The sequence below is a fragment of the Cottoperca gobio genome, chromosome 3 (genome assembly GCF_900634415.1).
Source record: "Cottoperca gobio chromosome 3, fCotGob3.1, whole genome shotgun sequence".
In the NCBI taxonomy this organism is placed as follows: Eukaryota; Metazoa; Chordata; class Actinopteri; order Perciformes; family Bovichtidae; genus Cottoperca; species Cottoperca gobio.
The window spans coordinates 22,425,443-22,497,531 of record NC_041357.1 but is presented as its reverse complement, the minus strand read 5'-3'; the positions used below and the strand labels follow the sequence as shown (position 1 = coordinate 22,497,531).

The 72,089-nt window shown below is 39.6% G+C and overlaps 2 protein-coding genes across 3 annotated transcripts in view; both read left to right on the top strand.

The window, feature by feature from the left end:
* Window positions 1-17,610, top strand: part of syt9a (synaptotagmin IXa) — a 20,546-nt gene extending 2,936 nt beyond the window's left edge. The window contains exons 2-7 of one of the 2 annotated variants that reach the window (XM_029428731.1): window positions 4,623-5,121; window positions 5,528-6,083; window positions 13,406-13,526; window positions 13,626-13,797; window positions 14,044-14,173; window positions 15,928-17,610. In XM_029428731.1, coding sequence (XP_029284591.1) covers window positions 4,623-5,121; window positions 5,528-6,083; window positions 13,406-13,526; window positions 13,626-13,797; window positions 14,044-14,173; window positions 15,928-15,993 — 1,544 coding nt within the window. In that variant the 3' untranslated portion in view covers window positions 15,994-17,610. Of the gene's footprint in view, window positions 1-4,622; window positions 5,122-5,527; window positions 6,084-13,405; window positions 13,527-13,625; window positions 13,798-14,043; window positions 14,183-15,927 lie in introns of those variants that run through there. The other variant, XM_029428732.1, reaches the window with a different exon arrangement.
* Window positions 17,611-27,595: 9,985 nt separating this feature from the next.
* Window positions 27,596-46,845, top strand: ppfibp2a (PPFIA binding protein 2a). The gene is given in 24 exon segments (XM_029428532.1): window positions 27,596-27,698; window positions 28,624-28,871; window positions 32,121-32,207; window positions 33,199-33,312; window positions 35,183-35,314; window positions 37,151-37,234; window positions 37,236-37,442; window positions 37,748-37,840; window positions 39,210-39,321; window positions 40,092-40,153; window positions 40,832-40,910; window positions 41,076-41,200; window positions 41,287-41,354; window positions 41,441-41,501; window positions 41,719-41,857; window positions 42,692-42,833; window positions 43,290-43,418; window positions 43,616-43,766; window positions 44,003-44,114; window positions 44,409-44,497; window positions 44,605-44,727; window positions 44,980-45,105; window positions 45,216-45,404; window positions 45,504-46,845. Coding segments are annotated over 24 exon segments (2,958 nt in total). The 5' UTR covers window positions 27,596-27,634; the 3' UTR covers window positions 45,726-46,845.
* The last annotated feature ends 25,244 nt before the right edge of the window (window positions 46,846-72,089 follow it).

The following is a 72,089-nucleotide window of genomic DNA, read 5'->3' as shown; positions in this document are numbered from 1 at the left end:
ACAGTGTTTACTTACTGAAAGGTATATTTAAGGCAAATAACATTGCAGGAGGTAGAAGTTCATATATTGCTTCTTCAGCACTTGCTTGCCTCCTACACTATTGCACCTTTGAAGGTCCTGTGCTCTAAAATTGGTCCAGCCTCTTTGTTCTGATGCAATCTCTGAATCCTTCCAGATGTCTGTTGAGACTTCTCAACCAGGCAGCACTCTGCAGGCAGCCTGCCAAACTGACTGTGGGCTCAGTGTCCTCAGATGGCAAGTCCCTCAATTTCTCCACATTTGTCTCCCAAATCACACATACTCTGGTATTCACAGAATCTCAGAGCACAGAAAGAACAGTTTGTCCGAGTTCCTGTGGGAGGTCTCATGACAGCACCCCCACACACACACATATATACACACACACACACACACACACACACACACACACACACACACACACACACACACACACACACACACAGATCCACCCTGAATTAGGCAGGGTGTTTGGATTTGGAAGATAGGTAATTCAAAAGTATTACTGTAAAGTCTTTTGAGATTTGCTGTGACTGAAACCTAACAGTCTTTAAAGTGTGGTGTGACATTTTCTCATATACTTTCAACTAATATGCATGTTTTACAGCATTCCTTAGTAAATGTTTCAATTTTAGGTGTCAGCTCTACATCAGATGTGTAGCAGAGCTTGCCAGACATGATTCAGTTGCAATATGTTCTGTGATTTTAGATACTCTTTTTAGAACACATGTTTTTTTCTTGATGAGAAATCCTGTCTTTGTCATATAAATCAGATGAGGCATCAGCAACCATTCGAACCAGAAACACCACAGAAATTGTCTACAGCATAAGAGGAAGAAGATGGGATAAAAAAAAAGAAAGTGTAAATACTAAACGGCGTAATTCAAATCGTGACAGCCAGGATTTTCTATTGATATAGTGTCCAATAATTAGAAAAGGAACAAAGACAAGAGGATTAAATGCGATGGCTGTAATAAAAGCAATCTCAAGGCGCTACAATGTAGGACAACAACAACAACAACAACAACAACAACACAATTAAAGAAAGGTTTTTAGGCCATTTTTGAAGGAGCGGAGGTTGCGTGTGAAGGAGTTTCTTGAGGTAGGGAGGAGCATTTCCATGTATGCACTGATGGAGTAGGGAGATTTTGTATTCGATCCTGAATGCGACAGGAAGCCAGTGGAGGGAGTGGAGAATGGGTGTGACGTGATTATATTTTCGCACCCTCATCAGGATCCTAGCGGCGTTGTTCTGGATATATTAGAGCTTGTAAAGGCTCCCGCTTGGAATCCCGATGAGGAGAGCGTAACAGTAATCCAACCTTGAGGAGACAAAGGCGTGGACGAGTTGTTCAGCATCTGTCAGGGAGAGTGTGGGGCGGAGTTTTGCCATGTTCCTGAGGTGGTAGAAGGAGGTCTTGCACAGATATTTGATGTGGGTGTTAAAGGTCAGATGATGACTGTAGAAAATTATTCACTTTTAATATTATCTTATGTATATGTATCTATACTATTTTAATAATAATTGAAATGGAATAATCTTACCAACTAAGATATTACAAACGTTCATCAACATCGACATCAACATAACCAAATTGCTATATTACTGTAGGCAACTGTTGCATAGTCAGCATAGCACGGTGCTTAGCCAATAATAGACATGGTGAGGATGATACAGCAGACTCAAAAATGAAGATATGATTCAACACATGCAAATTCAAGTAAACATTGCAGCAGCTATAAAGGGATAGAAGATTCATCATCACAGAATTAGACACAGAATGGTAAGCAGAGACTTGTAGTGGACCAAACGAAGTGTCTGGAAATATACTGAATCCATAACCAACATATATACTACAACACTAACATGATGAAAGAGGTGGTTCAGCGGATGAATAGTGCATTAACCATTGATTGATGTGAAATATGATGTAACTTCCTCTACAAGGTTTGTCCTGAAAGCTTCAAACTATCTTCTCCCTAACAGTTATCAGTTGTTGCCGCGCAGTAGTTCACTCCTGCACATGCGCATTAACTTTATAATAAAACATAATTCAATTATCTAAGAATAGGCAAATATTTTATTTAGATTTGTTAGCATTAGTTAATATGTAACATAAGTAAGAACATTTTTACTAAATGTAACTATTACTTCTAAATGTGACAACAGTGATGCATTACTTAGCAATGTACACTTCTAACTTTGGTCATAAATGATCTAGTGAACATTTAAACTTGTGAACATGGACCTTAAGCTGTAGAGAAAGAATGTTTCGAGGTTGTCTTACTACAGTACTCACAAGCCTCGTTATGTTATTAAAGCTTGTTAAACTTCAGAACAATATTTGTTTTGCTAGGTATTATTTCACCACACTCTCATTATTTGTTAATTGCAAAGAAGCTGTCAGCTGTTTACCCTCCAGTGGACGCAGGTGAAAGATACAGTTTAAGATTGGATTGAATTAAGATGAAGACTCAAAGATAACAGAATTCAGTTGCAACGTTATCTTGTTGTTGTTGAGTGACTACAATAATCAGCACTTGACAATTTTTGACCTAATAAAAATCTCAAGCATGCGTACAGAGATTAAGAGGGCACAGTTTATAGAACGTGTACACTTTCGATAATTACATGTAAGTGAGTTAGGCTTAAAACAAGCTAATCTCAAAAATGCACTCTCTTTATTATAATGTGACCTATATGCTGACCTAAACTCTACTGATAAAGTCTATTAGCTGATATCAGTACTTCATGAGAAGACCTTTGTGGGCTGCTTTCTTTATCTTTAGAGGAAACTACAAGAGAACAAACAAAACATTCACTGCAACAAACATTATACAATATCTTAGAAATCATGTTTCACCACAAAACACATTGCTTATGACATTCCTTTGTATGTCACACTCCCACAACTCACAACATATTCTTATCATTGTTTTATCAGCTGGATACTTCATCTTTACCTTATTTTATAAGGATCGCATACACATGATTTTAAAGTCATTCATAGGAGGTATACTACGGAGTTACACCTCTCTAGGGTCTTGGGGTATTATCACTTAAATACTTTCCTACATATTTGGTTTAAATAACATCATGGTAAAAGGATAAAACATTATTATTATTACTACTTCAACACAGAACAGTGGGGTCTGTGGCACCCCAAACAATGAGGAAGTAGAGCAAGGGTTTAATGTTAACCATTCGGTACTCCCTCTATTTGCCATGATGATATACGTTCCTTTGATAAGTAAAACAAAAAGTTAACACAATTCATATTAATGCAATTAATTAATTGGACCTCAGCACTGTTGTGTTTCAGTTTCTATCATTTATCGTATCACAAAAAAGAATTCCTTCGGGAGAATCCACCCACTTCTTGAGAACAGAGATGATTCAGAAATCCCTCGATGACTTCTGTTGGTTCACACCACACCTGCTTTTCCATGGTGACTCGCAGACCCTGTGCAGGTGTAAACAAATGCAGCGCAGGAATATTCAGTGTCATGCTTTGAAACCATAAACTCTTACATGACAGACTAAGGCCTGGTTTGATACTCATGTAAAGCTTTTATACTCCCACGGCCACTGCTCCTGCATCTTTCTTGCCCACAAACATTAACATAAATGTCTGTGTATGATAGCTACCTTGGTATTTCTGTCTGGTTGAACTACAGAAGACTTGGAGGGTCTCGTTGGTAACACAGATAAATGACAACAACCTTCATTTTACCAAAATGTTATCTTTACACAGACATCTTAATGTTGCTGGTATGTGTTTTGTGTGATGACTGATTTACCAGAAGGGATAGAGAAAGTCTGTAGAACTCAAGAAATCAACTCTCGTCCAAGTTTGTAAAGTAAACAGGAAATGAATGTTGGTGTTTGACACGGTATTACTTTCTCTTCTGAATCTGACAACTTTATAGATTACTTCAACATGAATTTCTCTGTTTTGTGTCAATTATGTCTTAATGTCCTTTCTACTACAACTACGAGAAATGCAATAAGTCAGTGTTGATGCTGACAAGCTGACCTTCTTTAAATCATGTATATACATTATGTGAATAAAACAACCGTTCAATCGCTTCACAGTATAACAGTTTTTCAATGAGAACGTATGAACAGGCATTTACTGTTGCTTTTCTTTCAAAACACTATTCCCCCGCTGTTATCAGGGAAGGACTGGAAATTACAGCATGTGTTCAAATCCACTTGGGCGCAGATACGAGACTCCAGTGGATAATTAAATGAATGCAGTTAATCCTAATTAATCTTGTCGAGGATTCTTTGTCACAATAAAGAAAAGAAGAGAAGAAAAATCCAAAGAAACTTCACTAGTTTAATAAGAGAAAGAGAAATAAGGTTTTTTGTTGTTACACCACAGGTGAACATGAAACCATCCAACATATCACACCCTTGATTGTTATTGCTATAACACTATGATGAAATATTTCTTAAAAGGTTTCCACATTACTTAATATAAAAAAGTTGCTATGATGGTGATGATGAAGAGGTAAAGGTATAGCTTTGCAACAAAGCAGGAAGCAAATCGAATTCTCGGTCAGATCCTTATTCCCTGTCTCTCTTGTCATCTTCTCAGATATATCGGTGAGTCTGTTGTCGCTGGTCGTGACTGCCTGTGGCTTGGCCCTGTTTGGGGTCTCTCTATTTGTCTCCTGGAAGCTGTGCTGGATACCATGGAGGGAGCGTGCGCTCTCCCCCACCACCAAGGAGGCCCATGGGCACCACAACCCCACCATGAGCCCTCTGCCCTCGCTGCTCACACCCAGGCAGCCAGTTTACACAGCCGTGGACCCCCCGGCGCACGACCGCCGTGAGTCACACTGCCCCATCGCCAGAGAGCCGACTCCCGTGGCGTCTGTGGTGTCCGTGGAGGTTCCGGTGACTCCCGTATCACCACCACCTGTGGTCATGGCCACACCAGAGGCAGCTATGAAGATCAGTCACACATCTCCAGACATCCCACTGGACGCTCAGAATAAAACCCGGGAAAATGGGGTTCACACCAACCCTCGTATGCAGAGACAGACCAGTTCAGTGGAACCCCCACCCTCTGGTCCCTTTGCGTCTGAAATTGGGTCAGTATAGCTCTTACATTCATTGGTGTTTGAACTGATCAGTGATCATGGCTCTCAAGACCATTACCAACAACTACGATATGTTTAAGGTTAGGGAAATATTATTAAGGTTGGTTAATGTTAGCAAACTAAAACATTCAGTTTAGGTCAATAATATAGCAAATGTCAATTTCAGTTTTCGTGACAGGACATGAACTCTGGTCTCCAGCATGAGAGCTGGTCACACTACACACATCTTTACTCTCTGGTACATATAGGGCAAAGTAAACTTCCTGCATTGGCATGCAACGTTGGCACCTACTGTGAGGTGCAGAAACGTCCAGTACGGACTTAAATGTCTACATGCCTTTTCTGATTCAATCTGTTGATGTTATATGTCAATGTTTGTTGTGTTCTCTGCCCACAGACAAGGGACCATTCGCAGGCATATGAACCTGTCTAACCCAGACTTCAACGTGGCCCAGTTCCAGAGGCAGGACTCCCTCACTGGAATGGGGCTGGGCCTCGGTCGCCTCAAACCTGAGCTCTACAAACAGCGCTCCCTTGAGGGAGATGAAGGCAGTCGCAGAGGTGATGGCTGTGGGCGCCTCAACTTTATCCTCAAATTTGACTGCGACCAGGAACAGTTAATAGTTAAGATCCACAAAGCAGAGGACCTCCCAGCAAAGGACTTCTCTGGTACCTCTGACCCTTATGTTAAGATCTACCTGCTCCCTGATCGTCAGACCAAGCACCAGACCAAGGTGCACCGCAAGACACTGAACCCTGTGTTTGATGAGGTCTTCCTGTTTCCGGTGGAATACTCTGAGCTTCCAACACGTAAGCTGCACTTCAGTGTCTATGACTTCGATCGGTTTTCACGCCATGACATTATTGGCCAAGTGGTTGTGGACAACTTCCTGGATCTGGCAGATTTCCCCAGGGAGACCAAACTCTGTCGGGACATCCAGTACGTCTCCTCGGTGAGTCGGCACTTGTGTTCAAAACGATGTCATGTTCACTTAGATATGCCATCTTATATTTATCTTACTATTATTAGCACAAAAGGCCAAAGATGTTTTAAGAAGTCTGATAGATTTGCTGCAATTTTATTGAGAGCTACATATTTGGCTCACATTTGTGTCAGCACAGTCCGTTTCATACTGACAGTATGAAGTGTCAAATAAAGTCGACTGCTTGTTTAAATACACTGAGCTGTCAGCTCTGAATAAAGGAGAGAATAATTAGTTGTTAAGTAAGATCAATAGGCCTCACTTTGAAGAAAAGGATTTTTATTTCTCTCCCTGCTGGTGAGATAGTCTTGTAGCAGTGAGTAAAGTCTCTGTTCAATACCGCGCATAGTTCCCTCCTGCAGCATTTTACAGACTAACCACCGCCCCATTTTTTTTAAACATGTGTAAATTAAATCTAGGGCTATACTGATTAATTGTGATTTAAAGCCCCATAAAGATTTGTCAATTTGACCTTAGTGACTGTGTGTGATTGTTGTTCTTGCACATCTATCTTTATGAGGACCCAGTGGATTTTTAGACCTAGGTAGTGAAGACATTTCTGCAACGTGAGGACATTTTGGGACTAGGTACTGCATTATGTCAGTTAGGCTCCTAACAAGTATAGAAGAACGTGTGTGTGTGTGTGTGTGTGTGTGTGTATGACTGATATAGTGACCAGGATTTTCCTGTTCCTAATTGTTTCTGGATTGCTTGGGTTGTGTGTGTGTAAAAACGTTAGTATGAGGTCACCAGTGCCACCATCACTATGCTTTTGTCATTGTCCACAAAGTCAGATCTTTCTGTCTTTATGTTTTTGATTTTTTTCCTGTTTTTAATGCTTTGTGAAGCTGAAACACATCTGACAAATCTATTGTGTCATAGACAATATATATATATATATACACATAGTCGATATTTATGCTTCCAGTGATTGCATTATTGACATACATCTCAGTGTGTGATCTTATCCAGCTGTAATGTGCAATTGATCCCGTTCTTCATGGCATGCTTAAGTGGCATTAATAAGACTCCATTGATTGCTGAAGACAATTCATTTCATCTTAGGGAGGTCAATGAAGCAAGATCAATGAGGCGCAGGTGTTGTGTTGTGGTGGGTTAGATATCCGCAGCTCAGACCCTCAGTTATATCGCTTTAGATAACATTTTCCTCGCCAAAGTAATTGCTCAGATCTTGGTTGAAACATGGCAACACTGCTATAAATAGATTCAGCAAGGGAAGAAACACAGTCAGCCAGTCTGTAAACTGTAATGAATATTTGCAATAGACAGTTTAGATCATAATTCCCCTTTGTTTTCTCTTCTAAATAAGTTTGACTAATATGTGGGGTTTGTTTTAAACCGGTCGGACTTCTCGGGTTTCTTGTCGGGCCCTTTTAAATCTATTTTAGCAATTTAAAATGATTAAGAAATAGGTACAATGGCTTTTGTAGGTACAATGTTTTCATAACAGATAGAACCGATGTCCCTAGCCCAGAAAAGAAAACCCAAGTTGTAATAGAACGTATTATAGTATACAATGATTTTTAGCCAATTTATCAAAACACTAAATTAAGTCTACAGTATATAAAGTAACATGGACTATATTACTGAGCAGCTGTGTGTATTTGTCTCTTGTGTGTCTAATAAGCAAAGCATCCTCTACTTCCCCTGATATCAATGTTTGTCTGTCGCCGCATATGCAAAAGAGCGGTCTGCACTGCAGCCATTTCAGTTTAATAAGCTTTGTACGTCAGTAACGTGAATTTGTGTGCCGGTCCACGTGTCAATCCCGGCAAAATATAATCAGCGTAATAATGTGATGTGTGTAATTTAACTGGGAAAAGAAACCTGTTAAAACTTGTTAATGTGTTTTCTGCTTTGGTGTCTCACACAGTGTAAGAGAGCTGCATCATTGAATTTTCATATTCATTTTTATTCATTAAGAATAACCGCTCCACTCTGAATCTATATTTATATTTAAATACATACTGAGGGCGCCATGGTAGCTCACCTGGTAGAGCAGGTGCCCGTGTACTATGGCTGAGCCCGTACCACAGCGACCCACAATTAGATCTGACCTGCGGCCTTTTGCTGCATGTCATCCCCTCTCTCTCTCCCCCTTTCCTATCCGCAGCTGTCCTATCAAATAAAGGTGAAAGAGCCACAAAATAATCTTTAAAAAGAAAGAATACATCAGAAATGCATCTGTTGAACGTGTTTTAACAGTGGTGAATTTGTGTTGCAGCTGTATAACACCTCAAATTGCCTATCTGAGCATATCTTGCAAAACTTATTCCCATATTGCCATAATAATAAAAAAATCAATGATATGCTAAAAATGTTTTACCAAAAAGAGCAGATCATATACTACAAAACATCAGCATAATCTGAATGTGAACGTCTCACATTCAGATTATGCTGAAAATGTACGAATGCATATTTTTTTATACGTAGATATTCTGTGGGGTTGAGTTAAGCACTACTTGACTATTCAAATTCTAATGTGATCATGGAGTTAAACACTGGAGTTGAGTCATACAGTTTCAAAATCACAGTTACATGCAATAAAACCTGATTACCTATACTAAACCTCGCAATAATCTGAAATCAAATTTAGCTCGGGGGTCATGAAAATAACTAGCCCGAGGAAAGTTTTGTTCCCTCATTTAATTTGGTCTTGCCAACCAGCCTGTATAAGTGCTATACAGTAGAGTATAATAAACGTTACATTATAATGCAAGTGAATGCTCTGGATAATATCAACATTGGCGTGCCTCTGCCCAAATGTAAGGGGAGAACTCCTTACAGTCCTGAAATAAACAATATCTAAGGAAGCTCAGAGAAAGCAGGCAGCTGCAAGGCAGCCACAGATAATGGCAGAGGCCTGACAAGAAGCAATACAGGAGTGGTCTGTCAGGCAGGTGGTTATGAAGAACCATACAGCCAGGTAGAAATAGTTTGGGTTGCTCGGCAATGCCAGAAGGTTTGTGAATATTTGTTTTTGAACATCATTCATTTACAGTTTATGAATTTTTGCACCTTGAATTACACTATCAATTACTTCTATAATCATATACATTTATTGTTACTATTGTGGTTTCTCTGGTTGCAAAAGTAAGCGAGGAAAAAGGTTACAGAAGAAGAGTGAGGTGACTCATCTGGTGTAAAAGCTTAGGCACAGAGGCATATGAAATAATGCCATTCTGATCATCTTGATTTCTACAAAATGATTACTAATGTTGTAAAATGTTACTTTTTTGTTTGGTTAAGGTCTCTCCATACAATCTACTATCCATGGTAAAGGAATAGTAATCAGTTACTGTTACCTTTTTATTGAAATGTGGCCTGATGTTTCTATAGTTATTTTTAAATGTATGTAACTTTAGTCTTAAACTCGTACACACACACACACACACACACACACACACACACACACACACACACACACACACACACACACACACACACACACATTGTATCCTCCTGCTTCTCTCAGCTGCTATATCTGTGCGACCGGTGAATGCTAAAAGTAAAGGCAGGTTACATGGATCCATCCAACAGTCTTTGCTTGACCAAACTAACAGCAGTGAATTGTACATGTGGGCCATGTCAGCCCTTCACACAGTACGAGCCATATATATAGATATATATATACGACTGTCATAAATACACATGGCATCACAGTCAGCAGCTGTGTCCCACTTTCATGATACATACAAACTCTAACTGGGTTTTGAGTTCATAAAAGTGACACAAATAAGTAGTAGTGTATATAAATAGTAGATGTGGTTATGGAAAGTATATTCACTTGATATTGTGTGGTGTTGATGGACACTATGGCCTTATATTACAGTGCACATAGGAAGGTGAAGAGGTACTCACAATTAGAGACAATTTTTACTTTAGGAACAGTAAGTTAAATTAGGTGCAGCTGTTGTAATTTGATTGATGTTTATTGACACTTGTCTTGTGTCATTTCCTCGACTCAATTCAACTCAACTTTATTTACACGGTTATTTAAACAGAACACGGACAAGCAAAAGTAAAAAACTATTAAAAAAATCGTGATCATGACAAAATAGCTGTACAAATGGAGAAAGTACATTAGTTTCTTGTAAAGAAACTGCCAAAACATCAAACTTTTCTTCTGTATTGTGTTAGTTTGTAGTGTTACTGTTAAACATGTGATGGGAGCATCAGCAGCTTGATGAGCAGCAGGGTGACACGTTTAGAGTGATCTCCCCGTGCTTGTAATTCTAGGGTCACAATGTGCAACCGTTCTGTTTCTCTCAGACTTTAGCCTCTAATGAGCTCTATGAGTTCACAGGGGCAAAGCCCACCAGCTTTACACAAGCTTGACAGATTCACAGCCACATAAAGGGTCATGCAGAAGTGGGTGACTGCTTGGCCATTCCAGCACCCGCAGCAATGTGTCTGGAAAGGTAGAGAGCCATGCTCAAATGCAATCTATTTGACCTCTCATGAAGCAAAAACAAGCAACAACACTCCCCCCCCCTTATAAAGAGGGCGATGACCTCACTCTTTTATGTTCATGTCTGACTGCAGGGAAGTCATGATCCTGAACCGTGTGCCGTTAGTGCCGCGGGGAATGGCCGGACTTGCACAGAGATGGAAAGTTACGCTGAGAAAATGACAGAAAGAAACTTGAGGGCAGAATTGACACTGCCAAAGATATTGATATTTCTGTGTAAATTCTCCACTTCTGATCGTTTTGTAGTGCAGTGCTGCCACTTCTGCCCTTCATTATTGATTGTTAATCAATGCTACCCAATTGGAATAGAATGGTATGTGACAGGTGGCGTTAGGGACCAGAGATTCACAGTATCTGGAGCGCTCCATTTTCACACTCCTCAGGGTTTTTTTTGCTTTCACACTACTCGGCTCATGCACACACACAAACATACAGTACACGCACACTCACACACACCCACACACACACACACACACACACACACACACACAAACAAACATACAGTACACGCACACTCACACACACACACACACACACACACACACAAACATACAGTACACGCACACTCACACACACCCACACACACACACACACACACACAAATACACACTCTTACACTTACACAAATGCTTGTTCTCTGGCATTTGCACACGTGCCCCACACATACGCTTATAAACAAGCTAAGATAATCGTGTTTGGACATGAGTACAGAAGTAGGACAGTTAGTATTCATTGCAGAGAGCATTTGGCACAATCACCACGGAGATGCATTGAGTTAACTGATAGGAATGATAGGATTATTATGTCATGATTGCCAGATTGATTCATATGGTTTGTTTCATTGCCAGATTTGGCTTGTTTAGCTCTGTAATGGAAACAGATTGATGGAAGACTATGTTTTTTTACCCTTTTGAAAAGGACAACAGCAATAAAAAACAAAAGCTCGACAGTGTATTACTGTTATTATTATGTGGCTTATTTCTTTTTTCTTTGGTTTGATTTTTCATTTGATTAATGGTTTTGGCTTTCAATGTGCTAGGACATAATCAAGTGCAGCATGTGCACATTGTGAAATTAGGGATGTAGCCTGATTATCAGAGACTTGCACGGTATTAAATGCCATTTGCTGCCTAATCGCTCTCTTCCCACCTGTATCTGGAGTGTACAAAGACCATGGACCATGAAGCGTGTAAAGCCCACAGCATCCTTCTGGGATGTGGAATGCATTTCCTGGAGGGATTGTCAGTTAATCCATCATGCAAATTAAAACGGCTTATATACCACAGCCTTCTTGAATACTCGATCCTGATTGTAACAAAAGACCCACTTTAAGATACACGGCGATTTAGATCTCAAGAGGGGAACTTTCTTTTTCTTTCTCTGCCGCCTGTTTCTCCCTCGCTTTCTCTTTCTCTTTCTCACACTCACTCACACACACTCACAGATAAAACTAGTATCATATCACAGAAAAGGACATTCATGATTAGCAATGCTGACAAATAGAAAGAGCTGCCGAAAAAAGAAGAAGAAAAAAGAGTGAGTGAGAAGCAGTGAAAGAGAGAAAGAAAGAGGACATCAAATGTAATCTATTTTTTTATCCTGACCTACTTTCATATTGAAATGATTTAATTAAACTTCCTCAGACACTGCTGAGCCAAAACACTTATATATTATTATGCATAATATTGCACTGTATCTCATACTATGCAATGGGTATTATTTGTAAAAAGATTTAAACAGCACTTTATGTTTTAAACTAACTAACCACCAATTTAGATTGGGCTTCTATTACAGCAGTATATCAATGATCGCTTTTTGTAATATGAGATCAATTAACCAATAGTGTGTGAGACACTTATCTAAGCATGACATGAAAGGCCACAAGCCATTGATATCCAATAGACCTGTGTCTCTTAATAAGTGGACAACAATTACTTTTCTGGTGATCAACCACAGTTGATCACAGTTGTAGCACTTTGGCTAACAAACACCTGCCTATACTGTTATTAAGCATCTTTGAGTTACTAGAACAGTCTAATGTATTATTATTATTATTATTATTATTATTACAGCGCAAGCAGAGTAAATTGCAAAGTGTGTGTAACAAAGGAAACTTGGCATAGCATACAAGAATGAATATTTCAAAAAGGGGAACAATTGAGGCTAATTTCAATCTGCCTTCATTAACCAATATAGATTTGATAAATAAGAAGCCATTATCTCATTATCTCTTAAGGGAGCAGCTCTGAGCAGCGATGTGACACCATAGATTGGTATTTCTCAGGTTTTATGTTCACACGCTGATTGAAGTCACTTTTTAGAATGATTGCGCTGAAAGTTAATAGCAGATGACACCTGATTAAAAATACCAACACAATCACGAACCAGTACATCGGCAAGAGATTCTACCGTAGGAGGAGTTACCAGACACCAGACACGTTTGGTGGAGTTATTTTAAGAGCAAGTGATAAGTAAGCTTCTGCCTTTCTGCACCTCAACAGAAGCCTCCATGTCGGGTGTAAAGTGGGAGGCTTTTATTTGAGCAATGTGACGGAAGAGAGTTTCAATTCTGTAACCAAACGTCAGATGCTATTAGTCTTCACCTTCGGCTAGTGCACGGAAATGAAAAGCAGCAGTATTACAAATAACGTCATTCATATCATTTAACCAGTGACCTTTGAGTTGCTTTCATCAATACAACAGCAATTACAAGTTTGCATGATACAAATGAGTAATATATATTATCAGTATCAAAGACAAAGCTTATGGTAGAGTAAATGTGTCGTGTGTTATCTTTCAGGATAATGTGGACCTCGGGGATCTGATGTTTTCGCTCTGTTACTTGCCAACTGCGGGGAGATTGACCATTACCATGATAAAGGCTCGCAATCTCAAAGCCATGGATATCACTGGTGCATCTGGTAATTACAAACTGATACTGTCTATAACTACAGAGTCTCACTTGTATCCTGAATACAAATAAATGTCTTCCCGTTCTTTTTCCTCTCACTTTCTCACAGATCCATACGTGAAGGTTTCACTAATGTGTGACGGTCGCAGACTGAAGAAGAGGAAGACGTCGACGAAGAGGAACACTTTGAATCCAGTCTATAATGAGGCCATTGTCTTTGATGTCCCTCCAGAAAATATAGAGCAGATCAGCCTTTTGATTGCAGTGATGGACTATGACCGGTTAGAAACTTTTATAAGGCTTTACATAAGTCATACAGTATTTTGCACTTCATATGCATGAGTCATTTTAATTCATACTTTCTGCAGGACAAAAAGCATGAAATGTTTTTACAATGCAGAGCAATTATTTTCCAAACTTTCCAGAATCATATAAATAGTTTGCCATTTCCAGTTTTCACACTCAAGATATGATTTCTCTTTAACATGATCACATGTTTTTCCTCTCTTTCCCTCCTGCACCTACAGTGTAGGCCATAATGAGGTCATTGGTATTTGTCGAGTTGGCAACGATGCAGACACCTTGGGTCGAGCCCACTGGAGTGAAATGCTCACATGTCCTCGAAAACCTGTCGCCCACTGGCATCCTATCGTTGAGGTGAGATGACTTTACTGTGATGGGATGTGTTTTTTCATGCATACACTATATACTAACACTGTCAAAACTGCTCTTACATACAGTATGTAGGTGTCAGCCCTCAGGCGGGAACATGCTGTTACCAACCAAACATTAGAAGCTGATTTTGTTACAAAAAGCAAAGTGCATGTAAAATGTAGATTTCCAGGAGACAATAAGATAAAGCCTTATCTCAGTGGTGAAAATGCAGCAGTAGTAGTAAAGGGATTCATTGGAGGAAACTAAAATGTATATGTACAATATATAATAGTATGCTGCCAACACGTTTGGCACATTGCATGGTAAAAAAAATGACAGTGAAGGAAATAGAAGATTGTGAGCAACACAAATAGCTGTTGAGGCCTGCTGGATGAAAACGTGCAGCAAGAGTAAATGAATAAGTGATAATAGCTTATCACTGCGCTGTCATTCATACGCAGGGGGCTCATTAGTATTCACTGATAAAGAAGTGTGCTGTTACAATGATGCTGTGAAAATATTTTTTGTCAGCAGTAATAGGAATATGTCTGCAAGCTACTGAACATCGAAGTAAAAAGTAAAAAAAAAGAAAAGAAAATCTTCCTTTTGGGATAGAAGCCATTTGTTTTTATCGACAGAGTTGATAAAGTAGGCTGGAAACCCAGAAACATTATATACATAACTTAACATCAGTGAATAGAAAGTGGTATCGTCCAAAAACGAGTACATGAAAGTACATTTTTGGATCTGATGGCAGAAACATCTTGCAAAGGTTACCATGGAGATCCACATTACCTAGTGTAAAGATACTTTGAGTCCCTACACTGGACAGATCCCTTGTCTTTGAGAGTGTGCCACTTCTCTAATTCTTAGTCTTTATCTTCTTTCTTTTTTTAGACAATAGATACATCTCTGACGTGATTCAGCCCCCGGCATGTAGGGGTACAAGTGGTTTCTGACAAAAGCTCTCAGTGGGAAGTTCACGTTTTTAATATGTGGTGAACAAAATAAAAGGCAATTACCCAAATATCTACTTGAGTAGAATTGCAGAAAAGTGGATGAGGCAGAGAACTAAGATGTATTCTGAAAAGCGGAGAAGTCCCACTGAGACGTTGAGTGATAGTATCTCGGACCTGTTCGCTAAATAAAAATGTCTTTATTTTGTGCACATCAAAGGGTCTGCATCTTGCAAAAAAACACAAAGAGACAGTGAGAGTCAGAGAAAACAGGAAATTGAGCTTGTTATGTTTCTTTTAGGGCTATTAGAGTATGTACTTTGAAATCTTCATTGGGGCCTCAAGAAACCCCATTTATTATTTACTTCCTCCCAATTCATTTCAGTCAAAGTTGTTCAAACGTCCCTCATCCTCACGCCACTCCAGAAACTGTAACGCACTGTAAAGCCTTTACATGCCGACATGTTTCAAAGGCTTTTTACATGTTTGTTTGCCAAGTAAGCCACTTTGTCTGTAAAAGATTGTATCTTTTTTGCTTACAGTTGGCAACAGTACCAAAGTCTTTTTCAACAAAATTGAGTGAATCACATGAATAAAACGAGAGACATTCACAGTTTGTTTTTCTGCCCAATTCATATCTCTGTAGGTGGTTAGGACATTTGTTTTGAGGTTCCAAGATGATAATTTGGCTCTGGTTTTATTTGATATGACAGTACATCTGTTTATATGACTGTGTGAGCGAGCATGCATCACACAGCTCCAACTGCTGTTACATTTCTTGTGCTTGATTTTTCTTTGCAGTACCAGGGGACCACAGGTAGCCAGGGAGGATCCTGTAATTCTCTGAAGACGCCTCCTTCTCCGTAGCCTGGAGCAACACTTCAAATAAGAGCACCAATCAACCTGAAGCCTTGGCTGTTGCCTTCGGATGGTCGTGCTGCTGAGTGCTGCACACATATGGTCCTAAAAGAAGAGAACGCAGACATCGATAAACTACTGTGGAAAATAGAGGGACACAAACTGTCTTGAGCTCTGCTCAGTCGGATCAGTCGCATGTTGAATGGCCGCAAAAGATGGATGTTTTTATTTTATTTTATAATGTTCCATAATAAAAACAACAGGCATGTACAGACATTTTAGGTCTGTGCTATTCCTGGGTTTATACAGTAGTTACTGTTTTTTACATGGTCGTGTTACTTGTTTTAATGAGGTGAATTTCATTTGCACTCAACCAGTTGAACTGCCATACTGTTTTATAATTTGGTGGTGAATTGGTGCATGAGGTCATGGTTTGGTGGGATATCTTCTACTTGTTTGTTTGTTTCTGTTTCTATTTTTGGGAATACGATGTGTTGTTCTGTCAGTTGACGTGCAGTGATGGTTGATTTCTAGACAAAGTATCTGTGAGGAAAATATGTTAAATGTTACCAATTAATATTATTCCATTAAGAAAAAAAAACATTTTTGATCTCTACCAGTATAGTTTTTATTGTGGAATAATTTTTTCTTCATTTCAGGAAATAAAAGAAATAATAAAAAAAAAACACTTTAGATTGACATGGTGGAGAACTAGACAATCTGTGACACAATAAAATATATATACAATATATAAAGATTTTGAATTATATTGTTAAAGTTGTAATTTATTTTGTAGCATGTCAATTCTATTACTGTGTGAGTACTATTATAAGTGCAATCCATAAAAAGACAGCCAAGTGGATTTCTGAAACAGGCGAGAACGACTGTTTGTGTGAGCAGATTACGAATGCCTGGAGGCACAGCTCTGAAACTAACCTTTGCCAAATTAGCATCTACTTAAAAGCAGTTTGGTGGGAAATAAATGGAAATACCTTAACACATTTACAATGGTTTTCCTTGCAGTAAACAATCCATTTAATTTTAAACTATGCACTGGATTAGAAGCATGCACATGTGTTTCTACTAATTTGGCAGGTTGTGGGTGAGCAGTAAACTGTGGGATTTAAAATGGCCCCTTCACAAACTGCTGTATGGGTACAGAGTGTGGCTCTGTTTTGCACGTCAACAGGAAGTGAATGTAAATTTGATATAATCTTGTTGCATCCAGGAAACATTAGTAGCAGATACTTGCAGACACTTCTTTCTCATTTTTAAGATGTGCCTATCTATGGATGTTACATTTAGGCTTCTGCTGTTACATTTGCCTTTTTGTGTTGATGAGAGGCCAGCCCTGGTAGTGAGGGGAAGTTACAATAAAATGTTGTAACTGCAATAAAATGTCTATCATTGATTATTACATGCACAGAATATATCCTTCAGGCCAAACATTACAGAGTATGCTGTTTTAATGGATAAGTCAAAGCTCCAGTAAGCACAGTCTTCAGAGAAATTGTATTTTCAAAACAATCAGAAGGTAGAGACTTTAAAACGCTGGAAAACATTTACCACTTTCATTGACTTTTTAATCATTTTTTTTGCAGCATAAAAGAAAATATGTTCATTGCTTTCAAATTGTGGTAGACAATTTTGTTCTTATGAGAGAACTTAAGAAAACATTACATTACATGAAATTGACTTTTTTCATCAGCTTTGTGGCAACACAGTGTAAAACGGACATTAAGAATACATAAAATACAATATGAGGCAGCTCAGATACATAAAATTACATTTTCAAAAGCGGCAGTGCTCATGGATTGTATGTGTGTGCGTGTGTGTGTGTGTGTGTGTGTGTGTGTGTGTGTGTGTGTGTGTGCGTGTGCGTGTGTGTGGGGCGTGGAAGGAATTATTTCTATGTTTAGGATGGCCACAGCAACTACCAACTACTTTTTGTACCCATCTTTCCTGACCACTGGGACCTTAAGTGTCCTGCCATCTGGCAGCAGCTGGAACGATGAGTGAAGTGGGGGGGGGTCATTATGGACCTGGGTTGCTTTTTTGGTTTTGGCCCGGTAGGTTCTGGAGCTGCAATTGTTTGTGTCCAATGATATTGCTGGCCTTGTTATCCACCTGCGTCAGCTTGTTCCTGTAACTAACTGAGAGGTCTCCATACCAGAAGATGATGTTATAAGTGAGAACACTCTCCGTGAGTCACCTGTAATAATAATGATAATCATAATAATAATATGTTGAATGTAGGTTAAACCAATTCTTCAGGAATCAGGACAATATTTTCCTTTTGGTTTTGTTGCATACAGTCATACAGACTCAGTAAAAAGACCTAGTTAAACAATGAAAGACTAATACAATATTTAGATGTACAGAGAAGATAATCTTTTCTAAAAAAAGAGATTTAAATGTAGAAACTGAAAATAGAGAGTGGTGGATGAATCTTCACTTTAGAGGCTTTAGATAATGAAGCCACATACTGACTGACTTAGACCTACGTGATGATTATGATCCATGATCCATGAGGGGCATTGGCTGGATGGTCAGTAGCAGATAAAGATTTATTTCACACATTCGAAACCAGGATTTTGAATGTATAGTTTGACATTGAGGGACATATATCATATTAAGATGTAAGAGATTGGAGGACTGTAATGAATAGTGTGTCTTGCTTTCTTATTACACCCAGCACCTACTGTGGATAATATCTATCCCTTTGCAAAAGGAGCTGAAGCTGATAAACAGCTGAATCTGATAATGCCTTGTACTTCATGGATATTAAATTCACGAGCTAGCCAATTTCATCACATGCTTGATCTTTATAATCTACTGCATCTGTGCATGGCCTGAATGTACCATATCATGTAACTTCCATATCATTAAAATATTTGAGAGGATTGATATAAGCCACATGAAACAAACTGTAATCATATAAATGGATTGCTACGGTTGGCCTATCTAGCTAAGAGTTAAGTACGTGAAGCTCAACTGTATACTGTTGTATTACATACTCATATGTTGAGGGCACAGGAAAAACCTGTTTTCCTCAACTCCGAATAAAGGTTGTAAAAAGATAAACTTTAAGATAATTAAATATATTGAAAACAAAACTAAAACTAACATTTCTTTTTATTTAAAATACTTTTTTTATGTCACCGTTCCAATCGCTTTAACGTCCTCAGGGATTAAGTAATACATTATTTAATCTCGGCACTACACAAATTGCATTGAGTATTGAGAACACAGTTGGCCACATGGTAAACATAGTTGACACCTCCTCCAAAAACAGTTTATTTTCCAAGGATCTCACAGGTTGTAGGCGAGATGTATTTCATATAACAGAAGCAATGCGAGTTTAAATGTCTACATGACACTGTGCTGTTCCATCTGCCACTGTCATACTGTAGATATGTTATCTCCATGGTTTCCCTGAAGGCTGCTATCTATGGATGGTTTGATGTTGTGGGGCTCGGGAGGAATAATGCAGCTCTCCTTAGTATGAATGTCAAGGGTCTACTGTGTTGCTTTATGACAACTAGCCTTCAGCTGCATGCCATGTGGTTAAAAACTATGACCATATCCCTGATTATACCTCTCCCTGTGTGAGTATCATGATGGAATATCATCTACAGGAGAGAACAAGAGAGGGTGGGTGTGGGTTTCCATTGCAGAGACACAGGTGTGTGGGTTGCTTGTTAAGGTCTTGGTAGTGGGCGCTGTGTATGACACATTTCTAGTAGGCTGCACGACTGTGATCCAGCAAGGTGGACGGTAACAAGGAAGGGCAGAGGCACTCTTTTCACATACGTGGCGGTATAACTACATGTCTGACATTTACTCTACAGCACATAGGCGATGACAGTTTAAAAGTCAGTATGGCTTCATACGTGTAACAACTATTAGCAATTGTCTATTATGAATTTAATCAGTGTGGTTGTTGACATTGTCACAGTCAATTTTCACGGAGGAGCCTCTCACAGTATACTGGAGTGATGTTGACTCATACCTCTAGGTCTATGAAGCCATCTAAAAGGGCTTACCAGGTTGAGCCACTAATCTCTGCATATGTGTGCGCTAAATAAATATTTGATCAGCAATTTAGAACGAGCCCAATTAACCCTACGGGCATAAGCGATGTCATTCCTCATTCACTAAAGCCAGAGACACTAGTGGTCTAGAAGAGGAGCTCGTTTCATAATGCTAGTTATGTGTAGCTATAAGTGGTAGTGGTATTATTATTCTCATCTGACTCTGGGTGGGGCAGCACACAGGCATATCTGCAATGCTTTTGTACAGATTAAACAATAGCAATATAACGTGCCGCTTTGCTTTTGAGGTGCTGATAGATGGACCTTTGGATGCAGCCTGACAAACTGCTTCCCTTTTCAATCTGATAATGTTAGTTGACCGGCTGCCGGCTGTAGTTTCTGTACAGCCATGACAGTGATATTAATCTTCTCATATAACTGTTAGCAGGAAAACAATCCTGTACCATCCTGCTCTTACAATCCTTTGTACCCTTACTTGTGCATAAAATCCTAAAATATCCTAAAATCTCACAATGGAGCAGATTTCACCACCCTCATCTATATTTAGAAATCTAACTTTATTTAGGTAAGAACAATGATCTAAGACTTTGACGTAAAGATTCTCGTCCCAGCTACGTCTGTAGACGTATGGCATACATGCATTGTGCCTCTTGCAAAGCTTCTAATGTTGAGTTTGGACACACGATGTTAGTGCAATCCTTTGTAATGTAGACTACTACAAGAAATACATACATAAAAATACAATAGGAAGAAAAACAAAGGTATTAAATCAGATGGTTAAATTCCAAGAGGAAAGAACATTTTTCAAGTATCAACCTTTTTCAAAACCTGTGAAATCGATAGGAGATAAAGAGGGTCAAGGTCAACTTTCAACAATGCGATTAACTATTAATTGCAAATTACATCAGTAATAAAGGATTTTGCAATTTAGGCTGCATGCTAGGGTGGCCTCTTTTTACCTACTCTCTTACATGTTGATGAGGTCTTGAGTGTCTTGTTATCGACACTTCATTTCATGCATGTTGTGGTACGCTGGTCTAATGATGCTGGTGTCTAATAACCTTTGTCAAATGGAGAATCATGGACACATAGAATATTTGAAGTAACATATTCTTTCTTTATGCATCTGGCTTAAATTTGACGAATGAAATCCGTCTAAAGCCACATAAATCTTTTATCTTGGGTGTGAGTTATGCAGAAGACGGCTTGTCATCTCCTGATGTGTGTACCCCCTAGACACATCTTCCAGTGTCCTACATTCATATATAATAAACTGAGGTAGTATAACATCGTATGCCCCTTCAAACTGATTTTTTTATACTGCACTCTTAACATTATGTAAGTGCTTCTTCACTTCAGTAAAACATTTTTCATTGCACTATATGAGATTGCTGACTCGGTTTAGGGAGTTTAGTGTTTGGTTTGCTTTCCCTCTGCACATGTGGTCTATGAGGTCATTTGTGGTCTGTGACTGTTCATGAACTACTACTAAGTACTTGTTCTTCTGCGAGACTGTATGTTAAGAAAATATACAGTGGATTGAAACAAGCATTAAAATTCCATATTGTCCATATTTTTCCTGTTCCCAGGTCAACAATACATAGAAAATAAACGCATCGCTGTTTAATCACAGTTTCTGATCGAAATCCTTTAACTGCATTGCAGCTAAGTAACTGGATTAGAGGGACAAAGAAGAAACAAGGGAACAGAAAGAGATAAAAGAGGAAGATTGGGCAGACTGAATGTCTACTCCTCAGGGAGAGGTGTCTTTTCTATCTCCTAGTGTCTTGCAGGGGTGTTGGTGTTGTGCAAGTGTGACGAATATAATTGCTCCCATCAGCCGGGACAGGGATCTGCTCAGAGCAATTCTCAAACTAACCGCGGCAGCGTGGCCAGCTCATCTTCGAGCCGATCGATTCTTCTCTCTCTGGAAACTACATTAGCCTGAACATACTGGTGAGACCAAGGGCTTCCAGTTGTGTCCACAATACATTCAGATGCTTTCATGTTCTGCCATAACACCAAGCTTACAATAGCTATCATCTTGGTTTGAATTACATAGTGTCACAACACTAGGAGACGACTGTCTATACACTTTATCTCATGGTCTTCATCTGTAGGTTGAAATTAAATGAATCAGTCTCATCCCTGTGGTAATTCAAGAATAAGCCTGAAATCAAGTCACAGCTCTGTTGATCTGGAACAAACATTCCCGGAACTCATCCCATATCATTTGCATTTCCAACAACTGGGATACAAATACTTCCACCACATTGCCTCTTCTCTCTCTCTCTCTCTCTCTCTCTCTCTCTCTCTCTCTCTCTCTCTCTCTCTCTCTCTCTCTCTCTCTCTCTCTTTCTGGCCTTCACTGGCACACAAGTTCAGATTCTGTTTTGTTTTTGCATTATTGGCACAACATAAAGCATTTGAATTGCACATAGCCAAACTACTGTAACAACAAATCATTTGACCAATAATGAAACCTGACAGTGAAAAATACATAACAAATAAGAAATTCTGAGAGGAGATTAAACAAACAGAGCAGACATTAATATACAATATAGTGTTTTCCATGCAATTTTTTCAAGCATGTGGTATTTCCATTCTTTCTGTTCTATATCTTTATACCGTACACGTAGTGTAGGCATAGCTGATGTTGTACAACATGTTGTAGAGGTCATTTATCATGCTAAAAGTGTCTTATGCCAACTAGTCTGCAAAGTGTTTATGTTTGGACTCATGCTCCACCGAACTAAATCCAACTTTCTTGTGGATTCCTTGTGTACTCACAAGTAGAGGAGGCAGGGAACATGTTGCATGAGGGTTTGTTTGATGATAGATTACAACATTAGAGAGCAAGGGGTTCTTATCCAAGGTTATATCTCAGCCCGGTCCATTACCAATTTTCTCCAAAACATTGTCTCGATCCAATGTTTTTTTGCCGACTTCTCTGCATCTTACTAGCGCCACGTCGTCCTAAACATTTTCTGCACACTACAAACTGCCATATGACACCTACGCTGTTGTAATTAACAAAACTATACCTGTATAGTAGCACCTGAAAACAGAATAATAGCAAATATAAATATAACTGTACCATAGTACCAACCTATAATACATTATTCAAAATATACATACACTGTTGAAAAAACTTAAATAATACAACATATTAGAATAACATAAACAATTTACCAATTCCAAACATGTGCCTCTTGAATGAATACTAGACATTAGTTTTCATTTATTTTGTCTTGTATTATGGGAGGATTTGACTCACTTTGAAGCTTGCCAAGTGATACTTTTATTCTCCAATCAATAGAAAACAACGCTTTCATGATTTGGCAAGTTGCTGCAGGCTTTTCAGAACTTTGAAACAATTTATCTTGAAGTCTTTGTATTCAGAACACGTTAATGAGGAATATCTGTCTCACAATCCCAATTGCTTGGTACAAATATGTTTTCTGGTCTTCGTGATTTTAAATAATGCCGTATATTTTTATTTCTTTTTTCCTCTCTGTCCTTTCTCTGGATTTTAGATCGTGGTACTTGCTTTTGCTGTACCGTGGGAATGACCCTTTGCAGTGTAAATAATAATAAAGCAACAGTTTAGTGCACACCTTTTACATAGTACTTGGCCAAGACATGACATGACAGATTGATTATCTAGGTCAGTGGTTCTCAACCTTTTTTGGGCCAGCAGCCCCCCTATCCATTATCCAGGTCCCTTACCGCCCCCCCATCAAATAAAATGTAGGCTAATTGTACTTTTGTAGGATTATTATTCAGATTATTATTCTTAGTGTTTATTATTTATATTACATATTGATTATATTAATTTTGTGTTTAAATGCTTATATTATTTTTCTCTGAGATTGAAGTTACATAATAACATTTCAAAATAATAATACATATTATATTATTTAAATAATGTTATTTTGTTGTCGTTGTTTTTATCTTCAATTGCCCTAATTCACCATGTGCCCAGGTAGCAAAAAAAGACATGAAAATAGACATTTTATTCAGGAGTGTTAAACAAATGCAACGGTAAGAAGTTTGAGATTCAAACTTTAATCTGTGTCATAGACTGCAGCCAATCAGACATTCAAACTTTAATTGGTGTTAAACACAGCAGCCGATCAGAAACGCGAAACAATTTGCACTCTTAAGTGTTTCAACGATAAACGAGCACAAAGGAACAAGTCTGAGGCGCTGCGCCCCCCCCCCAACGGAACCCCGTTTATTTTTGTTATATATACTGTATAGCAGGGGTATCCAACAAAATTTCTAAAAGGTCCAGTTAGAGAACATTTCCGCGAGCAAAGGTCCGGAGCATCATACCGTCTAACGTGCGTTATGAATTAGTGTGATATATATATATATTGAAGTAGCCTAGTAGCTGTATCAACGTCAAATCTAATAAAGAAAGTACAATTTTAAAACATTTAGACAATATTTATTGTCACTTGAACTATACAGATATATATGATACTGTAGATATGTATAGTGCTCTTCTCGGGCTTCATTTGAAAATAAATAAAATAGCTTTTGTGCATAAAGTGCTTCATTTTAGAAAAATAAAATAAAGTGTAGCAGCAGCTTGAGTTTCCCTTTTTCTTTAACTGTTTCACATCTTGATTTAACTCTCAACCAATGTTAGAATAAATCAGTCTCAACTCATCTTAACAATTGAACAGTTTAACCCAGACTAGCACATCCTGGGTTAAACAGTTCTCTGTGGCTGATGATGCTGACAGGTGGCCTATTTGCTTTATTTTGTCACAAATCAAAATCACATTGGGCTCTGAGTGCTTATTTTCTGTGCCCTCAGTTCAGACTTGAGTGGGTTTGTTTGGCCAAAAACGTTGGGCTTTGTCTGATAGTGGCGTTTCACATCACCACTTCTAATGAGCACCACGGTCTCTGAGCATATGAGACGCTGGTGTTGTGTTCCCAGTGGGAAGGATGAACATGAATGAGTCCATTCTGGGTTAAAAGCTCTGTTGACTTTTCTCTTCTTGGAGAGCGCCATGAGTAGTTATTGTTCTCTCCCTCTCTGCCACTCACTCGTCTCTTCGTCTGTGTTTCTCTCCCTCTCTCCGTCTTCTCTCCCTGTATCTCTAAACTCGTCTTTCCGTCTGTCTCTCGCCTCTCGCCTCTCATCTGTCTGTATTCAGAGTCGCAATGTTTGCCGCCTGGAATGCACAGATTTGATTGGCTGAGTACTATCACATGGGATGGCTTAACTCAAATGCAATTGGTCTGTGAGTTTCCTGAACCGCTAAACCAGTGCCGTAAATACGAGAAAAGCAGTGCCGGTTAAAATAGAAGCGCCCCGTCAAAATTGAAAATCCCTCAATAATTTATTGATTATAGGTCCGGGTCCGGGTAGGTCGGTGTCTGGGTCCGGACTCGGACCGCGGTCCGCCAGTTAGTGACCCCTACTGTATAACATCAAATCTCACTTGTCACATTGAACACGTGCTCTTTTATTAAATAAACTAACACTTATGTTATTTATCTAACTTATGTATGTGCACTTTCAGTGTCTACTGCGTGTCTCACGAAGGGCGGGGCTCCGCTCCCGACACACACAGACACAGACACACACACACACACACACACAGACACACACACACACACACACACACACATGCGCACATACACTTCCAGTCAGAGACAGAGCGGAGGAAAGGAGAGAAGAGCACTACAAGGTGCAAAAAATCCAGCACCAGTGATGCAGATGTTAGCTCTGCTACTACTGCTGTCTGCTGCGGGTCCAAGTCCTGACCAGAGCGGTAGATTTTTACCATTAAGTTTTAACAATTAGAAAACGTTTTCTATATGTGAATACTTATAAATATGACTCTTAATTGTTTGTTCAGGTCCAAATGCTCTATAAAAGGGTCCCGCGGGGAGCGCCAAGCCCGTCAGCGGAACACCCCTCTTGTAAATCTGTAATCACGTCAATAGCACAGCGTTCATGGTGTATCCTTGGAAAAACATTCATGCTTTTAAGCAACACTTTATCGCTCAGCAAAATAAAAGTCTAAAAACAACAGTTGCCTGAACACAGAATCAATTCAGAATTTGGTTTATTGCCAAGTAAATTTACACATACAAGGACTTTGCCTCGCTCTTTTTTTCAAATCTCAGATTTAACAACCTAGCAGAGCCTATAAAGCAAATGCCCCCCAAAAACACATAAACGCCCCCCTTTCAAACATATTGCTTCCAGCGCCCCCCGACGTTCTCTGTCCCCCATTGAGAACCCCTGATCTAGGTGAATAGATAATAAACATCTCTTAAATGAAACTTGTTTTAAAAAATACTGTAATTTATTTATTAAATATATGCACATTCTCAATGAAGATCTAACATTGAGGGAAAATGTGCATTCAATATCCTCAAAAAGGAGAAAATGAAAAGTAGTTGTCGGCTTTCTCACATTTTATCTCCGTATGAAATGTGTGTCAAACATTCAAACACATGCAGTGTATTCCTCAAATAAACCTTTCTGTATACATTTAGTCCATATATTTGTCATTGTTTCAGCAGGATAGTTAGGTTATATTTGACCTTACTGTGTAAGAAATATCTTTGTATGAAGATATGTTTTTTTTCTTGACTAGTGATGCACCCTGTTGGCCATACTGTATACACACAGTTTATGACTTTAAACCAAATATGAAAGGAAAGATGATAAATAGCAGGTACTATATGTGCTTAACCAACTAAACCAGTAAAGTAAATAACTCTCAAGCTCTAAATAAGTAGCAACAGTAGGTCAGGGATAATCTTTGTGGCAGTTGTGCAGACCCTTCCAGAAGACAATGAATGATGCTAACTGTTGGATTAATGTTTTAAAGAATAAAAGAAAGGAAACTGCATTTCTTTCACTGTGATTGATATTGACTAATTCTCCGTACTTTTATTCTTACTTCCACGGTAAAATATGTAAAAATATTTAAATGTATTTATATTATGCAACTCAAAACAATGACTCATATAAAATCAATGAATTCAATTTCACAAAACCCGAAGCTCTTATGGGTGCGACCGCTCATTATGAAGTGTGTCCTCTGTCATCAACGTCAATCAAAATCGGGGTAACTATGGTCCAATGTGCGGATGCGACCTCTGTGGCTCCACCAAAACTGTTGGTTTTGATCTAAATATACGGTTCACTTCTTTCACTTTGTTTTTTGCTCTAACTGGTCAAAATTCATTCACACATATAGTTGATGTGGAAACGAAAGTGTATACAACAAACAATGAACACTTAAAGAAACAACAAAAAAAGAAGACTATTCTAAATATGAGCTCTGGCCTCATGTGGAAAACAAAAACAAAATGAGAGGGGAGTTTAAACCCAAAAGCCACATTCAGGAGGTTATTTACATGGAAGTCAGTCAGATGTCAGGACAGCTGTTGTAGCTTCGTTGTAAAAGGATCTAAGTGCGACAAGAAAGGGGAGTAGTCTGCGACGCTCTGTCTATCTTTTGAAGATAGAATCTCCCCATTCTACCGGCTAACACTCTTCTTCCTACCAGTCAATGAGGATCTACTCGGGCTGCTTTAAAAGACAGTTTGTTGCCATGGCCTCAAATGCCAGCCACGTGTTGGAGGCTGCCTTGGAGCAAATGGATGACATTATTGCTGGTAAGATTTTCTGTTTCATTATCAGACCTTTTAATACACACTGCCAAGTTTGTAATTGCAGGCCTCCATAAAACCGGCGCTACCCACATTATTTTCACATATGAACATTTTTTTTTTTAAAGTTATGACGGATAAGTTAAAAACAAGTGCTAGAAAAGAAACAAGTTGGTAAAGCATTTGCTGAGGATGAGAGGTCAGTTTGTTTCAGAGGTTTGACTGAAATAGAAGTGTGCTTGTTTCTGATTCAATGAGTTTTCTGTAATCTTTCTCCTTTATATTCTGCAATCAGGCACTCACTCATTAAACGCCTTTGTACTTTTATTGCTTCACCACGAGCTTGCAAATCTCACTGCGCATTAATTGCATACATTCCGAGTTACTTTCTGTGTTTTCACTTCTGTATTTTCTAGCAGAGGTGATACATTTTAGTCAGTGCTGTTTGTCACAACCTGATTAGTCTGTTAGTGTTTTTACAAAGGGTCAGAAGACAACGTTCTATTATTAGAGGTGACAGTGCAGCCATTAGCACACTCTAATGACAAACTACACAAAAGCTAATAACTAATAATCACACACTGTCCCCCAAAAATACATTAAGAAACTGCATTTGTCCACATTGTGTCCTGACTGCTTTACATTACCTTTGATTCAACTTCAGATGGCGTATATGAAAAGTTCTTCTGCGACTTAGAGATGATCATTACAGTAATCTACAAGTTAAACCTCTAATTTGTGGATTTCAGAACCCACAGTGTACAGCCATTTGATTCTATTTACATACAGTGAGCCACATTGGGGCACAACAGTGCCCTCAAGAGGCCAATTTTAAGAACTATCCTTATTGTACTGCAGCTTGCCACTCAACTCTTAATCAGCTGTGTACTCAGTTTCTGTTGTGTTGATTTCCTGTTCTTCTTTCCTTTAGGCAAAATGGATGAAGGGCTGTTCAGTACTCTGATGCGGTTGGGTGACCAGGGTTACCAAGCCTCAGAGTGTACCTCACAGTTGACCCTTCACCCAGTCGTGGACCCTGCCATCAAGGCTCTCCAGCTGACTGAGGCCCTTAGGACAGTGCTGGAGGGGCAGGGGAGTGAGCAAGAACAGGAATCACTTAGGAAACAAGTCTCCACTGATACAGCACACGTTATACTAAAATGGCTGGACAGAGATAAGGTGAGTGCTGCGCCACTCCCCTCTGAAGGCCCTCAACACTCACACAGAGATGGAGGACAGACCAGAAGAGCATTATATAACATCCAATCTGAAATATCCAAAATCAAATCAAATCAAAGAAAGGCAGGGATGTCTATTACACTATTATATTGTATTGTTAAGATGCAAAATGGTACTAGGATCCTAGGTTCCCTAATATGAAATACCTTCTATCCGTGTGCCCGTCTCTTCCTCTCTATTTTTTTCTTACCTCACTCACGCCGAACTGACTTCCTGCGCAAAGTGTCACTAATTAAAAATAAAAAGAATTTTAAAAATATTAAATAGCATAGATTTATAATATTGTAATTTACCTGTTTGACCTGGTGGACAAAATGTAACCTTATGTTGGGCAAACTTTGGCCTGCGGGCTCCACTTTGTTCAGCCCTGTTGTGCAAAGGCATAAAGGCTACTATATGCTTTATACTCCATGAGTCCACGGGTTTTATTAGTTGCGTGATATGGTGGTCTTTGATCCTTGCCATCAACATCTGGAGGGCTTTTTTCCTGTCTGCTCAGACGTAGTTAGCAGGAAGCTGGATCTATTGAAAACTGCACCGGTAATGAGATCCAGAGCTTCTGTTTTAAAGTACAAGCAGTTGCCTTTTCTTTCACTGCCTTATTTCCTTTATTCTTATCCCCTGCATTACTCCTGTCCTCACTTTTCACTAACACTTGTTTGTTTGTCTCATCTAGATTAGCCACCAGCAGTATTTGCCCTCTTTTACTCTATTTAAATTGGATATTTTCAACTTTACACTCATGTTCCCGTCTCCTCCACCTCCTCCTCCTTCTCCTCCCCTTCTGCGTGGCCTTTACTGACTTTTTGCGCTGCTCCACATCTGACAAGCATGTGCTGCAGAAAGTTTCCTCTCCCCTGTGCCCCTTTAGGAAGCCCCGCAAAACAGCTAGACCGAAAGGTACTCCAGACGGAGCGAGACAGGGCTAGAGACAGACAGAAGGAGGTACAGGACAAAGAAAGGGAGGACAGAAAAAGATGAGAGTACATGAGGTGCAGCAGAAATAGTGAAACAGTTTGAGTGTGCTTGAGAGAGTAAGCAGGAGAAAGCCAATGGGGGAGTTAAAACGATGTAGAAAAAAGTGAAGAGAAGAAAGAAAGGGAGTACAGCCAACTGGCATAGTTTGAGTTATTCGCCTCAGCTCTAAAAGTCTCTGGCTGCCCAGACTCCAAACCACACGGACTGAGGTCCTCTCTGCTCTCCCAACTACAACTGCAATATGGAGGGTTTGTAAAAGGAGGAGAGTTGGATTCAGGGAGATCAGGAGTGCAGCACAGTTAAGAGCCATTGTTTTTTCTTACTGTGGATTTTTGGTATCAGTTCATCCTCCTTGATGCTTTTTTAGCACTTTCTCAATTCTGTTAGTATCTTACATTAATAAGAGCCAGACTCACGGTACAATGGGCCTGCACGATGGAGTATGATATTGACTTCTACAAACATTTTTCCTGGCTTAGGAAGGTAAGACATTATCCACTTGCATGTCTGCTCTCCATACCGTTTTACTGCACCAAAGTTTGCACAAAGGATATTGTTGTTTATTTAGGTCGTGCAGTGATGTTGCCTTTATGTTGCCATGGTAGATCATTTGGGAGGAGGAGAAGTTTTGATTGTGAGTTGAAGAGGTGCGCTGCAGAATATGCAACACATGCACTCGAAGCTAAAAGTTAATGTAAGAAAAGAAGCAGCTAACAAATTCCAACACCAGCTATTATGTGCTACATGTCTAGTTTTAGGTTGGATAGTAAGTAAATCACTACATGGGTGAATTGTTGAATGCTGCCAAACGGGTTATAAGGTTTAAGTGTTTGAGGTGAAAGATAAATGGATATGCATGTCAGCTGAGATCATTTCCTGCCACTTGAATCCTATAGGGAGTGTTTAGACAGCACATACCATCTTGCTACCATTAAGAATGCATTAGTCCTCACTGCCTCCATTAGGTTATAATTCTTAGTGAATGTTGAATGCATAGAGGAAGCATTTTCATGCATGTACTTGTCAATTATTATTATGTTCAATTTTGAGCCACAGATTCAGGATATATCGAGGACACATTGGATATTACTTGATAATACACAGGCAAAATAGCGGATTTTCCCCTATTCCACAGATATGACTCATCTTCATGTCAATGTTTTGAATATTTTGAAATAGTAAATAAGTAAGAAAAATGTGTAAAAATTAAAACACACTCTATTTATTATGAGAAAAATAGAAACACCTGTACTATGTAATGCATTTCAATACAACATGCTTTAATTACTTCTTCTTCATATCAGTTTAACCACATGAAAAACTCTAAAAACAATATGTTGAGTAGAATCAACACCTCACTGTAAACATACAATTGTGAAGTTTCACATAGGATATGGACTACTATTTAGGATTGAATTACAATATTTAGGATCATTAGTATGGTAAGTCAGTTACAATAAACCTCACTAGAAATGATGCACATTATTAAAGCCCAAGTTGTGAAGCACTTGTGCATTCCCCAAGATTTTTGGAAATAAAAGAAAGTAAAGTAAAGTAAGGAGATATGTCTGTAGTTACAGTCGTGGGAAAACTTTAAAAGTTGGCTGAAAAACTGTTTGAAAATAATTAAGCACACAGTTAAAGCTGTTCACAATTTAAAGTATGCCAGAATCAATTATTGCCAAATACTGAATTAAGACAAAATGTCAAGGGTCTCGAAGAGGGACTGTGCAGGACACAAGTGCTATTGATCACACAAAGTAATGTGAAAGAATATCTGTAATATTACTTAACGTATGCAAACTGTACATTCGAGTATTATACAGCTAAAACAGATGTTCTCAGTGTTTTTAAAGTCTGATGCAAAGTAAGTATATTAAAGGCTTAATGGTATTTTAAAATTATTGCAAACCACTTGCTGGCTCAGGATGATGGATGCTGGACTACATAATGTTTCCATGGTTGTGGTTGAAAGCCTGGATTTCTGGGAAATATGAGCCTATTGGGTTGCACTTTGCTTCCTTTGCGCACTGATGGCTCTGAATTGTCCATGAGCTCCATTGAGGCTGAAAGTTGTGTGTGTATGTACATCTGGAGGTACACATCTGAGACTGCAACCTCAATGAAGAAAACCAAATCCGACACACTGGGCAACTGTCCCGTATTTAACAGTGTACTTACTGAACTTAATAGCTGACTTTTATTCTGAAGGTAAACCTCCATTCATCTGGCAATAGTGAGTCCTACCAGGAGCGGTTATCACGTCTGGAAGGAGACAAAGAGTCGCTAATTCTGCAGGTGAGATGTGCCACTCCTAACATTCAAATTACAAAACAATATGATCTCTGTCTGTCTCTTTTTGTGTAAGATGTATATAACCCTTACACTTTTTTTTTTACTTAAAGCATGCCTGTACATTTGTTTATAAAGAGTCTGCTGAAATAAAAGAGGACATATGACACCACACTGTTGGTGGGAACTGATTGTAAACAGTGCCCATATCACATAACAGCGTTAGAGGAGCGAGACGAGGGAAGGAAGGGCAAAGGTGGATCAGAGTGTTGTGTTGTAAACGTTGCGTCATTGCTGTATTTCTATTGCATAGGTGAAGCAACAGTTATAAAGCTGGGTTTGGTACTGTGGTTACACTAGAATGTCTTGTTTTGCCTGATGACTTTGTCTAGATATGTAGGTGTGAGTAGCTGTGAGACTGCTGAACAAGTGCGTGTCTCAGACAGGCTGAGGCTAGCACTACCATGTGCTGTAGCATGTAGGTGTGTGTGTGTGAGAGCAGGTGCCCTGTTTGTTTCTTCAGGCCTCACATAAAACATTCTTTTAGAAAATCTGCTCCACTTGGCTGGTCGGATCGGCCTATTAGCATGTGATTAGCTATTATGTGGCCTTAATAGTTTCTCTGCAAGATTTACAGCTAACCTGCGTTCTGCTGTCATCGCTGGCGCCACTGAAGTGTTGCAAGCACCGACTGAGGCACAAAGGATTATTCATTTCTTGTAAAGGACCTGTTTGCACTGTTTAATCTGGCACAGATGTAGACATTTCAACACAAATTGCGCACAGTAATTCAATGAATATAGCTGGTATTAATGTGCACTGTGAGAAAGTAAAAGGGAGGTTCTGAGACTTAAATCATTTTGCTAAACTCAGGCTGCAATTATGTGATAAAATGTGAAACTAAATGATGGCGAAACTGTTTTATTGTCAAGTTTTGGTATAAAAAACAACATTCCTGATCTCTGCTTACTTTTTGTCCACATGCAAAAACACACAGGTGAGTGTGCTGACGGACCAGGTGGAAGCTCAGGGGGCCAAGATCAACGATCTACAGAATTCTTTGGTGGAGCATCAGCACAAACTCAACTCCACAGAGGAGATGCTACAGCAGGTACACAGCTTTACTCATCTCGTGTAACAAAAAAAACATCTTACATTACAACTTTCTCAATTCCAAATGCTTGATCTATTACTGGACCAAAATCAGGAAACTCTGACTACGATCTGGAGACATCCAGCGCTTTTACATCAATATTGTTCTTCCATTTATTTGCGACGTGACATGGCTGCAGACTGTCCATCTATCTTTTAAATCTGACTGTTGCAGATCCAAACTTCTCTCATAAACTGGAGAATGTAACTTGGGATGAGTTCAGCTTCCTGGGAACAAATTCCTTGCTAAGATTCCAGTGTTTCTGGCTGCAGATTACCTTGACAACCAAAATATTTAGGACGCACAGACTCATTCCACAGCAGTGTCTCAGAGTGTTTTTCTACTCTATGCGGAGCCAGACTGCTCTGTCTGGGCAGGTGATTACAGGACCATTAGCCACACCCCCAACCTGTAACCACCAAGACCCTGCATGCTCTCTCTCCCTCTCTCTCTCTTCTCGCTCTCTCTCTCTCTCTCTCTCTCTCTCTCTCTCTCTCTCTCTCTCGCTCTCTCTCTCTCTCTCTCCTCTCTCTGTCTCTCTCTGTCTCTCTCTCTCTCTCTCTCACACATACACACACACACACACACACACACACACACACGTACACACATAAACAGAGGAAAGGAAAGAGCGTCAAACGAGTAAGGGAGGAACGGCTGAAAAAGGTGGAGAGATGGGAGGGAATAGGGGTGGTGCTCCTTTAAGAGTTAGAAGTGTGTGGATGCAACTTTCAGTTGTTTGCTTTTGACTTGAAATCTACAACAGAGACTCTGCTAAACACCACGAAGGGCAGTGAATGGAATGGATGTATGAAACTGTAATCTTCTGAAACTATTGCGTCCATGAAGGGAAATACACTTCCTCTTCCTTTGCTGCAGACAGACACTGGAGTAAGATGAACCAGGTATTACTGAGAATCTCCTACTTGTAATGCTGCTCTTGTGAAGTAGACAGTTTTAACCTATTCTGTCTAATTTTATGAACGCCAGGAATGTGTCTTTTAACTATCTGATGAGTTGTGAACTTAACACTCAGTGTCTACTTCTACGTACAGTGCTGTATGTGTGCAGTGTATCAAAGGGCAGCTAGGGCTGGCTTCTTAGAGACATGGTCATTATGAGGCTTTGGACCTGAGCCGTAAATCTCTTCCTGGTGACAAAGCTTTAATATTTTCCATGTGTACACTCCAGAAGAAGCCCAGATATTTTCCGAACCCAGAGTTTAAATGGCTATATCAATATATACTGTTTGCCTTTCTTCGATGCTCATTTCTTGACTTTAAATGATTTAGCACCTGCTTGACATCAACCAAATTAGTAATACATCTGTCCTCACAGCCTAGCTTAACTCTCAAGGCTGACAGTTGTTCGGGACAGAGAGTCATAGTACTGTATAGTAGACCCAAAGTCTCCCTCCGCACCAAGTTTGATTGGCAGCAGTTAGCAGTGACAGGAAAATGCACCTGTCAAAGTTATTTTAATGTTCTTTCTATGAATGTTTTGCATGCTTTTGGTATCTTTCGCTCTCACTCTCTCTCCCCCTCTGCTGTGTACTTTGAGTGAGCTGTGAAATAGGCATTATAAATAGTGGTCATGGGTTGTGTATATTTAGCCGCTCAAACAGCGTCTGAAACCAGTGGGTTTGTCTGGGGGGGACTGTCATTACAGAACTGGAAGCTTGCTGTACCTCATACTTAATGTGTCTTTTCTTCAGTAAGTACTGAGTGCTGTGTATCATTGAAAGGGATTATGTATTCATGTATGTTTGTATGTATCTGTGTGTCTGTTTGTGTTGCCTCATGCTCTTGCTGTATGTTGTTGATGACAGGAGCTCCTGCATAGGACGTCACTGGAGAACCAGAAGCTGAGTCTTATGGGGGAGGTGTCCTACCTGAAACTGAAACTGGCAGACATGGAGGGAAAACAGAGCCATGGGGCAGAAAGGCAGCACAAAGCAGAGGTAGGGCTTCTCACAGGGCCAAATATGCCCATTTTTTGTATTGTATTTTAGTTTTAATGTACAATACAGCCTGTAGGTTTGGTTGTGTATGTATAAAATAAGGTTGCCATGTTATGAAGCACCAGTTGGACTTTTCTTTAATTAGTAGAAAAGTAAGGCTAAGTAATTTCTTCCCTCTGACTATAATTTTACACATAAATGAATGTGAATGCTTCACATCCAAATGACCTTCCAGCCTGTTTCACGGAGGACTTAGTTAAGCTAAAATCCTCAGTAACTTCTGTTTTACTTCAGTCGTCGGAAATTTAAATCAAGGTTACACACAAAAATGTGCCTTGTGTTCTGATGGATCAAGCCTTGAAGTCAGCTGCTGATTTCATGGAAGATCATAAACACTTTCTGGGCGGATGGAGGGAAACATTCTCCCAAGCCCTGGCTCTGGTGTTCCTGGGCAAAGTCCACAGGAAAAAAGTCTCCAATGGATTTACATTTTTGTCAGTTTCAACTGAATCATGTATTTGCTTAAGACCGATGTGTTAGGTTACCAGCAGGCATTCAGTGACCATATGAATTGAAGAAAGGGGAAGCAGGGAAAGCAGACAGGATACTGTAATGTATGTAGTTACTTCCAAAACACTGCTGGTCAAAGAGCCTTTGTGTCCTCAGTTTAAAAGAGTACCTGCATAGCAGAGCTGGCATAATAGATGACAGGCCACATATGAATGTGTGAAGGCTTCAGCCCAGAGAGTTCTGTTCTTGGTGGTGGGTAAAGGTTTACTTGGCCATTCTGAAAAAAAGGAACTGGAGGCATGCTCCCAAAAACATAGAAATAACGTATATGAAAAAAAAGGTTAATAGTTTATAGGAGTTTATAGGGAGGGATTTGGTTTGTATTTCTAAGCAGAAAGTAACAGCATATTGTACATGCGATTTAGTAGACAGCAGTCTTTCAGCAGTTCTTAATCCTGCTTTCACAAACCAAACTTTCTACAACAGCTGCTTGGACTTCAGGAGAATAGAAAAAAAAAATCTGCTTTGAACACTTTATTGGCCTTCCACATGCGGCCTCTACTACACAAACATCTCCACACATAAGCATGTATGAGCACACACACACGCGCGCACTACATGCGGAAGCCTCCTTGCTGGGGAGCCAGTAAGCTTACAGTTAAATTTAGCCACGCAGGCACTCCATATCATCTGTCATATCCGCTGTACCGGAGCCCAAGTGAGACTTCCTCTGTCCACAGTCCAGGCATACCTCGGCTGTTGTTTACACTCTTTCTGAAGGAACATGCGAACGGATCACCTTTAAAAGATGGCAAACCTACTCACCCCTCTTGCAATTAATCAGTGCAAAACTACCTAAAATGGTAACAGAAATATGACATTGCATAATGTAAATACAGTCATGATCAAAGCAAGGGTTCAGGTTCATGAACAAATACAAAATAATATGTGTTTACCTAGACCAGATGAGACTAACTGGCCCACCGTGTCTGTATATGGGGACCAGCAAAGAATTTGTGTTTCTAATACAGGCTCACAAGCATATTTATGTAATCAGGCTCAAGACCAAATCCACACGTTCTCAGGATTTAAAATATCAGTTTCTGCAGACTTGAGTTGAGGGGAGAGAAAAAACGTATAACTTATATAACCTTGTATTCACACACAACACACACACACACACACACACACACACACACACACACACACACACACACACACACACACACACACACACACACACACACACACACACACATGTAGTATTTCCTCTTCTCTTTCTAAACATTTCTTTCAATTTTCTTTTCCCCCCACTACATCTGTCAGACTGTAGTGAATTTCATTAGTGAGTTGCAGGAGCAGATGTGTAGGTTTCAAGAGGAGATCAATAACAAGATTCAGGAGAAAAAGGGCCTTGGAGATCCCAGCTGAGAGCAGCTCTCCAGTGGCGTGCCCCACTGAGTCCACTGAGAGCGAGAGCTCAAACCCCAGGCCATCTTGTGACAGAACGTCAGGGGTGATGCACAGACTAGAAGAGGCTCCAGGAGGGCCTGATGGGGACACGGACAGCCTGGAAGAGGGTAGCTCAGAGCAGCTGTACCACTGTGGAGAAGAAAGTGTAGGCACAGCCTGCCTGCATGACTTGTGTTCAGCATGGGTTGTCTCACTTTAGCGTGTGTAATCCTTAGCTTCAGATGCAAATGAAACAAGCACTCACTAAATATCCCCAGCGGCGCTGAATGTCACCGAGCAACTTGCCCGATCTAATCTGCTTTATCAGATATTGCATCAGTGTGTGACACCACTAATAGGTGCTTTTCATGTAATATTTAACACTGTGTGTTCTGGCAGAACAATGGGCAGATTTACTAACTCCATCTGAATACTTGCACAAGCTAAATGTTCGCACACGTTCTGTTTTAGGGCTTACTTAAAGAGCTCCGGATTCTTAAGGACAAAGTGGAGCACCTGGAGGATCAGAAGTTACAGTACGAGAAGAAACTCAAAGCAACAAAGGTAACAGAAAGTTCTGATTTTCATGGTGTCCAGACTTTGCAATACAACATCAGTGCCCAAATTCCACTGCTAACTGTCCATTCTTTCCTTAATGCTGTCCAATCCCATTTTCTAGCCAGTTAAGTGAGTCACCTATGTTTTCTTAAGAGGTCTGAGAACTGTTTCACCTTCTATTTTCAAGTCCTGTAGAAATAGATTTAATGATGATGTAGTCCTTTTTTAATGCCCTACTTGTATACATTGGCATGATCCCCCAGCCTTAACTACTGAGACTTCCTTGAGCAGTGCTCTCAACCTTTGATAGAAATCATTATTATTCCCATTATTTTATCATCTCCTTCTCAGTTTTTCCTGCTGCGTTTCCCTTCTGGTACAATGTCTCTCTGTCTTTCTGTTTTAGATACATTTCATTGTGCAGTTCTACCCTCACACTCAAACAGTAGTTTGATTTTACTACCTCATTCATATACGGGTTGCCTGGTCAACCTAAAGTCACAACATATTAGATTTGGATTGGCGTTAGGGTTACATGGGAAGGTTGGAATTATCCACATACCTTCAGTTTGGTAGTTCTCAAAGGAGGTCCACCTGGGTTGTTGAAAACAGTTTTTTTTTAATCAAGCTTGGAAAATCTTAATGCACCCTCAAATATTTGTCCATATATGGCAGAAACTAAGCTATATAAACTCGGGACGAGGAGAATATGAGGCAACACAAGTATTTTCTAACTTCCACTTCTAAACAAAACAAAGACAGAACACACTGTTAAATAGATTAGCCTGAACTTAACCTTATACCATCTGTTTTTCTCTATACTCATATAACTTATTTCAATACAAACTAAAAACTCCAGACAGTATTGGCCAAATATTTGGTTTCTATATTTGGTCGTTTCTGTGCTTTATTCTGGGTGTTTTATATGCATTTAAACATCTGAAGATACCCAGTGCACAGCAGTGCTTCTCTGCTGGGTGCCAGCTGCTGCAGGATAAACAAAAGTTAACAAAAAAGAAATAAAAATTCCAACGCACACCGGGATACTGGGAGACGCTACTTTATTAACGCACTACATTTTAAAAGAAGAAAGAGTGACTCATATCGCATGTTGCGTCCTCAGATTCAATGTCTACCGGTATCCTGGTGTGTTTTGGTTTACTGGTTTTATTTACATGAATAACGTAATGGTGGGAAAAAAATGCTTACAAAATGTTAGTTTCAAGTGGAAACATGTGGAGGCCCTTAGATACAAGTCTTGTTTGTGTGAATGTGAAAGAGCTTCCACACTAGCCGTGCATGTTTAAACAGACAGCATTAGCATTAGCAGTGCATGTCCTCAGCGCTAAGATTCCTCACTGTGTGTTATCCACAGGCAGAGATCAGCAGCCTTCAGCAGCTTCTGCTTTGTAAGAACACCGAGATCGAGAGCTTGCACACTCAGCTACAGGCCAGACCCTCTCTATCCCTCGAGAGCCCGGAGAGAGGTAAGCAAAGCTCTCAGACTCAAGCCCTCGACCAACCTGCCAACAACAGCCTCTCACTCTGACACAGTTACAGATAGGTGACACAGTTCATTTGTAGTTAACTTGTAGTAACAGCCGTGGGAAAAATCTATGTTGGCTAAACTGTCTCATCTCTCTCTCTCGTTTTGTCTCTCTCTCTTTTTGTCTTTCTCTCTCTCTCTCTCTCTCTCTCTCTCTCTCTCTCTCTCTCTCTCTCTCTCTCTCTCTCTCGCTTACTTAATGACATATTTTGTTTCCATCTGCTCTGAGAGGTAGCTCTGACAATCACCAACTGCTTTTTAAAAATGACTTGATGCACTATCTCTCTTCACTTTGGCTTTTGTATTGTCTCTATTGATTCATGAGAGCATAAGAGCGTCTTGTTTTTTCTTCCTATTTGGTCTGTCCAACACATCTCTGGGGTACTTGCTTAGTATAATCACTGTCACTCACCAGCAATGTTGGCCTGTGTGCCTGTAATAGTTACAAAGCAAGTGTCGGTGGTCTGTGGGCCCAAATATGTAAAAGCTGACATGGCTAAAGCTATGATTGGTAGATTAAAAAAAAGTCTTGGGTGAATCTAAAAATACATGGCACTCTAGTGAGGAATAACTCATGTTTGCATGTGTTTTTGCCTTTCCTTTCTTTCTAAATAACCACATGTCGCTGTGTTTCTATACAAAAAGCTAATATATATATGACATGAGCAGCTGCCTTTACATATTACTAATGAGTTTGGGGTTTCTCAATAGATCAGGAGCTGCAGAGGCTTAGGAGTGGAATGAAATCACTGGTGACTGCCAATGATGAAAAGGTAAGTTTCCAGTGATGTGGAAAGCTATCCTTTCTCCTTCTGGTCAACACAGCTGTGTGTGATTATGCAGTATAAAGCAGCATGTGTGTTGTCAACAGTTTACTACAAGGTAAAGTGTCTTACTGGCCTGCATATACACTTGCTATCATCATGCTGTTTAAAAGGTTAAAAGGTAACTGTTTTTAGATGTTGTCATTTCTCAGAGGCGCCGCCCCCCCCCCCCCCCCCCAACCATATATTAGTACAGAGGGGCTTTTGTATTTTCCCTCAAAGAGACTCTCGGACTTTAAAGACTCGCAGATGAGAGCCTACATGTGGCTCACTGAGGACACACACGTGCACACACCCCAAGGCGAGCCATTTCAGGCAAAGCCACACTTAAGTAGGCCTCGATCTGCCAAGCCTAATTTTGGAGTGAGCTGCATTAAGAGAACCATGACAAAACCAGGCATGGGCACCACTTCAAAAAATACACACTGCACGCAGCTGGTTACCACAACTAAGATTTCCATCCAGGCCTGTGTCAATCCCCTCCCTATCCACTACTTTGATGTAAAGGCCATATGTTGAAAGAGAGACATTGGATGTGTGGTGTATTGGTCAGTAATAGAGTAAAGCAGATTGTCCATATGTGTTTTTCCAAACCTTAGTTAAACATCTAAATTGGGTTTTCTTCAGGACCGACGCATTGAAGAGCTCACTCTGCTCCTGAATCAGTGCAGGCAATTCAGAGAGGTCACTCACCCCACAAGGCAAGGTAATCAGCTTATTCACTCCTTTATCCTTCCCTTGTGGCATTTTCTATTATGTTCGCAAAAATGTATGAGCATAATGAAAGCCACCACTCTTCCCCTCCTTAACAGAAACGTTTGCCCACTGCTTGAGTTGAGGACAAAGTATTTCTTCTTCTCTGTTACTGTAGCTCCACCTGCTGTTCGTTCATTGTCAAATGGTAGGACGGCGTCAAGCAGCAGTGAGGAAGAAGAGCATGTACTGATGAAGAATACTGACTCTGCCAGTGCTAAATCTGTGGATGGAAAGTCTGAAGTGGGTACAAACTATTTCAGCTACGAGTTAAAGTCTTTTTGTTCTCGTGAACATGATTTGGAATTGTTTTATTTCACCCATGACAGGTTTCTACAAGCAGTTCTTCCTCCCAACACACATCTGTATCATCGGCCCAGAGGGACAGCGATTCCAGGTAACGAAGCAACATTTTGTTAATGGACGTCTCCGACACCTCTTAAATAGGATTTTACTGAGATTATTGTGTTTTCATCTTCTCAGAACAGAACCGCAGACTTTATCCAGTAGCATGAATGACCTAACAAATGGACCTTTGTCAAAGGTATTTTGTAATCCTCACACAAATGTATTGTTCCAATAATTTGTCATTAACCTTTAAAGTATATAATCAGTCCTGGATGCTTCCGATCCTTAATTCTTCTACACGCTACTGTTTCTTACATGATTGATGCAGGAGCTCATTTTCTACAGGGTTTTGTACGTCTCTTTACAGTTACTTTCTTTCTTTTTTTATTTGTATCTGTGTGTGCTTTATCCAGAGTGGTGCGCATGACACCAGAAGTCAGACTCTGCCTGTGAATTCCTCTCTGTCGGAGCAGAACGAGAACGGAGACAGCAGCAGTGAAGTCCACAGTCAAAGGTCTCCAGATGGGAGCGAAGATGGAGACTCCAGCCAAAGTAAATCCAGCAATATTAACTCAGCCTCTACATGATGGATAGTGTTCAGTAATAATCCGTGATGTAGGCTCAGACTTCCTTTTTTTCTGGGGAATAGTCGCGAGGCCAGTAACTCCCATGAGCAAAGGCAGAATTCATATTTGGAGCAAACCACTCTCCTTCGACTAGACGACCGCTGCACCTTTGATCACATTTAATTGCAGAGGCTCCTGACAGAGCAGATGGCTCATGGGATAGACTTTCTTACCAAACACACCCTCTCTCTCTCCCAGCTCTGATTGACCACATTCATCTCAGATCCACCCTTCCTCAGCTTCACTGACCTGTTTTAACTTGAGCCCCACCCGGATTTCTCTCTGCTGCGTTCTGACTGACTGCAGCCCGTAACATAAAGATCACACCTTGTAAAATTTAGCTTGAACTCCTTCTTTTTCACGGAACATTAACCAGTGAATTATTTGCTGAACTCAATGGTCTGTAACCTGCGCTCCCTCTCCTGAATAGAGCATTGTGAAAAGGCCACTGCCACATGTGCACTACTTTGCTTTAAATGTTCTGTTTGGTGTGCAAAGAAAAAAAATAATTACATCGTACTGCTTTGTACTCAATCCTCATCATCATCATCATCAAGATTTTTTTTGCAGTTCCTAGTATTATTATTTGGCAAGATTACAGTTATATGTTATCAGCAAACTGCCATTTTTAACTTAACTAATCAAATGCATCCAAGAAATGTTGCATCTAAGTTCCCCTCCACAGTACATACGTACACTTTGAATCCATAATTGTATTTAGGATTATTAAACTGACTGCAGTTTTTGTAACCTTTTACAGGAAAGCTGGAGAAAGTTGATGACAGCAATTCAAGCGATAATTCTTCCGTTCATTCTGGAGCGAACACACAGGCTGGCCAACGAGCTGTGGGCTCAGCAGAATACATCAAGAATAACAGGAGCTTTAAGAGGCTCTGGGGGAAGTGAGTGTGGGAAATACAGTGATACATCAACAACGCACCAACACAAATGTTCCCCAAGTAGAGCAAAAAAAGGAAGACCAAACATTAAATAGATCTAAATAAAGTATGCATATATACATATGTACTTATGCACTTAAATACCATATGGTTTGTATAGAATATATTCAATTGTGTATAAATAACATTAATACATTAATTTCTTCTTACCCTACAATCACACATACCAAGTAAAAACAATACAATTACTGAAAATGACACTGTACAAAGATGTCGAGTGTTAAATGATTACTGTTATTGAATTTCAGTAATAAAAGACTGCAGTAACTTAAAGTATTTCCATTATCACCTTCATCTTACATCTTATATTATTTTTAACAATGGTATGAATATACTGACTGTGCCTATTAATCTATTATGGTTGTACTTCGAGAATGATGTTTACCCTCACCCATACAGACTTCGAAGAACCCAATCAGGAGGGCTCCAGGCAGCCGATCCAGATGCCGGTCAGTTTAGAAGAGGGGGACTGCGTGCGACAGCAGGACCAAGACTGACCAGGACCCCCGAATCTTATGACTCAGCACGGTAAAGCTCAGTGTGACTCTCCTGGTAGAACAGAACTCTCATATCGAAAGTTTAAAGGTTTTGTATCGGTCCACGTCACCGAGACTTTTTTTTAGCATATTTTTTTTAATGTATGCTGTACATAGATTGTTTTAAATACTTGCAATAAATTCATCAGTTATTTATCTGAATTGCGTTTTTTTTTTTTTTTTTTTCAGTGATATGAATGTTCCATTCAGCCAGTGGACCAAGGAGCAGGTATGTGGCTGGCTGGAGGACTATGGACTGGGCCAGTATGTCAATCTCACCAGGCAGTGGGTTGACAATGGACAGACGCTGCTGTCTGCCACACCTCAGGACTTTGAGAAGGTCAGAGAATAAAACAGGATAGTTAACGGCACTTTAAAATGAACACTATCAATATCTTGAATTTTAAAACTCATTGATTATGCCTTTACTGATATACAGTATTTAGGTATTAGATGAGAGAAAAACATATTCAAGGATAAATTGGACATTTAAAAAGGTTAAAATAAAGTGCATGGTGTATAGATAAACAATCAATCTTTAGTTTTATTGTGACAAACAGTCCTTTCTGACTTCAGGAGATGGGTATGAAGAATCCACTGCACAGGAAGAAGTTACATCTCGCCCTGAAGGCATTCACCACTAAAGTTATAGAGAAATCATCAGAGCTGGACTACATCTGGGTCACCCGTAAGACTCTTTCTACATGGAATATTTTCAGCTTCTCGAGTTGCATGTTCTCATTTGAATCAGATCTACAAATAGAGAGTGGGACACACCAAACAAAGACATGCAATGTGTGGGATGTAAATCTATTTGGAAAAGATGCAAATATGGCCAGCATTCAATAACAGGAACTGTATTACAGTGAACATGTTCTGACAGGCGATGATGATGATGATGATGATGATGATGATGATGATGATTCAGCATTCATAAGTTTGGTAAGTGAAGTGAATAAATGTCTGATTTTCACCCATTTAGGCTGGTTGGATGATATTGGTTTGCCTCAGTATAAAGACCACTTCCATGAAGCCCGGGTGGATGGTCGAATGATACAATACCTCACAGTGGTAAGACTTAATCCTACTTTTATAATAAAGTGGAGGCACTAAAAAATGGTATGTATTTGTATACTTTTGCATACAATTCATTGATGTTCTTTTTACTGTTCACTCAGAATGACCTCTTGACTCTGAAGGTCACCAGCCAGCTTCATCATCTCAGTGTTAAATGTGCCATCCATGTCCTTCATGCCAACAAGTTCAACCCCAACTGTCTACGACGTCGGCCAGGGGAAGAGGTAAGCAAAGATGGAAGGGAGTAAGTGGAAGTTGAAATTGTGGGTTGTGCCAGGGGTGTGTTGTATTTAGTAGTTTTACAAGTTCTATGCTGTATATTTATGTTATGTTATGTCAATTCTGCTCTTAGATGGCCAATAAGTGTAGTTACATCAGTTGGCCTCCAGATGGTGACATAGAGACATCAAATGCTTTCAAACACAGAGCATTTTTCTTTTCATACTGTATAATAAGAATTTGTTTTACTCCGTCAGAAACAGCCCTCTCCCTCAGAGGTGGTGCAGTGGTCGAACCATCGTGTGATGGAGTGGCTGAGAGCTGTGGATCTAGCTGAGTACGCTCCTAATCTACGGGGCAGTGGCGTTCATGGAGGGCTGATTGTAAGTACTGTGGATTTTGAGCTTTTCTGCACATTTTTCACACGCTTACATGACAAGCTTGCAGACCTAAATGTGCAGCTGTCTACTACTGTTAATATGCTCTTCCATAGATCCTGGAGCCTCGCTTCAGCTCAGAGACTTTGGCCCTGCTGTTAAATATTCCTCCACAGAAGACTTTGCTCCGCCGCCACCTCGCCACTGCCTTCTCTGCCCTGGTGGGGCATCAGGCCACGCAGGAGAAGCGAGAGTATGGCAATGCCACAGGACATGTGCCCCTCACTACCACTGCTAAAGTAAAGGTAAGAGCACAATCGAAGAATCAAAATGTTCTGTGATTCAATCAGTATCAAATCTAAATGATTTATTAATGAATTGGACTTTTTTGTGTGTGTTTTCAGCCAAAGAAGCTGGGCTTCACACAATTCAGTCACCTGAGAAAAAGGAAACCTGATGAATCTGCGGACTATATCTGCCCAATAGACAGTGGAGCTCTGACAGTGAATGGGGTTTCTCGCTTGCCCTCTGCAGCACTTAGGGGCCTTAGCCCCACCTTGGACAGACAGGCTGAGAGGCAGCAGCGGGTGGAGATAAAAGCTCAGGCTAATGGCCCAAAACAATAAGTTAAAACACAGCACACTCCCCTCTCACTCGCCAAATGATTCCGAGAATCATTGGAAGCTCTGATGCAGAAATGTACCCAAGACGAATCCACGTGGTGACATGCTTGATGGTCAGCAAACAGGCTGCGGTAATACGCAGGCAATGTTAATAATTGTTGATATGTTTTCAACCAAATGTTGCCGAAGCAATATTCATCTAAAACGGTGAAGAGTTGTGACATTGTATGAATTGTTTTATAAAAGCTGCTCTCTGCATTCCTGATACAGTTGGATTCCAAAGCTTATACTTTTGCTTAAAAACAATGCGTTTTATTGACCATTTTGTATGTAAACTTCTGCAGATGTAGTTTGAACGTTGATGACCTTTTCTTGTTATACTGTATATCTGGATTGACTGCAGTATAATAATAATAATAATAATAATAATAATAATAATAATAATAATAATAATAATAATAATAATAATAATAACTGACCCCAGTTATTCATTCATCTTCTGTATGACGGACAAACAATTTGAAATAATTTTGTTTCTTGACAGTACACTTACTGTTCTGCACCTTTTAATATGGTTTGTTTGTATATGATTCTTTCCCAAATGTCGCCTTGATTCATACACTCATTGTGACTATGCAGTAATATAATAAATTACTGTTACAATTTTGAAAGCAAATATGTTTGCTTCCATCTGGTGCTTAAATGCTTTACTGTCTCTGAACAGCTTGATCATATTTACATTTTAGCTCAATTATAGCGTACGGTACTCATGTCAGTACCAGAGATAGTTTTCAAGTTTATGTTTTGAGAATTTTTTATTTCAGAAAATGAACAACCTTGTTGCCCTATATTTCATTATAGTCAGAGAGACAGCTCACTTCCTGAAGATGGAGCTTTAGATCTTGAATGGGCTCAAATTCATTCAACACTGCCCTCTACTGGTCAACAAATAACAATGCAAGAATTGTTGGCGCCACACTATGTACAGGCCGGGAGGTTTGGTTTGTTCCAGCCCAGGTTATTTAAAGTGGAAGAGCTGCTTTAATGTAGCTGACAAAACTGAAATTGAACCTGTTTTGATTTGGTTGGTGAGTTAATTCAAATAAATGAATCAAACATTAAACGATCCTCTTGTTGGTGAATATTAACAGCTTCAATTTTAAATTTGACTTGTTTCACACATTTGAAAGGTTTGTGTATATCAATGAAAACACATTACATACATATGACCAACTTCACAAAAACATTACCTGTTGTTTAGTCTTCTTATATACATGTAGTTATAGACAGTTGTCTGGTGAGTGTTGTTGACCCCAGAAATATGTTCTATGGTATAATCAAAAGGTTGTCATACAATATACAGCTTTAATTTGAACTATGTTTAGACCATAGTACAAAATAAATACCATGTCTATGCCTCTTTGCATTTTCTGAAGCAAAAGACACATCTAGTTCTGACAAGAACAAGTGCCATGTTTTGGTTTTCAAAATAAATCATTTCAAGAGTAGCTCAAACCATCTCTTGCATTTGAACCTCTGGCTAAGTATTGCGACTGGAGCGATGTGAGAGCCCTAAAAGGACATTTTCAGCAGGTGGTGATATAGCATTACTTAACATATTGTACTGTAGCTCAAAAAACAAAACATAGTAGACATGACTGCCTTGATTGGGGCTACATGTGTCCCTGCTTTGCTATTTTAACTTAAATATACCAGTTTGTTGTAATTATATTGCAGATACTGTCTTTGCCAAATGAGACAGAACTGGTTCTGTAATTGGTACTGTAGGAGTATACCATTTTACGCAGACTGTGTTCAGTGCTGTAATAAAACAAAGTCTCAATAAATCTCATTCCAAGTTAATCTTCTAGGATTTTGCTGGCATGTCTATTAATGTGGCCAACGGGGCAGCAGTCAGCTCTCCTCTGAACCCTCTTGCGGAAGCAAACAGCATCAATTAGACTAAACACAATAATTAGGGAATGTTTTACCTCTGCATATCATTAGTTTCCTAATGGAGAACGTCCTGATCAATGATTACAAATAACAGGTTCATAAATAAATTAGTCCCGCTGATACGTGTGTAACACAACTTAATTGATACATGTTAAATGGAAATTAGAGGGCTGCAGGAATGAGTATTGGGATGGTGGGCTTTGCAAGTGTAAATGTCTGAAATAGAGATAATTGCAATATATATATATATATATATATATATATATATATATATATATATATATATTATTTTTTTAAGGATTGGGAAATGTCTAATACATTTGATAAAAGGCAAGAAAATGTTGAAAGTTTAAAAAAATGATTCCTTGTGTTAAACCAGCAGATGTCAGTGTTGCCTGTGGATATGTCGTGTGCCATAAATACTAGCAGCGCGGAACTTTGACAGTGTGCTCAGTGAGGTGCACCGCTGAGCATTTAACTTGTTTGCCAATTTCATTGTTGTTCATTCTTTAATTTTGCTACTGTAGGTATTTGTAAGTGAGGAGTAAGAATGCTTTCTCGATTCAGTGACATTGCCTCGGCCCTTAGTTTGCAAAAAAAAAGAACGTGTGCCCTGTTGTACTGCATTACTACATTTGTAATTACACTCTGAGTTGGACAGATTGGAATATCCTGCCAGCACAAAGGACATGAGAGGATGTCACATCGTTAATCAAATACTGGGCTCTGATGTGGTTCCAAATAAGACTTCTGGAGTTGTGGAGTGCATTGGCCATGTGGGTGATGGACAGCACAGCATTGGAAACACAATACAATGATATTAAAGGCACTTTTAGACTCTTAAACAATCAGAAAAACAAATGATCAATCTCTAAAATACAGACAGGCCTGCCTTTTTATTAAAAAAATGTAAGATATGGCTGTAAATGTATCTTCATTTCTCTCTTTTTTAAACTGCGTTCTCCATTCTGTGTGCATTCATGTGGGTTTATCAATGTTGTATGTATGTGTTAAGAGAGGACTGCATTGTTTATAATAATGCATCTTAGCTAATTTCAGTAATGTGATCCAGCCTCTACTAGCTGACAGTTTAATAGCTCTTATTTGTGTCACCCTCTATCATAACGCTTTAGCTGTAAATTGCTGTGTGCATAAGTCTGTGGTATGACTGACATCTTACCTTGTAATATGATAGCTATTGTTTTAATTAAGTGAAAGCGATTGTGACATTTATTGGTTTCCAAGTAACTCGTTAATGGCTGTATAAGAAAAACAAGTGGAGGTAAATTATCCTGGTTTACATTGCATAAATAATTTGCAAACCCTTTGCTAATGATTACACATTATTCTCCCACTGAGACTGTCAATTCATTTGAATACATCACAAATAAAAATACTGCATTGGTGATGCAATGCAAAGCCCCTCTTGGCAATGCCTGAGCCCTCTCTCTTCTCTCTGTCTCATCTTCTTCCTGTGTGTTCCTGTGTGTGTGAGAGACTAATGTTTATTTATGCTGTATCACTTTTGTGGTGAAATTTTTCCATTTAAATTATAGAGGCGGACTTTTATTCTGTTACCGAGGCTCCTGTTTAAAGTAATGCCAGTAGCCAGTGTGTTAGTGCTTTAAGTCATCACCCTGTCTGTTTGATCTATGAAGTCACTCAGATGTCTTTAGTGGAGCGTAATCATGTTTTTATATGATGTCACTGGTCGTTCCTGTCATTAACTTGCCACCAGCTTGCCAGTTTGGGGAACATATTCGATGTTAGGCTGGTGCATGTGTTGCATACTCCCCATCCAGCCACTAAATCTGTATCTGTCTCCAGCGCACCAGTTTGTTCTGACAGGCCTGCCACAATGATGACTGCATCACCCAGATGCGGCAGAGCAGCTTGCGAGCCAACCCTGACACGCCGTCAAAAGGAGCAGCCAGCCGTCTGCATGAGCCTTCTTCTGCCCCATCAAACCTCAGAGCCCATCTCTTCCTGTACAGCCAGCCACCATCAACCAGGCTGTTTCTCTCTGTTTGCTTTACATGCTGAATGCATCCTATATAGCTTCCCTGTGCTTGGATGTTGTTTTACAGTATTTACTCTGAAATTCAGTGGCTGTAAATCTACTTGAATTACCTGCCGACAAACTGAACTCACGACATAGAAATGGTGACAGTGGCAGTCCAAAACAAACGTGATGGGACCTGATTTGGGGAGCTGAAGTAGACGAGCTTGGTTAAGATCAGCCCTGTTGGGGCCAAGGGGCCTTTTTATTGGTAGCCAAGGCAACTCTCTCCCTGTCGTGTTTAGTTTCTGGACTGGCTTTTTCATTTCCTGAAAAATGTGGCCAGTCCATTGAAAGAGAGGAGAGACATCAGCCATTATGAGATCAGGCAATTAGAGACATTTAATCAGCTCTCCAACACAATAAAGATTGAGCATAGTGTCACCACTTTGGTCATTTACTCAACATCACCTCTGGTCATTTGTTACACACTCCCTTATTAAATCTATAGTAAAAAATGTGCAATATTATATATCTTATAGCTTTGGACCATATATATATATATATAATATATAACATATATATATATATTATAGCTGTAACTCTATTGTAGATTTTTTACATTATACATATATATATATATATATATATATATATATATATATATGTATATATATATATGTGTATATATATATATATATATATATATATATTATATATATTTATATATATATATGTGTATATATATATATAAATATATATATATATATAAATATATTTTATCAAGCTTTTAGTTACTTTGAATTAATATAAAGGAAGATTACTTTTGTTGGTGGGCTTTTTTATATTTTATAGAATATATGTATATATATATATTATCTCAATCATATCAGTGTGGTGGTTTATCCCCATTAGAAAAATGATGCACTCCAGAAGCTTTGGACCACTGGGAGGACGATGTCACTAACACAAACATCAACCTTTAGGGTCAAGTGAAATATTGTTATCATAATAGAGAAGGGAAAATTTAGCAAGTGGTCTGAGACACACACAGGTAGACAAGGAGCAAAATGACAAATCCTATCATAGTAAAGGAAAAGGATCTGGAAAATTGAAGCATAAGCGGCTGATAAAAAGGGAGTTGCGACTGTCCACCTCAATGTCTGAAGGGTTGTTCTGGCTGCCAAAACTATCATAAAAGTGCTGAAACTCAAAAGAGTTCCCATGTCAGAGGAATGGAAGCAGTTTCCTTACCTCAGGCCATCATCATGGGTGATCAAGACTGACATGCATCACCAGAGGCTTTCATGTCCAATGAGAACACCTGTCTGACTCTCTGGGTGAAACTGAACAGAGGAATGCCATTGCAGATAACATTTCATATGTGCCACACGGCCTCAGAAGACATGGTGGCGTCGTGTACTAAAGCAGGGTAGATACACGGAAAATAACTACAGAATGAAGGTTTTTGTTGCGCATGATACAAAATAAAAAATAAAGCGAATTAAACTCCTTATGATGACTTGATTTCATTTGGTAATGCTGGAGTTTAATACAGTTTGTTGTCTTACCTAGACATTGTTCATAGTTTTATTCAGAGTAAAAGAGTCACGCTGATAAATACTTTGTTTCAGACAGCTTTTAAAAGATGCACACGACTGCAGTTCACTATGTTGGTTGGTTTATTCTTCGGGGCCTATTACAGGGACACAAAGAGAAAGTCAATCAGTAGAGGTTAATGTGGACAATCTGTAAAGAGGACAGACAGTGAATGCAAAACACTTTTTAAGTGTTGCTCAGTGAAATTGTCATGCAAGTGACATGGTGTATGTGTATATATATATATATACATACTGTGCCGTATGTCGTGCATTTTCAACTATCAGTTGCAGTACTTGTTCCACTGCAGGTTTACCATACTTACCAGAAGTAATTGGCTTCCATTGTTTTCAAGAATCAATTGAGAGCAGCTTGCAGCAGAGGAACTGCCTTCGTTATTCAAACAACTTATGTACATTACAACACCACAAATACAATAGTGTGAACTATTTTGTTTGTGGTGTGATTGTTGGATGAATCTGAAGCAGGCTACAAGCAACAAGAAATGGCAAATACACATTAGAGCAATTACTTCTGGGTCTTATTCAAGGTGTGCAAAAATGAAATGTATCAAATAGGGCACTGGAGTGGTGGATGAATTTACATTCACACACACTGAAAATTGGGGTACAGTATCTTGTCCAAAGACTCTGCGACATGAAGGCTGCAGGAGTCAGGGAACAAACTACGTTCCGATTGGTAAACCACCACCGCACTAACTCCTGAGCCACAGCCGCCTACCTCACAAAACATTTTCCTGAATTTGCTGAATTTATGGTCATAATTGCTAGTAACAGCATGATGTTCCTTTTGTAAATGATGGTCCCATTTAGTGTAAACTAGATGATAAAGTAGGGTATGATTTAGGGCGTGGCTACCTTGTGATTGACAGGTCGCTACCATGGAGTCGTCCGGTCCATGTTTTCTTTTTAGAACTTAAACCCTCTCACAGTGCGCTTTCAGTTCATGAAAGTGAATTGTAACATTTTGGTCACCTAAAACCGAAAATAAAAATTTGATTTGTTAATTAGTTTTGCGTTAGAGGTGCTGTTAGGCACAAAGCCAAGCTAGCCATTTTCTCCTGTTTTGTGCTAAGCTAAGTTTGCTGGCTGCTGGCTGAAGCTTCATATTTATCGTACAGACATGATTGTCGTATCAATCTCCTCATTTAACTCTAAGCAAGAAAGAAAATACGATTATTTCTAAAAGTTTCAAACCTTAGGGCCGGCGGATCAATGTGTTATTTTTGAAAGCACTGACAAATGGCTATTCCGTCATTCAGGTTCAGGAAGACTTGCATTCAATGTGCAGTATTTATTCATAAATGCACCATCTACTTTGGTGTATGAACCAATGTATAAATGCAATGAATGTTTCAAATGTTGGATACATTGCATCCCATCTCTAACACATCCTGTTTACAAACTTCAAAAACATGCAGCAAAGGGGCTGTTAAATGAAATGAGAGAATCTCATTTGGGCAATATTGTATAAAGAAATATGCAAGAAAAAAACAAACCCCAACAGCCATGCTTGATGAAATTACAGACGAAAAAATGGTCTCTGATGAATTGGCACTTAATTACTGCTTGATTAGCATAATTATGCATGTTAATAGCATCTCAAATGAATTGCAGTTGTCAGGAGGGAGGAAGCATCTGTAGTGGTGGCAGCCTGATACATATTTTCTCCTATCCAACAGCGATGTCTAACTCTTCCCCTTAAGTGTTCACCATTAATCACTACACACTCCTTTTCCTTTGGAGTGAAATTTGGCATTTTGGGATAATTGGGCTATTATGGTGTGCTTGTCACATCTGTAATAGTAGGCTAACGAGCCCCCTCGTGTGCTAGCATTCAGAGATGATGGCAGAGCAAAGGCACTGAGTGGCATGGCAGGTAAAGATATGGCCCACTCATACTGAGATATATGATCATATTATTTTTAGCTATTACTGGATATCATTATCATAACCTCCCAAATATAGACTTGATTTAATACTACCACTCTGCCGTGGGCGGATATTTTATTGTCCACAGAAAAACACCAAACAATATAACTTTTTCCAACACCATATACAAGACTCTGTTTTATAAAGACTTAAACGCTGATACAATTTCACTGGTCAATGTCTGAATTGAATTTAACCACCCTGATTGAATGTCAACTCCACACACAAGTAGCTAAGGCTTCCACAGGCGTCTCTACTGGCAGCGGGGGGTGAAAACAAATGGCTTGCATTTTTCCTCTGCCGCCAACACCAACACAGTTAGCCATGTGCCATAATTCAGCCATGTACTTCTCTAGATATGAAACATTCTGCTCCTGTATTTAAAAGTATACACACACAGAGAGAGAAAGGCTCTACAACTATCTATACACTGACATTTAATGTGTTTATCTTATGACAGCTTTAATAAAAGTTCAAACTAAAGTATGTTTAGGGTTGGGGTAACTGTGTTGTACTGCATTATTGTCTCAAAGCAGCAACTTGCTGCAGAGTGACACACTTTTCTTGTCTAAACAACCTTTAGGCCGGGGGTTTGAATCCAAGGATCAATGGTGTGATGGATTGCATTGATATCCCTCTCTGTGGCTTGCATCACAGATTCTGAAGATGACACAACCAATTTCATGGTAAACATTTCCTCTCACCGCTACTTCATCTGGCTCCTTATTATTGGCAGACATGGAGAAGAGTGGAGGGAGACAGGGGAGAGAAGGGGGGAGTCTCAAGGTTGCAGGTGGCAGCCAGGAGCACTTATGGATTGAGACAAAGGGCATGGTCTGAGATGAGCTCTGACTGCTTCATTGGGAATTCTCCTCAGGAGAATATCGCATTTGTAATAATCTCCAATCACTTTTTTATTTGAAACTATGTCGCAGCCAACAGTCTGCTGTAAGTTAACGAACAATAATTTAACATTTTGAAAATGGTTTATCAAAGAGTTAAAGAACTTATGTGAGTCAATGTCACACAGAAATATTCCATCTTCTGTAAATCAATATACCTATCCAAACATAAAAAGAACAGACGTAACTGTTAAAAAAGGGCAAAGCTTTAGGTAGGTGTAATTTGTGTCTATAATCAGCGTGGCCGTTGGCCTGTGTGACAGGGAGTGCTGTATTGGATATTAACTCACTGACGCCTGGTGGTCTGTCATTCGCACAGACAGCCTCTTAATGCCCTAATGGCTCATTTACATTATTGATGAGCCAACCCTGGGTCACCTCAAACACAGACTATTTAAAGGAAATAATTTTATGCAAACTACATATTGATGCACTAATGATCAATTGGCCCTTGTTTTGTGTGTTAATAATATGCAACTGTTGCAGTGTGATGTACATCTTCAATTAGAGAGTTAACCTGTCTGCTGGCTGACTCAAACAAGTGGTGCAACTGCATCATTTGTTCTGATGACTACTGGCAGAACTGAAGAAGCCTCCTGGATGGGAGACTTAATGTCTTCGACTCTAACAACTTTCATCAAGTGAGGAACTTTTGACGCTGTACGAGCTGGATTACCGTGATGACCATAAGACACCTTCTCTTCTTTCGCCCACTTTTCAACCCCCGTCCAGAATCCGCTGCTGCCACTCTAATGTCCATCCATCCATCCCCTCCTGGTTCAACCTACCAACCTAACACAGCAGCATTTCACCCACGTCCTCCACAGATTCTTGAATACATCATTGAACTGATCAGATAAGGAGGGGTCATTTAACTGTAAAGAATGAGCTCAAAGCAGAATTGCAGGTGGAGGACGATGGAGTCTGGACTTGCTCTTATCTTTGACTCCGTCTAACAATCTAACTTTAGTCTCGATCTTTACATGTTCCCAGTGTAGTCTCGTTCTTGATTACAGCACTACACGGTTGTAGAACTGTATTACGTATTGCAAAATGTTTATTGGTAACCCATTTCCTTGTTGTTTAAGGGCTTGCATGATAAGATAAAGGATGCAACATGTAACACGACACGAGGTGCTATAGATTGTTATCTGTAGAAGAAATCTCTTGCTGAACAGAATCTCTTTCCTACATGTGTCTTTCTTCTTTCCTCAGAAATCAGAACCAGGTGACATTTCAGTGCGTTTCATTAAGTGCCTGTTTAATATTCCCATTTAAAGAAATTTTAGATTTCTTCAGAAAGGTCAAAGAAGATAAATCTAAGGATCTGATTGTTCAACTGCCTCAACTGCTCTCTAGGGACATCTCTTTTCTCCAAAATACTATAATCAATATTGTGATCAATTACATTTGTTGTTCACACAGTGATGCAAATGGGGTCTGCCAGGGCTGTTATTGTGTCTCTGACAAATTGGGGACATTGTTTGCATGCAAGGAGAATGCCTGTCTCCCATAGAATAGCACACAGCACAGAGTGACACGGAGGATTTGTCTTTCTGATTGATTGGTGTCATGCTTAAATGCTTATCAATCTCTTGATTTCTAAGAGCTATTCCTAGAAGAATCAACCCCTCATAGACCCACTGTTTGGAGCATCAAGGAAGTGCTGTTAACTTCAACAACAGCTACTTTTCCAGAGAGTCTGTGGCAGAAAGATTGATTATTATTCCCCATATGGACTGTGAGGAGACGCTAGGGACATGCTTGTCTGTGTATCATCATTTATATCTATGACCTACAAGGTATATGGATGTCACCACTTCCCATTCAATCAGAGATAGATGGCCAATATAAATCATTTAAGACTCTGAATACACCTACACCGCTCACAGTTCCTCAACATAGTAATAGATTATTTCCTTTTGTGTAGAAAGTCCTAGTATATATGTATATTGAATGCATCTTTCACTCTGTATTCCCCTGAAGATATGCACACACATTGTGAGCTGACATTGTTCAACTTGTGCTTAATTAATGTCCCCCTTAGAGGTCAGCCCCAAATGCCCCTTTGCCCCTTTGCTTTACTGACAAGGCATCTACGGCAGTGCCTGCCTCTCTAAATTAAGAATCCCATAAAACAGCTCCACTTTCAGAATCTCAATCATAGGGTGAGGACCCATCACCACCCCTTAGGGCCTCTGCTAGCCCACTGAGCCCCTTTTAAAATGAATTACCACCATCTCCACTAGTGCCTAGAGATCCTGATCAGATTGATGGCCAAGAATAAAATGTCCCTCTTCACTTTTGGCCCTTCCACATATATCAGCCAGGAGGCCCATCGTTTATCAGGCCCAATACTAGAATTAAGTATGCTGACTGCTACCATTAGGATAACATATAATAAATGTAAAAGGGTTTAAGGAGGGGTTCTCTGGTTCTCAGCGCCAGCTGTCAGGGGCATTGATTTAGACCTAGTTGAGGGACATTTGTAATGTATAACATCAGAATTTCCTTGAAACAATATCTGAGGTTGGTATAATAACTGATGTTATAGAAATATAGAGGTATATAAGGCAGCAGTTTTTTTCCAAAGAGCTTTTCAATTATATAATATGACACATGGACAGTAGAAGCTGGGGATCAAACCAGCAACATGTGATCAATGGACGACCTGCTCTGAGCAACTGAAACACACATGTACAATGTACCCTATACCATTCATATGCACAATCATCAGTCAGCTTGCACGTCTTTCTAACAAGTTTTGAGGAGGGTAAAATAGAGGGTTCACTAAAGGTCTAGGGGTGAGGACAAAATGAGGAGACCCGGGTTCAAGAGTTTCAAATAATAAGTGTAACGTAAGACGGGCTAAGAAACAGTTGTGGATTACATGAGATGTGACGTCAACATCAGTACAGCCGAAGCAAAGAGAAGTGACAGAGGTTGTGACTGTGTGCCAGATGACAAAGTGTCACTCACACACAGAGTGAAAACAGTCCTCCTCTCTTCAGAGTAGCAACCTCTCCGATGCCTGTCAGCCAATCAAAGAGCTTTTCTTAGGTGTGAGACAGCTGGTGTCACAACTCAAGACCTGTGTAGCTGTGTCGGTCACCCTTGGAAAGAATCCGTGGCCAAAAATAATGTTTAACCATCAACTTTTTGAGAGTTGGGTGTGTGCGAGAAAGAGAAGAGAGAAAGAGATTTCATATCTACCTGCTAAAAGTAGTGAGCAGACTCAAATTCAGACAGGGGGGGTTGAACACTGTTTTGATTTTAATGATTGCTTACTATGGTGTCTTTACTGGGGAACTATTTGGTTGGTACCCTCTACTATTTTATTTATATCCTGTTACATATATCCTGTATATTTGACACAACATCACAAGAGCTGCGAGTGGACTTAGGGCCACGGTGCCATACAACATTTTAAAAACAAATAATCACAATTCAACCAAAACGTTGTCAACACCTATAAGACACAACCAGCAGACAAGGCTGGAACAGGTCAAACCTGAAGACACATGGAGCTTGGTGTGTGTGCTGGTACGTGTGTGAATGTGTTTTTTCTATTTCTCCCCTGTTGTGGAACAATGCTGCCTCCCCTACCTCAGAAAAAAACAAAAAAACAATTAAGAAAGGAGACAATAGCATCTCAAATGTTTTGATATGCACAGAGGTGGTGTGGATATTCTGATGGATCTGATGCAAACAGCAGCCAAGCATTTCCAACTGCCTGGCCGATGGCAGAGGAGAAAAGGGACTCCATATAAATAGGAAATTAGCGGGGAGCGTCGTCAAAAGTAATTAACTCCCCTCCTTACCACTGTCCATTAGCCCTGACATGATGACACAGGAGGAAAAAACATTCATGTCAACTCTGGCAGCCGCCCGCGCTGATCAGATAAACATTTTTTTGTTTTGTTTTGACGCCTGATTACAAAATGATTAGCCAGCGTGCCTGTCTCCTCCTTACCCTTCACCTCCCCTGTGGCTTGATTGACAGACGAGGTGATATGCTGTTGGGTCTGTGTAAGCTGTCTACCACCCTTTCTGCCACAAACACACACACGTACACACACACACGCACACGCACACGCACACGCACACACACACGCACACGCACACACGCACACGCACACGCACACACACTTACGCTTTGTTGGTTATCATGACTTTGGAGCTCTTGCAGTTATATCTGTAATAACAAGTATCATATACAAGGACACATTATGCACAGTGTATATTTTCCTAAGTGTTATTATTGCCTTTCTTATAGTAACAACAAAATAAAAATATATATATAGTCGGATAGGATGTGTGGAAGAATTCACTTGCTGAATCACTGATATTTGTGCAGTTCTTGTTCTCTCTGTACTGCAATGACGATTACTAATAATAAATGTTATTCACATTCACTGGGTGAATCTATAATATTTTTGTGGATTTTAGAAGTATAGTGTTTTTCAGTACATGTATGTGCAGTCATTTGGTGGAGTTAAATATCTGGTTGTGGTGAGAAATGTATATACTGTATAAATGGAACTCAATAGTATAACATAGGGCGTTTGAATTTAACAAAACTTTAATATACTGCAATACTTGAAGTATACGTACTAAGTATAACATATAATTGGGTACACTTTTCCCCATGGTTGTTTACCAGGTTCACCATACTGTCATATCCCTGTGGTTGATCATTTACCAGCGTCTCATGTTTGACACCAGCTTTACACAGCTTTAGATAAGACACAGATAGCTTCTTGGTGGAACAGTGTCAAAGGGTTAGATAGAGTACAACCATGTATACTACAGTAACATGCTCTACAGTGGTCCTTTCTTAAAGAAGAGTGGTCATTATTATTTTGGAAACGATTCACTATCCAGTGTCTGAGGTGAAGCAGATTTAAAGAAAGTATTTGATTTTGATCACTGATGAAATAATGGATGATTAGTTGTTTAGATAAGAACGGATAGAGCACAGGATGCCCTTGTGTTTGTTTCAGTAGCAGTGGGAATGTTCATTGATCCCCCACGAGGCTGAAGGAGCTCATATTTTGATAAGGATGTGATAAAAGCATGATAAGGACTAGTATCTTAAATCTTTGGCTTTATTGATTTACTTCCAGAGTATGTAGGCTACAAATAGCATACCCCCACCTCCTTTCCTTTCAAAGCATTTTTTTTTTATAGCGTCAATGTGATATATATGAAATATGTTCAGTATATTGTATCTGCATGCACTCACACGGTTGTATGCAGAACATCCATTAACACACATTGCTTTTCTGCTGCTTCCACATTCCAAAATCTACTGAAACCTACCACAAAAAAAGAAAAATGACATCTGAATGGAGTCATTGTTTGGTGGAGATTCTATACGATCTAAAATATATGTAGTCAACAACATACAGTAATGGCATTTTTTCATATTTTTAACGTTTTTAACCCTTTCAAAGGTTGAAAATGTTAAAAATTATTATTACTTTTTTTTTTTGTTCCACCTATGAATTCTCTCAATCCATGTTTCATACCAATTCACTTTCATTGTAAACATGATAAGTGTCACTTACTGTAAAACAAAGTGAGCTGTTAAATTATAAATATAGGATAACTACTGCCTGTTCCTGCAATTCTATAAATGTCTATCTATATTTTCCCCCAATTAAAGCAATAAAAGGGAATGTTTCGACTTTGGACCAATTTCACAGACAATGTTTCCTCTTGGAGGACTGCCATGATGGTATTATGGTGTCATAATAGTAACATATTGCTGTAAAGTCATTATACTCCTAAATTAAAGTCATTCAGTTTGCCAAAGGAAGATCACCATAGGTTGAACAAACATTTGATTGCAAATAGAAAAGAATCAAATAGAAAATATGATGTTTGCAGTTAAAATGTCCCACTGTGTACTAAATACTGTACGTGGTATTGTTCAGGAGAACGGAGTAGATGACCGGTATGAATATTATAAATTAGGATAAAAAGGATAACATTGCTTAAGTCAGAATCTAAAGTGTTGTCCATAAATCAAGCCTGACAAGTCTCTCTCTCTCTCTCTCTCTCTCTCTCTCTCACGCGCAGAAACAAGAGAAAGAAATTGGGTTTCCTTTCCCAAAACATCATCTTATCATCTGTGATAACTGTTGTGCAATCAAACAGACTCATGCGCTCCAGCACATGGTGCTGTTCCTTGACCTTTGATCTCTTGGTGGCTGTGGAACAGCAGTCACATTTTAAAGCATGCTCTTGGTCCTGCTAAAAAATAATTAACCAGGTCAGTGCAGACATTTGTTTTGAATATCTAAGATCTATCCCTGAACAGAAAATGAACAGTTTATTGCATAATGTTATTTACTCAGGTAACACATACAACTTCTTTGGTTTCTCATTTCTTACTGATTTGAGTGATTCCTTTCATTTCAAATATGAAAATGTTTTTACTATCAATGAAACAGAACTATTTTAATGGTTCAAAGTGATTTGATTGCTCGTGCGTCGTTGTGGTAACCTCGTACAGTACCAGAGAGAAAACAAGTTGTGACAAGATGATTGTTCTTTGTGATAATAATTTATCCGGCTACCTACAGTATCATGTAGAATATATGTTAGTGTTTTCCTCTGCTGCGGCAAAGATGACGTTGATCCCGGTGAGTGTTGATAGTGTACAGAACAAGTCAAGACGTGTTTGTGGCAGTCATAAAAAAAGGAAAATGCGTTAGATATATATTCTTACACACACTTCATAAAGGTTCTCGTTCAGAGACTGTGAAATCTTCACTTTTCATTTGGAAATGTGATGAAGTTATAGTTTGGTTCAAGACCTTTCATTATGCTACAACAGACACTGGATGCTTGGCTGATTATAAATCACCTTGGAAACACACGGTGATGCAAAATCCATAATGTGAACATCATGCTTAGAACCATATTTAAGCATTCCCGAGCACTGCTACAATTGCCTGTTAGCATGCATTTTGCATTTATTTACCAATTAAAAATGCATTTGGTATGGATTTGAAAGTACTATGCAAAGCTGCAGTGCTCCTGTAAACAGATTATGGTCCTCGGGGACAGTGTGGTATTGAATGACTAAATAGGCCTACTATGATTTATGATAATGCATAAGAGAAACAGGGCTCCCACCCTCAGTCCTTTAACTCCAACTGGGGATTGGAATATTAGCATATTGCCAGTACTAATACATTTCTTCAGTCCGTAGTTAACATGACTTATCTGTAATATTTCATTTTAGTTATTTGTTTGTGTGAAATTATTTAACACCTTTTGTGTACTCCATACAATGTGGTCGAATAGTTTGCCGACATCTGTGATTGATGTTCAAAGAAACAGGAACTCATAGCCTATTCAATGAGAGTGTACTTGCTGTCTCTCTCTCACACACAAACGCAGACACACACATGCACACACACACACACACACACACACACACACAAACACGCACACAATAGCCAAAAGAGTGCAAGTTTTTCTCTTCTTAAAAGGAATATGAGAATCAAGCTCACCCTGCACCTCAATGGACTCTGATCTCCCAGCTTTAGCGTACACGCCATCAGCGGAGGATACATAGCCGAGTGCTCCGTGAGTGGGAGAGAGGTGTTCGTTAAGGCTTCTTTCATTTCAATTGACGGGTTGAATGCTCCTCAGAGCGAGGGGAGATTTGGGGCATCACTATATGTGACAGAAGAGATTACAGAGGTAATCCTGCCTGCTCACCAGGGAATCATCTAGTCTTCAACTTGCTCTTATTAACTGCTTCGCACTCACAGTCAGTGTAATTAACCAATCTCTTAATTTACACCTATTTGATTTAGTTTCTGTATTCAGCAGAGCAATTGGACTAAATATCTCTTACTCCGTGGCTCAACTATGTTTCACTCTAAGGCAGAGCTATTATCCTTTTAGCTGTGGGTTTGCAAGACTTTAGAATAAGTAGTCATGTAGTTTTGTATTACAATAGGCCTATCCAGCAGTAGACCTAATTACAAGGGTTCCTGGCTGAGTCAAAGGTTTTTTTACCCCATTGACTCGTCAGGCAGTGTTCTAGCGAAACCTGGGCCAAAACAATCTCAGTTATGCTTTCATATGTCTGGTTTGAGGCCATGTTAACATTATGCAGAACAATGTTTTGGCCACTTTGGCCATCTATCCACAAAAAGGTTAAGTGTATGAATTTCAAAATGCCATGACCATCTAGTGCAGGAGGGGTAATGCTTGGACAAAACAGATGGACTGTAAAAAATATGAATAGTATATGTGGTGTATGAGAAGCCAATCCCTCAGTGGCTTTTCCCCTGCTCCTTCCATATAGTAGTTTAACTGCTACATACCATCTACAGCAGGGGTGTCAAACTCGTTTTAGTTCCGGGGCCACATGCAGCCCATTTTTAAACTCAAGTGGGCCGGACCAGTAAAATCACAGCATAATAACCTATAAATAACGACAACTCAACATTTTCCCTTTGTTTTAGTGCAAAAAAAATACATTCTGAAATTGTTCACATTTAATGAACTATCTTTTTACAAAACATTTATGTATGAACAACCTAAAATTTCAATGCAATAGTATGCCTCAGTTTATCATTTACACATGTGCATTACAACTTACAGATCACAGTGTATCTACAGTGTAAACGTTTGAAAAAGCAGTTACTTTTATTGAACAATTCTCTGTAATTTTTACACTTTGCAAAGTCATCCCCGCGGGCCGGATTGGACCCTCTGGCGGGCCGGTTTTGGCCCACGGGCCGTATGTTTGACTACCCCTAATCTACAGGAAGACATCAACAAACTATTATGATTGTTACAAGGGTGTTTCATCCTGTTGGTCCTGCTTTGAGAACCTTTGAAATGTAATTAGATTTTATCAGTCAATAAAAAAAAAACTCTTGTCCGGGTCAACTGTGCATGTCATGTGGTTCCAACATTGTACGCTGATAAGGGAGGCATTTCAGTGTTAATGAACATGTGGCCTTTGGCCTTGTACAGTATGAGTCTTTCATTAATGAGAGTTATAGGTGTTGCTGTGAGTAGTCTAAGAGACAAGCTGTATCAAATAAGACGAAATGCTACATGCTTTGAAGCATGTTATTTAGTAGATTTTAGGTTAAGGATTAGGATTTAACGATTATTTCTTTAAATTGAGTGTTATAATACATATTTGATATACTTCGTGCTACCAGCATGTAAGCTAACACTTGGTTCCAGCTACTCTTAGCTTACCTGTAGCTTGTCTGGGCATGCAAATCATTCATTTCAATGAGACCACTGTGCTGGTATAGGGCTCTAGAAAACAAAGAAACAAAAACATCTGATGGCATGGTTAGGCACCACTAGGGGTGACCTAACTGGGAAAATATCTGTTTATTTTTCTGTGATTTGGTTCTGTCAGTAGCCAGATAACCTTGGGGTCATAACTTTTTGATCAGAGCCCCATAATCAGCAAACAAATCCTTCAGACATACATACTTACAAGATACATTTTACCGTGTGTGTGCATGGATTCACAAACTTAAATACTGTACACTGAGCAATACAAGTGAGACAGTCAAACAACCAAAACAGGAAAACTATGGATCTGAGGTCTAGTGTTGACAGAAGCAATATCCATCAGGCACAGCTGAAGCCGCCGTGCTTTTATTCTGTGATTGGATTAGAGTTGGTCTGGCGTTGCTACCAGCTCTAAGAGAACCCCAGGTGCTTCCTGTTGCCTTGCCTCAGAGGCCTTTGACGGTTTTCCCGAGTTCAAAATTGCCCCAAGATACTCTCAGTTGGATATGGGGTTGAAGAATATCCTATACATTTATAGGGGTAAAAAAAAAAATCAAAACTGTCCTGCAAATGTTATATAATCGGAATATATTTATTGTGGATAACTTTAAAAATATAAACTGAAAGCACTTTTAAATATATAAGAATGTAAACTTCCTGTTTGCCAGCACCACACTTCCATAGTTGGATAATATACATCCACACAGGAATATTGCTAGATTAATAACATTCCAATTATTCTGTAAGTGATATTGATTGTCTACACAGAAATGAATGTTTTCCAGGTAAAGTGAATGTAAATTGGTTACTACTCTTTTTTATTTTGCTTCCTAGACTACAATGAATAGATGGCGAGTCAAAGCTTTTTATGTTGTAATAACCATATTCACCAAAATCAATAGCACAAGAGAGGAGGCAATAATGCAGACTAACTGAAGGGAATGAAATCAGACACAACAAGAGAGGACAGAAGAAGAACATAAGGTGATTTGTATTGAAGACTAGGCTTTTCATTAAGGATAGACCCTGTGAGTGTTGGCCTGCAACATTCAATTTTGAAACAGCTTTTTTAATCCCTGACAATAAATCAAATATTCTGTATCAGCAGTATTTCATGATTGTCCTCAACAAAATAAGTAAGTCCTTAAATATTTATCCACATCACAGATCTTATGTAAAATTGTGCATGCACTGGCATGTTTTCTCCAACACATACCTTTTTTCTCAAGTTCCACCCATCACTTCAATTTCTCTCCTCTGTTCATCAACATTATTGCCCCCTTTTCAGGTCTTAATTAAAGCACACTACCCCACCCCACTTTCCACCCCAGTTCGGAGACCCCTGTGTGGTAGGATTATGGGATTACAGCAGTAGGGTCCATGCCTGTGAAAGTCCTCTGTAGCAACCAGCGTACAGCTAGGAGCCCCGTGGCACAAAGGAATTCTGTGTGGAATTTTTCAGGAGGACTAACGGAGCCGTGGCCTTTGTAAGCAGCACAGTAGGTCTCTGCCGGCATCCGACGGCATGTTTCCATACTGGGCCGATGTCGAAAACTACAGCAAGAGATTTCAAAAATGATTATCCATGTACTCAGTGAATTGAATTCCATTAAATCAGAATGCCGAAATTGCTCCTGAAGAGGTGTGTTTGTGTGTGTGTGTGTGTGTGTGTGTGTGTGTGTGAGGTGGGGGTTGTTGTTTGCCCCCTTAAGTGTGGCAGAATTAATAAGACTATTACCTCAACAATTACCGCTCTATGCAGCACCCAGGATTCATTTCTGTGGAAATTCGATGCCACTAATTAAAACTGTTGCCATCGCTCTAGCGTGAGAGTGATTGTCTCAGAAGATACATTCCCCACCGAATTACAAAGGCAATTTTATGAGTTGGAAAACTGAGAGCAATTATTTTAACAAGCATAAAGCATTTTCTATCGAGCTGCAGTCCTGGCTGATCTAATATTAGTGCTCGTACTATAAGGAGAAAAATAAAGAGTGAAGCCAACACCGGGAGAAAATGAGGCCTCCTCAGAGGCTGTAAACCAGGGAGGTGTCGACCTCCTGCTGCTACTCTCTGTGTGGTCACAGACTGTCTGGCCATGGCCGATGTAGCAACCATTTTTACAGGATGCACACACACACACACACACACACACACACACACACACACAAACACACATTATTATAAGTGCACAATATATCATGTACAGCATACACACACCAGACATAAAGACACTGCTTGAGTGAATGTGTGTGTGTGTGGGTGTGTGTGTGTGCGTGTGTGTGTGTGTGCGTGTGTGTGCGTGCGTGTGTGTGTGTGTGTGTGTGTGTGTGTGTGTGTGTGTGTATACAACCTAGGTTTTATTTAGACAGCATGGTGCCTCTCCGTTTCTGCAGTTGATTGCTTCTGACAGTATCATAATGACTCAAACAAAACTAAAAATACTTCAAGTTTTCCGATTGATTTAAAACTGGTAGAGCACCACACGCTTTCAGTTACAGATGAACTCGCGTGTCCTCAACCTTTGTGAAACAGGCTTCTTATCATCATGAAACTCAAAACCCCATTTTACCCAAATGCAAAAAGGCTTGCAACAGTGATGATTTGAATCTTTACCCAGATTATTGCTTTTTGTTTCTTGTTCAGTAATGTTTAAAACTCCCCCTAAACTGTTCTATACACACCGCTTCATGTTCCATGATGCAACACATGGCGGCAACTTGCTTCCTCGACTAGACTTAACTGTGAGTTTACCTTTAATTTACCGTGTCTAATTTGTGGTATTTGTAATCCACTCTGTAGTGGCAGAACATAATACTTACATGGTTCATGTCCACGCAAAAAACATCGGATTAAGTCTGACTTTGACTCCTTTTATACAATTGTATAAGATCATATTGGCTGCACAAAGGTTAAAGACATAGACCTGATTTTAAAATGTGTATTTATATCTGTGCTTTACATGTGTACGTATGTGTTATTTCACGTGTATCTCTACATCTGTAATTACCCTGGCATTACCAACCAATGCTATAAATCCACACTGCAATTAAATATGTTTTGACACAAGGGATCTCCCCAAACTTATCATTACTGATGTGCAAATTACAAATATACCTCTGACATGCGCCCCCAATTAGTCACTTTGTACTCTTAATTAAGCAGCATTAATCTTGTGTGCATGTAGAAGCTGTGAGCTGAGACTGGCAGCACCACAGGATGAAATGAAAAGGAGGAGGTGTGGGGGGCGGGTGGGGGTTACTAGAATGTGCGCGTCGGGCCTGGTATAGGTCACGCTTCAATGCACACGGACAAAGACGTGATTAGGAATACACTCCACTGTGAAGACATACATAATAATAATAATAATCTCTATAGGATATGGATGACTCTTCTGAGACGATTCACATACAAGTGATCGTATTGATCGGCTTTTCAAATTACAACAAAGGGACAGGAAGTCCTTTGAGTGTGACCACGAGTTATTTCTGTTGCCAAGATTAAATCTCATACGTGATTCAGTTTTCATGTCAGCTTAATACATATATATTCCTCTTTGTTTTTACTCGCTCAGATCCACAATCCGCCGTGACCTAGAGTACTGCGTCCTGCCCCGGTCACTCTAACTTATAAAGTGTGACTTTTCACACTAGGCCTGAGCAGTAGGCTGCCCCTCCTTGCCAAAACCCATGAGAGATTCCTCTACGTATCCAGTCAACACACATTCATCAGGCCTCCCACCTAGTCCAGCAGTGTCCCTTCATCCTCCATTATATTTCCAATTAGCGTGGATATTCAGGGATTTAACATCATTTTCCCTGGTACAACCCACTGTTTACACTGCCAATGTCTCTATGGGCGCCACTGTGAATTTTTCAAGCCTGGGAAACTTGGGATCATTAGTGGCAGGGGAACACACTGTCACATATACAGTAATGGAGCCTCTGTACTCATGTTTATGACACAAGGTGGTGTCAGTGTTAGTTAGTGAAAGCTAGTGCTTTTCTGTTTTTTAAATGAGTGGGGTGTGCGTTAGATCCCAGTGGATGTGTGAAGCACATTATTTTATTTTGTATATTTTTTGCAATTGCAGCCACATAAGAATACGGTATATGCGCACATATACAAACAAGAACATTAGTTAGAACAGGATGTTCATGTGTTTGTTTAAAAAAAAAAAGAGACAGACATGAGCTGATACAATGCATTGTAAATATGATGTATATTGTGCAGCAGACTTCCCTATGTATACTGCTCATCAATTTCAGACTGAAAATATTTTGCTTTGAACAAAGAGTGTGTTGGAGCAATATTCATGTACCATAGTATGCATGGAAAAGAAATATGTAACAAGCTGTTTATCTGACTCTGTCCTCAGTCTCCTCCACATCTGGCCCTTAAATTACAGCTGCTGAAAACGAGGAGAAATTTACAGTGATCTTGACAGGGTTTCAGACTGGGCACAGAGCCCAGTCCCCCTGCCTCACACAGCCTTGGAGCCCTGAACACACATGGGGGCCATTATTTGTAAAGTAGCTGCGGTGGCACCAGGGAATGATTTGAAAGTAGGGTGTGTGCGTGTGTGTGTGCGCTGGAACATGCAGCCCGAGTATGTTTACTCTCTGTTATCACATCCACACATCTCCAGTAAGTGGTGGGGAGAGAGTGTGCCGTGTCAAGGAGGAGATATGGGGAGATTATTGTGCTGTTTAAACCCCAAACTCTCCCACCCACTTCTCTCTCCTTGAAAATGGATTATCTTTTAAAGTATTGTAAAGCACTTGAGTGAAATGTTCACGCACACATTTATCTCACTTGTCATTTGCTTGTGAAACCCTGTCACATGTGTTTAATATAGCGGTAGATAAAGCACAACTTAGCAAGTCTGCCTGGATAGCCAGCAGAACTGAAGGCTAACAAGTGATACTGGAGTGCATCTAAAAATAGAACTTTGAATAAAACATTAACCTGAGAAAATACAGTAGAAAACACATGTAAGCAAAGCCCCAAAACTCAACAGATATGAAACACAAAAACTAAATAGACATGAGCCAAACAAGGGCAAGGGGGTGATACAGTAATAAGGAAAAGGGGATAATATCTCTGGCGTGCAGCCCCACAGTAAAGCCACTGGTTGGTCATGGCTCTGGGCTGTAGACGGACCGTCTCCTCACAGTGCTGGGTGAATTAGGCTGTGGTTCCACAGCGAACCTCAGCCAGCCTCAGCAATGTGCTAAACCCAGACGTGACTTATGGCTACCCACCAGAGATTTGGCCTCTGGACCCAGGACCTACACCGCAGAGCGGAAAGGCAAAATAAGTTTCATCACAAGTACCACAAAAAGAAAGTGGGACAACACATGACAGTGCTGCCATGGTAAGCTTCACCTAATTGTGCTAACCTCTCTATTCTCCAGACAAAGCGTAGTCGAGCCTTGCCAAAAGGCACAGTTCTGACCAGTCGCTGCCCCGCCGTGTTCACATTCGTGGTCAGTACAAAGCCACAGGGCAGAGATGTTCTTCTGAGGTCTCATGACCACAGCTTTGAGGGATACTCCCAAGTAGGACAGCTATGAGTACCAGCGGTTGGAACTGGTTTGAGAACATGATCCTCTTTTAATATGATGCTTGCCATTCCAAATTTCCCCAAATAAAGGATTAAGTTCCACAAAATCCTTGAAAAGGAAATAATTTGTATTTCTATGAAGAGTGAAGAATGGATTACAACAAGACCATCTCATCATACACATTAAAGTGCCACAATGAGAGAATGCTATATGCCCATACTTAATATCCATTACTAAAAGTATAGTGAAACAAAAAAACAACCCGTTTTTTGTTTTCTTTCCAGTCACACGGCCACAATTAAGTAATTACATAACAAGTAAAACCACAATGTCAGTTCAGCCTACTCTGTACACACTCACACAGAGTGATTGTAATGCTCTATCCTTGTTAAAACATGTTCTGATAGATTAATACACAACTTTGAGTGTAAGTTGATACAGGACTCTCATATCACAGAGGGTAACGCTCGGTTAATCACACTCTGTTTGTGCATCGTGCTTTCCTGCTTGCCATAGAATCTGGTGTTCATGCTCTAGCTATTAGACGCCATGCCCTGTTATCATGTTCCACTTCTCCCCAAGACATAAAGTCACTACTTTATTTGTCAAGGATACGCAACATAAACCTGTACTGTGTTTTGTCACATTAAAAAAACAATTGTATAAGTCCAACTTAAGCCATTGTATCCTTAGCTTTGACTAAGTGAAGTTATGATTTTCAGTCTCTGAAGAGGAAACGCGCACATTTGTTCCACCTTGTGCTTGACGTGAGAATTATTCACCATCTCTGACGAGATTTACAGTTTAATTTGCAGCATGCAGTCATTTATTGATCTGGGAAAGCTTATTAGCAATCCTTTCCCCATAGTGTCTCAACAAAATGTATCTGTCATCCCTCACACAAGCAGCAGGTTCCTTTAAGAAATCTATGGCGTTGTCAGTTACACTGTGGGGAGTTAAAGAATGCCCTGCCACAACACGCAGCTGTCTAGTCTATACAATACACATATTGATACTTACGGCTACAGCTTGTGCTCACGCTAATCTGCATTTTGGAGAAAACCCATCGTTTACCTCAGTTTCTGGAGTTAATTTGAAAAAAAGTGAGATACACTTGCCATAACAACTGCAGCTGTAATCAAGCGGTACTTAAATTGAACATTCAGGCAATTTGCAAAAAAAAAAGCTTCCCACAACACAGTCGGCGTGCTTTACAGTAGTCAGAGTAAAACTGCAAGCAAACTCTCAACTTGTACTTTCATTTACATTCTGTTTATTGTTGATTAATTAAACTGCCACTTGCGCACATGCCATGAAGCCCCACAGCTTCTTCACTGTGATTTCTCCTCTCTTTAAAAACAGTCAGTATGTTCCCTGAAAAACATAACACTTACACAATCTTATGCTTTCTGTTCTGCCTGAAGAGGAGCTACACAGTGTCTTCATGAAGTTGCCGTTCATGTGTACAAGGCAGTGCCATAAAAAAAAAGATATATCTTTATTAACCCACAAATGAATACTTATTGCCGAAATGTTTTGATGATATTAAGACTGTACACTTAGTGTGTGCACCAAGGATTCAGACAACGACATGCAATTTTACAAAATTAGGCAAAAGGTCTGTCATGCTAATACAAGTTACTAAGTTACTGACAAAATATTACAATACAAATACAACTATTTCAAAATTGCTGAGTCTTTAAGGAAAGGACTGCGGCTGCTGTTGAATAGTTTATGGATGACTGGTATGTGAGACAAATGTAGTGGTGGTAAGACAGCTCCCAATTTATGACAAAAATCTGATTTTTTTACTTGGAGAAATTAGAAACAGTTAATAAATCATAACAGTTTATGATGTATACTTGATATTCTAAGAATTATTGTTTTAGTCGAGGTTCCTTGGGTTTTTTGACAATCTCTTGGGAAAGAGTTAAAGCAAAGCTGAGCTTAGAGTACATGGCGAAACCCGAAAAAAACAAACAAGTACAGCAAGGTTTTATACATGATCCAAGGTTTTGGATGAACCCAGCATACGCAAAGGCATTCCCTCAGTCCGAGCCAAGTCTGAAAAGCATCACCTCCAATGTTTGCAATCTACGTTACTCCAGTGGAAGGAACTCGAGGTGCTCTAAGGATTACGGTCTGATACTTATAAATCATACATTGGGAAACCCACTTCTGTCTGGGCTGATTCAGCATTCACAGCTTAACCCGATGTACCTGTAAGACATGTAATGTCATTGATTTCGAGCCGTCACGGACTCAGCATTGCTTCCTGTTTGGATTTCAAACCACCCATTTATCCCAGAGCATTTACTTCACTCTAACACTTTTATTGGCCGTCATCAGTCTTGTTTAAAGCAACCGTGCATTAGAGATGGGGTTGCTTCGGGGAAAATTGCCCTAGTTTGATAATGTGGCCTGCAAGAGGAAGGCTGATGGTGGTGGGTGGGCTTGGGGAAGGAGACTGAGTAATTAAACTGTACAGGTGATTCATTCAAAGAGAAGGCAGTGCATGATAATTTGACAACATAGCAGTGAGGATGAAGCTTAATTGCAAATGCTGGCTGAAGCTGAAATGGATTGCTCCTGCTGGGGTGTCTGTCTTAGCAGAGGCCTTGCTGTGAGGATGAGTTTATCTGCGAAAGACTTTACTGCCTGTACTTTGGGTGCATGTGTAAATACAAAACATGTCAATATCATTTACCTCATGTTCTTAGTTCCAGTAGCACAGAAAGGACATGAAAACCAATGCATAACACAAATATATCTCTTATCTTGACCTCAAGATGGCTCATACAATTGGTATGTATGTGACATTCTGCTTATTTACCAATTTGATGATATAAGATCATAACATATGATTCCCAGTCACATACAGGACATCCTCACTCTTGTTTATGACAGATCTGTAACTAAGCACACAGCTGATCATGGAGAATATTAACCCTGAGGCAGAAATGTCACTTGTAAGTTAACAATTACATCAATGAACATGCTCTTTAGTAAATGCTCTTCCCTTCTTAAGAGATTCTGCTCCGACTTCCAGTGGGACTTTTCTTTCCTGAAGTGTATATAAAGAGAAAAGTTCAATAATTTTC